This window comes from Ictidomys tridecemlineatus, chromosome 6 (assembly GCF_052094955.1).
Source record: "Ictidomys tridecemlineatus isolate mIctTri1 chromosome 6, mIctTri1.hap1, whole genome shotgun sequence".
In the NCBI taxonomy this organism is placed as follows: Eukaryota; Metazoa; Chordata; class Mammalia; order Rodentia; family Sciuridae; genus Ictidomys; species Ictidomys tridecemlineatus.
In genome coordinates this window covers 41,715,273-41,787,361 of record NC_135482.1, presented here as the reverse complement: position 1 = coordinate 41,787,361, position 72,089 = coordinate 41,715,273, and positions in this window count along the sequence as shown.

Below are 72,089 nucleotides of genomic sequence, written 5' to 3'. Positions count from 1 at the left end.
GCTTGTTTACATGGTCCATGTGAGTGGTACATCTTTTCCCACCCTTTCACCTTCAGTCTGTGGATGTCTTTTCCTGTGAGTCTCTTGAAGGAAACATAATGTTGGATATTTTTTTAATTCAATCTGTCAGTCTATACCTTTTAATTTATGAGTTACTCCATTCACTTTCATGGTTATTGAAACATGATTTATATTCCTGAACATTTTGGTTTATTTCTGGTTTTTAACTTGACTTCGTTTCTCCTTTGATTGGCCTTTAATTTATTGTAATTCCTCCCTTTACTCATTTTCATTGTTGTTTTTCATTTTCTCCTCCTGGAATATTTTGCAGAGGATGCTGTATAGTGTAAGCTTTCTCACTATAATTCTTTTAACATTTGTTTATCATGAAATGTTTTAATTTTGTTCTCAAATCTGACGTATACTTTTGCTGGATTCTTGGTTGGCATCCATTTTCTTTCAAAGCGTGGTATATGTTGTTTCAGGATCTCCTGCCTTTGCTGGTTGGGTTCAAAAATGTGCTGAGATAGGAATTGATCTCCTCCTATATGTGATCTGATTCCTCTCTCTTGTGGCCTTTAAGATTTTATCCTTATCCTGTATGCTAGGCATTTTCATTATAATGTGCCTTTGTGTAGATATGTTATGATTTTATATATTTCATGTTCTGTAAGCCTCTTATATTTGATTTTCCTGTAAGCCTCTTGTATTTGATTTTCCAATTCATTCTTCATGTTTGGGAAATTCTCTGATCTCATTGAAATTTCATTGAAGAGATTGTACATTCCTTTGGTTTGAAACTCTGTGCCCTCCTCTTCTTAATAAATCTTAGATTTGGTCTTTTGAAGTTATCTCATAATTCTTGGAGGTTACTTTTATGGTTTCTTACATCTTCACTGTGTGGTCAACTTTATCTCAAGACTGTATACTTTATCTTCATTGTCTGAGGTTCTGTCCTTCAAGTGGTCTATCTGTTGGTGATACTTTCTATTGAGTATTTTATTTGGTTTATTGTTTTCTTCATTTCAAGGATTTCTGATTTTTTTTGGACTCTTTATCTCTTTTTTTTTTTTGAAGTAATTCTTTTAACCTGTATTTGCTTCCTCATTTCTTTGTTGGTGAGATCAGTGATAAGCCTGTATTTGTTTCCTTATCTCTTTGTAGGAGTGATCAATTTTTGCCTGTATTTTCTCACTGAGGTCATTCTTTAATTTTCAGATCATTTTAATTATGTACATTCTGAAGTCCTTCTCTGACATTTTATAACTGTGCTGTCCATGGATTCTATTACTGTGGTATCTTGGTTTGTTTGGGGCACTTTCTTCCCTTGGTTTTTCATGTTGTCCATGTGTCTTCCTTTCTTAAAGTGATAATCTGAGGTATCACAGTTTCTACCCTATAATCATAGTGTTTCCATACAGATTACCTGTACCTCATCTTGGTGTTGGGCTTCCAGTCCCCACAGGTGTCCCATAATGAATGATACTGCAATTAAAGGTGATGTTGGCAATAGCAGAGGAAACTCAAGATAGCAATGGGGGTGTCCCAAAATGGATGCAACCACTTTTAGAGAGGAGACTGAAAGGGTAAGCCTAACAATTGCTTTAGGCTGTCTGTTCTGAGATGCAGCTGCCTATAGGCCCTATCTATTGTCATAAAGTGGAGGTTACTGAGTGGGGAGGGCTATGGTGATGGCCAAGGTGTGCTAGGCCTGGTTTCCTAGGTGGGCCTGCAGGGTGGTGGTTTACCTGATCTGAGCCTGGGCTCCCACAGAGGTCAGCAAAGGTGATCCTGGGCCAAGGCCTGGGCTCCAGCCTCAACTCCAGCCTGGGTCTACCGATTGGCAGGGGGTGGTCCTCCACATATGTTTTTAACAATTATCTGTTATTGTAATGCTTTATTTTCCTAAATTTGATGTTTTTCTTTTTAGGTATATTTAGATGTAAAAACATACTCTTACCATAACAAGATAACTCAAATATTTGTACAAAAAGAAAACACTTTTCACACAGTTCATCTGTGTTACAATTGAGCCCATAAAACTATTAATGTAACAAAATACTATTGTTTTACCTGCTCTTCAAAATGAAGAGGGAAATTCCAAATTTGAATAATAAAGCATTGTCAATTTGAGGTGATATTTTATGAAGAATGTTTGAAATATTGCTTCTATATTAGCATGATTTATTTAGTGTTAATAATTGGAAGAAATCCTTGTATATTTTTCAGGATTGCTTAACTATAGAATTATATCTAGATGACACTATTTATTTTAGAAGATTGACATGATATGATGGAGATTATTATGGACTTACATTTTAAAAACTCAAAGTCAAATAATAAGGGGATTTAGTATTAAAATATAAGCCAGTTATACTCAAATTCACTTCCAAGCAAAGTTTATACATACAGCCCAAAGATAGTCTATTTTATAACACCCCAAAACAGATCTAGAATATTTTCCAAGAATCAAGAAGTTTCGCTCACTCCCCTTTCTGGTCTTACTTTCAATTTCCAAATTCTTTTTTTTTTTTTTTTTTCAGTTTCTGGGTTTATTTATTTATTTATTATTTATTAGTTGCTCATGACAATACAATGATCTTGACATATCGTACATTTGCTTCAAATGGGGTATCTTTATAATCATCAGATTGTCAGTTTGTGAAATTTGCATATATGGATGTGTATAAAGCATCCCCCTTTGTGTTCCATTTAATTTGCTTAAAATAAGATTTCTAAAATGAATTCAAGATTTTTTTTTGCATATCAGAATTTCATAGTTTTGTAAGTATGTGATATTTCTCTGCTTGAACATACCACCATTCATTCACTTTCCTGTGAATACAATTTTGGTTGTTTGCAGTTGAGAAATATCGTGAATAACCCTTTTATGAATACTATTGTGCACAATCAATAGGTTTGAGAATATAGTGGCAGTCGATTTGCTGACTTCTGATGTGGGCATATATTTAGCTTTAGTAGATATTGATGAGGATTTCCAAAGTTTTTAAACCCATTTATATTGCCCTCAAAGGTGAGTAAAAGTTCTATCTCAACCACGTCCTTAATAATAATTAATATTATAGATGTACTTAATTTTAGGCATCCTGGTGGATGAAAAATGCAGCATATCATAGGGTGTCTCTGATGAAAATGATATTGAATATGTTTCATATGCTGATTAGAGATATGAATATTCTCTTATATTAATTCCATGTTTATGTTAGCTTCTTCTACCTCAAGATATCAGGATTTGTTTTTCATTCTGAAGGAATATTAGCATGGGTATAGAATTCTGGTTGTTTAGTTCTTTCTTTCTGGTTTTCCTAAGAAACTTGCTGCCTATGAAAATTGGTTTTTGCCTTCTAAATAAAATGGTATTTCTCATTTATGACTTTCAATATTTTTTCTTTTTCTTTGGTTTTTAGGAGTCTGACTATCGCATTATTCTATTTGGGATTTCTTTAGTTTCTTTACCCTGTGTGTTTCTGTCTTTTGCAAAATTTGAAGTTTTCAACCATTATTTCTGTGAATCTTATCAGCACCATGTTTGTTTTTTTTTCCTTCCTGAATTCTAATGTCATGAATATAAGATTTTTCATATTAACCTGACTGGTTCCTGCAGTTTCATAAACATATTTTTGAGTTTATTTTATTTCTGTTCTCATTATTGAATTTCTGTTGTACCTTCAATTTATTAGATTGTTTTCTCAGTTTCATTCATTCTTCAATGGAGATTGCCAAATGAGTAACATTTCAGCTATTTTATTTTCATTATTATAATTATCCTTTTAATTCTTTTTTTTCATTTCAAATTAATTTGCTAAGACTTTCTATTTTCTTGTCCTATCTTCCTATTTTTTTCCATATATTTCAGGCGTGCTTATGGTTGCTTAGTAAAACATCTTTATGATGGCTTTTTAAAAATATTTGACAGTTTATTCTAACATCTGTTACCTCAGTGCTGGCATCTATGGATTGTCTTTCTTATTCAATTTGAAATTGTTTTGGTTATTGATATGACAAATAATTATATATGGATACCTAAATATTTTGGGAATCATGAAACTAGATCTTATTTATTATACCTGCTTTAGCCATCTTTTTCTGATCGCTTTACCAGAGGAAGCGTGACATGCCACCCTGGTATGGCTAGACATGTGTGGAAATCATGTTCCCCAAATGACCTATCGTGACACCCAAGGAGGGAGGGTTATGATTATTGCCATGAAGTGGTAGAAGTTCTGGCTTCCCTCTGGCTTCTGCTAGCATCTCCCTGTCTAGGAGGAGTAGAGGGTCCCTCTTTCTGCTCTCATATGCTCCCACTTACACCAAGGTAGCCTCGTCACTACCAGCAATGTCGAAAGTCCTGACTCTCCAAGGGGTATGCTTTAACACTTTCCTAGTGGGAAGAGACAGGAGCACCATCTGATTATGTCCAGGAAGAAGCGGAAATTTAGGCTCACTGTATGGCTTTCATTAATACCCTATAAGTGCCCTTGTTACCACCTGGAGATAGTGGGCATCTTGGTTTCCAGCTCAGCTCAGCCATCCCTGTGAGGCAGGAAGAATTGGGAGCCCTGTGATAGCACAGAAACTGCAGAAATCTCGGCTCCACACTCAGCATTCCTGGCTGGGTGGGGACCGTGTGTGGTGATTTCTTACATGGTGTTTTTCTTCTTATTGTGTAAAAGTTTCTGCTGTTCTACACAGTAACTTTTCTGGTCCTTCTAATTAGAAAAACAAACAAAAAACAGGAATTTGAGGGACTTTGTAAGAAATGCACTTTTTGGCTGCTTCAGGTCACAGTCTTCTCCAGCTTCAAGCTTGGAGACAAAACAAAAACACAGGAAACCCATCATTTTGCCATTCCCCAGATTCTGACATCCCAAGACTGCCTGTTTTTCTCTCTTTACATGTCACAATAGGTTTTTACTCATAATATGTAAGTTTTTAGTTGTACTTAGCCAGAGGTACAGGGAAGAATAAGTCTACTTAGAGGCAAAAGTATATGCACAAGCACACACCTATAAATATGCAAATGCATACCTATATATAGTTAGTTACATAATAAATATTTGTAGTTATCTTCAGTGGTGAATGATGAGAATAGGACTTGGGATCAAATATAAAATTATATTTGATTCATATAATAAGTATATTAATAATTTCTGATTTATTTCTAAGTAGATATCTAGACTTACAATGAAAGATCTACCTTATTTATGATTTTTTTCATGTGATTATTTTATTATTGCCAATAATTTGCAAACATAGAACACAATGTAAAAAATTACACTATTACACTGGAAAATCCAGAAGTAAACAACTTTTAAAGAGTTTTTCTAAGAAAAATACTTTTGCTTAATAAATTTGAATAAACAGAAAATTTGAATGAATAAGCAATTGAAAGTTATAAAAATATTTTGTCCTATATATCATAAACTGAGATGATCTTATTCTTAGTTCTAAATACCTTTAAAGAAGAAATGTCTACATTATATGAATTAGTTTAAAGCACTGAAAAAGTTTTAAAACTTTACAACTTGGCATCATCAACTGAGGATGTCTTCTATTAACTGGGGGCATGTAATTCAACCAAATTTAAAAATTCTAGTGCAATAAAATCCTAAATAAAGCAATTACAAATTTAATTCACCAAAGTATTGAAACAAAAATGTACCATGACAAAAGTTACATTTATTCTTGAGTAGGCAACACATATTTAGTATTATCAGATTTAAACTATTGATAATTATCAAGTTATCATAAAATGTGATAAAGTATAAATATTTATCATAAAAAATAATATTCTTAATGTGTTAAGATCAATTTAACATTGTTGACAATAACTCTTCTCAGTAGAGAATCAAGAAGAGTATCAATGACTAACAAATTTGAAGCTACATGAACTATAACGTGATAGCACAACATACAGAAAACAGCCTGATGTGCTATATACTCCATGTTCTAAGAAAAATATTTATTCTATTAACTGGGGCCTTGTGCAAAGAATTTGACTTGATGTGAACTTGAGTTTTCTCCCTATTTTCTTACCCCTCTTGTATCAGAACTAAGTATTTTATTTAGTTCTACTTAGTAAAAACTCACTCATTTTTACTGTTTATACATCCTGCAGAATGTGTGGTCCGATGCAAAAGAGTCGACTTAGAAACACAAAGTTCATGAACTCTGAAGGAAAGTTACTAATTTGTTTTTTCTATTTTTGATGTTCTGTGTTTAAAGATTTCTTATTGTTTATTGTGTGTACATATATGTACACACACAGACCATTTCAATTTTCTTCTAATTGCCATTAAAAGTACACACATTCTGCCATCTGCTTTTTTCAGCAAGTATTCAGCTGTAGCCAAAGAGGTGGCCAGGATTCCTAGGCTTGAGAGAGAATGGCTATAACTGATGAAAAGATAATGATTGGATTGCTCACTCAATCAAGTTAGCTGAAACATATAAAATCAACTCTGCAGTCCTTCCCAGATAAATTCCTCTCTGTAACTGAAGAAATCCCCAAGACTACTCTCTGCTTCTCCATTTTTACCAAAATATTCAATTTTACGGTTCCCTCTACCCAGATTTCCTTAACTATTTGAGGCATATTTGTATGAAGACCTGCATGACCAGAGGGCGTTTTGAAGAGCAGTATTCTATTTCTGAAAAGTCTATAAAGCAGAAATTCAGAATAAAACCAATAGAATCCCAAGACAAGAAAATAATTTGTGTTTTGGTTTACTGGATCAGCTATCGATGTCCTTCCTGGGCACTTCCTTGCAGTCACACCTGGACTTGTAATTCTGGGGCCAGAAGTGACAGAATGGGAGTGGAATGGGGTCAACAGTTAACCCCTCAGCAGAGGATGTTTGCCTGACATATAAACAACAACAGTGAAAGTTCTTTATAAAGTACACTTTTTGGTGAATTTTTATGAATCTTCTTTTGGAAGAAAAAGTGACAGCTGTTTGGGATTGCTTATTGGGTGGCTGTTTTGAAATTTCAGTCTCATGTTCTCTGATTGAATGTATTCTCACATTGACTCAAGCCAAGACAGTTAACCAAATTAGTGTCTGTTCTTCAATGTGAGCTACAATGTCCCAAATTCTTTCTCATTCAGCTGCTTATTCTGTGCTGGTCAAAATTTTCTATGAGAATTGTGGGTATTAGGCCATACTACTTTGTTTCTAAGGAACTCAGGGGCCTCCTGTGAGATCTCATATCAGACAATGACCCACAGCTGTCAGACATCTATCCTGGAGGTTAACATTACAGCTGCTGGTAGCTGCTGCTACATCACTTCACAGAATGAATGGTGAGCAGACTAGTCTTTCAGTCTGACAGAGCATAATTTCCCCATTTGTTTTGTTTTTTGCATTGTAGCCTGAACATAACTTCTGTCACTCCCAGCATTTAACTGAGATAGAAACTGCTTCTTACAGAGTTGCCTCATCATGTCCAAATGTCAGCTTAATCATTCTTCCCAGCAAGTACAAGTGCTACATAGTCTTGGGACAGAGTTAACTTAACCCAAAGTCACATGAAATCAGTATACAGCAGGCCCTCTATCTCCATTAATCAAATTACTCTTAGAAGAAGACCTGTATCACTTTAGGGATGAAAGTAATATTTAAAAACTACCCGTGATTACATGATATGATTGTTGTTTAAAGCAAATTGATCAGAACATAGCAATAGTTTTTAGGTAAAGGGTAGCGATGATGTTAAACTTATCTTGGTAGCTAGTGAATAATCAACACTCTAGGTGCTCAGATTGAAAAACGAGTCACCAAATTTTGTTAATTTTTAAAGTGTCATGAAGGACCAGGGTATGTCTGCAATTTGGTGACTGACTAACACAAGCTGGTTTTTATCTACTTGTTTTTTTTTTTTTTTCTGTTTCTTCCCTGAGAATTGTATCTTGTAATCCTTGAATTGAAAGCTTAAATAATAAAGGGACTGCAAATGGTATTTAGGATTCTGTAAGGGAATAAGGAATTGAAGGCAGGCCCTTGAGAGTGGTCCGTGGTGACATATGAACACAATTATGGCTTCAAACTAACCGCTAGATCTATGAACCAAGGAGCTGGCTGCAAAAAGATCTGGTGCCCTTTTGCAGAGAGCTTTGGTTCATCTCTTAAATTTCATGGACAGCACAAATAGAACAAAGAAAGACAAACATTCCCACTGAATGTGTAACCAGTTCAGAGGAAGAAAGGTTAATTAATAGCACAGATGGCAAGGTTACACTGAAATCTAAGAAAAAGTCCTTTTTAAGAACACCACTGAAAAGCAGACCATAAAAGGATCATAAAGGCCAACGGGCACACTGAGTAGAGAAAAAAAGTAAAATTCTGTTATGTCACTGAGTCTAAATTTTTAAAGAGCTGCTAAGATGTGACTACAAAATTGTACACAGATATTTGGAAACCTAGAGTTCATATCTTCCCTAAAAGATGATATTAGTGAATTAGAAATAAAGTATTTCTAAAATTTCATTTCATTTACTGTTTCATATTTAGATGTGTATCTAATATTATCATCATTGTTGTTGTTTTTTCTTTTGTGATTTTCCAATTGAGAGTATATTATTTTATCTTTTATCACATTAGTATTTTCTTATCCATTTGTCTGAGGCATTTAAAATTAAATGATGTAAATAGTTTAATTTATAATTTGACCCTAGTTATTTGTCTTCAATTGCGGTTTTCTTACATTTAGAGGTGGTAATATTTTATGCTGAGAAACTATTGAATTCTCATTTGGAAGTTCTTTCAATACTTTTAAATTCAGACCATATACCTTGCCTTAAATATTTTATATCACAATAACACAGCTAATATCATTTAGGGCCTTATTATGAGATTTTAGGAAATCATCTTAATGTTTATTTGAGTTTGTTTTGTATTAATTTGAAAGGTGATTTTATTTACAAATAATTTATTTATTCTGTTAGATTTTCTCATCAAACAAAAAGCAAATAGAGGAAATGATATCGCCTTTTTTAGCAAAAATGAGTAACATACTAATAATATAGTAGAATTTGGGAAGGTAATAATTTTTCAAAGCTATTTCAAGCACTTTATCTTTAAAAATTATGCATGTGGCAAAGAATAGAAGAAATGGTGGCATCTGCACTGCTAAGCAACAACCTGAGGAAAATAGCAAGCTGTCAAAATGATATTTTTCTTTTTTCCAAAGTCTGTAGTAAAACACTACAGGGACATAAAGTGACAAAGAAGATTGATAAGCTTATTTAGCATTATTTCTCATCTATTAATTATGCAATTAAAACTACACTTGGGGGGTATATATGTATGACATGTACATAGCTAATTCTTCTGAACTATCTTTATATATTACAAGTATTATCTGTAGAAGAAGTTTTAGGATAATAATGGACTTACACCAACTTCTTCACAAATATAAAGTGGAAACTGAGGTTAGACAGATATACATTTCTGAAATTTTAGGAAAGTGACGATAGGGTCAGCATACACAAGCCTGATGATATAGAAAAGGATGTGGTACGTTTGGGTAGGAGTAGAATATGCTTTGTCACAGTTGTTCAGAAATTCTATTTACTTTTACTACCCAAAGGACCATGAGGGTATTAACAGTACCTATCTTTTTTTTATTTTATTGGTTGTTCAAAACATTACAAAGATTGCAAAATCACATCGGTTACACATCCACATTTTTACATAATGCCATATTGGTAACTGTTGTATTCTGCTACCTTTCCTATCCTCTACTATCCCCCCTCCCCTCCCCTCCCATCTTCTCTCTCTACCCCATCTACTGTAATTCATTTCTCTCCTTGTTCTTTTTTTCCCCATTCCCCTCACAACCTCTTATATGTAATTTTATATATCATTGAGGGTCTCCTTCTATTTCCATGCAATTTCCCTTTTCTCTCCCTTTCCCTCCCACCTCATGTCTCTGTTTAATGTTAATCTTTTCCTCCTGCTCTTTCTCTCTGCTCTGTTCTTAGTTGTCTCATTATATCAAAGAAGACATTTGGCATTTGTTTTTTAGGAATTGGATAGCTTCACTTAGCATAATCTGCTCTAGTGCCATCCATTTCCCTGCAAATTCCATGATTTTATCATTTTTAGTGCTGCGTAGTACTCCATGGTGTATAAATGCCACATTTTTTTTATCCATTCATCTATTGAAGGGCATCTATATTGGTTCCACAGTCTAGCTATTGTGAATTGTGCTGCTATGAACATCAATGTGGCAGTATCCCTTTAGTACACTCTTTTAAGGTCTTCAGGGAATAGTCTGAGAAGGGCAATAGCTGGGTCAAATGGTGGTTCCATTCCCAGCTTTCCCAGGAATCTCCATACTGCTTTCCAAATTGGCCGCACCAATTTGCAGTCCCACCAGCAACGAACAAGTGTACCCTTTTCCCCACATCCTCGCCAGCACTTGTTGTTGTTTGACTTCAGAATGACTGCCAATCTTACTGGAGTGAGAACAGTACCTATCTTTGTGGTTTATCACCATGCCTTCTGACCTGGCCAAAAGGGCAGCCAAAGGAAAATTGCCAAAGGCCAATGATGGCCCAGAAAGTGACACGAAGAAAATGAACATGCTATTATAGAACCGCAAATGGCAAGGGAGAAAAATGAAGAGGCAATGGTACAGACCATGAAATGGCTTTTCTGACCATTTGCTAATGGATGTATTAAGTTTCTGCTCAGGCTGTCACCAGACCCTGACCTCTTACCCCAACATTATTGCCCACATTATCTCGCTCTCATTCACCTTTGCATCACAAGCTGCTCCAACTGGAATTAAACTCCAACTCTTATGGTATCGTTGGCTTAATTGAAATTGGAAAGTCCACAGGGCCTCTTTGCTCTAAGGAAACATGAAGAGCCCATCACAGATCACACCAACACCTACCATTGAACTTGCAAAATGCCACTAGTGATGACAAGGCCGACTTGTAGTGTGTGGTAGCAGACCAACATGGTGGGCAAGGCTGTGTGGCTGGCTCATGAGGACATGGAATACAAGAAGCTCATGGAACTGAGCTATGCAAGTGCCTGGAGGAGCTGGATTCTGACAGGACTGAAATGAAGGTCGGGAGGGTCTTGATCAAACTGGGCTTCTAAGAAACTAAGACATTTCAGAAGAAGGAAAGTGGCAGGCCACAGGGAGGCAGCCTTCTCTCTTGCTCCATAATCCAGATCTGACCTAGTCAAAATACTGCATCTCTGAGATGTCAGAGGACCCCCATACAGCTGCCCTCATTCAGAAATCACCAGCACTGTGACCCCATGCAGGCCTCTGGGTCTCAGCATTTGAGCAGGACTCCAAGGATTCGAGCAGGACTCCTGGCTCCTGACACCAGCTCCCCAAGTTCTAGTCAATGCAGGGCTTGCGAGTGCCTTAGCAGGATCACCCATCATCACCTCAGACATCACTCTGCTCCCATGCAGGACTCTCGGCTGCTACCTACCCCAGCACAATGCCATCTACTAGCTCCCCCCACCCTACCTGACACCCTGGCTTTGTAAGCAGACTGTCTCCATCTTGGGTCACCTTCCTTACCATATTTGATGGGGGCAGCTCCCAGATCAGAACTCTAGCTGGTCAGGTGCAAGGCTTCCAACTTCCCCCTCTCCCCGGCGGTGGTAACCCAACACAGTAGCTGACCAATTCAAAACAACTCTCAGTTGATCAGGTGTGCCATGCAACCAGGGCACCACCCACGGGAGCCCTGATGGGAAATGCTCAGGGAGAGGAAAATGGGGCCAAAGTTTGGAGCTGAAGAGAGACCAGGAACTGGGAAATTTCCAGGTAAGACAGGGAAATAGTACCGGGCATTCAAGTAATATGAGCAGTCCCCAAAAGAGACCTGTGAGGTGCAATCTTCCTGCTGGGACTGGCGGGTGGCCCTCCCCATTTCCAGGTGTCCTGCACCAAGACTAGCCATCCCATCCTTGTTGCCTTTACCATCCTGAGGGCAGAGACACCAGCTACAACAGACAACTCCACCAATTGGATGAGAAGAGAAGCAGAAAAGATACGGATCTCTAAAACTAGCAACAATCCTGGTTTCTTACTTTGAGTATTCTTTTTTTCTCTTTTTCTTTTACCCCCCCTATTCTCCCACCCTCACATCCCAAACATGTGAAACCAAGAACTTTGTATGAAATAGAATTTTGAGGACTGAGTCCTCTGAATAATATAATATAGAGGTGTTGTATATGCTTCCCCCTTTTTTTTCTTTTTTCCTCTTTTATTTTTCTTTCCCCCTCCAATTTTTACTATTTCATCATCTTAAATTTTTCTAAATACATATGTGTTTGTTTTGTGTACTCTACTGTCTTCCCACATACTTGTCTAGCCTAAATTACTTCCTGACTATTGTTACTAACCTTCTTCATGAGATTTCTCTTTCACACTTCCTAAGATACATTAACTCTATATCCTCACATCCTACCTCCTCAGCATATCATCCTATGCCCTACTCCCAGTTCATTGTCCACCATCAGAAACTGTAAAACCCTTTTGCAAAACTACTGATTATATTATAGATAATAATCAAATCCAACATTTCTGTTCCTTGAGACCAAATTGTAAACATCTTAATAGCAACGAATTGTTCATAGGTGGTATATTGATAATATTGGAATCTGTTAACATTGTCCTTCTCCACAAAGGAAAGGTTTTGAAACCCTACAAGAACACTACAAATGTATAGGGAAAAAACAATAACACCCCAGACCCACAGGGTTGAAAGGGAAGTCACAGGAGCAACATGAAAAGACTAGAGAAGAAAGTGCCCCCCAAAAAATCAAGACACTACATTATTAGAACCCTTGGCAGCCATGGCAGAAGAAGGAGTTCAGGATATACGTGATTAAAATGTTCTGTGAACTCAAGGAAGATATAAAAGAGCAAATACAGGCAGTGAAAGATCATTTTGATAAGGAGCTACATAAACAAATACAGGAACCGAAAGACCACCTCAACAGGAAGATAGTTTCTTAAAAAAAAATAAAACAATATAAAAACAGAAATTCTTGACATGAAATAAACAATAAATCAAAAGCTCAAATGAAAGCATCACTAATAGAGTAGACCACTCAGGTAGGACATCAGACAATGAAGACAAAGTATATAATCTTGAAAAGCACGTAGACCACATAGTGATAATGGGAAGAAGCCATGAGCAGAACATTCAAGAAATATGGGATAGCATAAAAAGACCGAATTTAAGAATTATTGGGATACAGGAAGTTCATAGAGGTCCAAACCAAAAGAATGAACAATCTATTCAATGAAATAATATCAGAAAACTTTCCAAACATGAAGAATGAATCGAAAATCAAAATTCAAGAAGGCTATTGGACGCAGAATGTACAAAATCACAATAGATCCACACCAAAGCACATTAAAATAAAAATACCCAACATACAGAATAAGGAGAGAATTTTAAAAGCCATGAGAGAAAGGAATCAGATTACATATAGGGAAAAAACCAATTAAGATAATGGCAGATTTTTCAACACAGAGGCTGAAGGTAAAAAGATTCTGGAACAACATATATCAAGCTCTGAAAGAAAATAAATACCAACCAAGAATCCTGTATCCAGCAAAATTAAGCTTTAGATTTGATAATAAAATAAAAACATTCCATAATAATCATAAGTTAAAAGAATTTGTAGCTAGAAAACTGGCACGACAAAACATCCTTGGAAAAATACTCAATGAAGAGGAAATGAAAAACAACAATGAAAATTAGCAGAGGGAGGTAGGACCATAAAGGAAAAACTAATCAAAGAAGAAAATCAAGTCAACTTGAATAACAAAAATAAACAAATATGGCTTGGAATATAAACCCATATCTCAATAATAATCCTGAATGTTAATGGCTTAAAATCACCAATCACAAGACATAGACTAGCAGTTGGATTAAAAAACAACAACAACAATATGCTGCCTCTAAGAGACTCATAAGAAAAGACATACACACTCTGAAGGTGAAAGGTTGGGAAAACTCATACTACTCACATGGACTGTGGAAGAAAGTAGGGGTTTTCATCCTCCTGTCAAATAAAGTACACTTCAAGCCAAAGTTAATCAAAAGGGGTATAGACAGACATTACATACTGCTCAAAGGAACCATACACCAACAAGACATAACAATCATAAATATATATGCCCCAAACAATGAAGCAGCTATATTCATCAAATAAATTCTTCTCAAGATCAAGTGTCAAATTGATGACAACACAATAATCTTGGGTGACTTTAACACACCTTTCTCACCCTGGAATAGATCTTCCAAACAAAAGTTGAATAAAGAAACTATAGATCTGAATAATACAATTAATAACTTTGACTTAACTGACATATATAGAATATGTCATCCTGCATCAAGTGGATACACTTTCTTATCAGCAGCATATGGATCCTTCTCTAAAATAGACCATATGATATGAAACAAAGCAACTCTTAGCAAATACAAGAAAGTAGAAATTATACCCTGAATTTTATCTGATCATCATAATGGAATGAAATTGGAAGTCACTAAAGAAATGAAAATTATTCCAATACCTGAAGACTAAACAGTATGATACTGAATGAACAATGGGTTGCAGAAGACATCAAGGAGGAGATTAAAAAATTCTTAGAGCTAAATGAGAACATAGATACGACATACAGAAATCTCTGGGACTCTACGAAAGTATTAAGAGGAAAGTTCATTGCATGAAGTTCATTCCCTAAAAGAAGAAAAATTCAACAAATAAATGACCTAACATTACATCTTGAAGCACCAGAAAAGGAAGAGCAAACAAACACCAAAAGCAGTAGAAGGCAGGAAGTAATTAAAATAAGAACTGAAGTCAATGAAATTGAAACAAAAGAAACAATTAAAAAATTGACAAAATAAAATGTTAGTTCTTTGAAAAAAATAAATAAAATTGACAGACCCTTAGCTACACTAATGAAGAGAAGCAGAGAGAAAACTCAAATTACAAGCATACATGATGAAACAGGTAATATCACAACATACGCTACAGAAATAGAGAGAATAATTAGAAATTATTTTGAAAACTTATACCCCAATAAAATAGAAGATATTAAAGGCCTGGACAAATTTTGTAAGTCATATTATTTGCCCAGATTGAATCAGGATGACATACACAGTTTAAACAGACCAATATCAAGTGATGAAATAGAAGATGCCATTAGAAACCTACCAACCAAGAGAAGCCCAGGACCAAATTTTAACCCTCACACATCAGATAGAGCACTAATCTCTAGGGTATATAAAGAACTCAAAAAGCTAAACACAAAACAAACAAACAAACAAAAACAAATAACCCAATCAATAAATGGGCCAAGGACCTGAACAGACACTTCTCAGAAGATGGTATAAAATCGATCAACAAATACATGAGAAAATGTTCATCATCTCTAACAATTAGAAAAATGCAAATTAAAACCACTCTAAGATTTCATCTCAGTCCAGTCAGAATAGCAGCTATTATGAAGACAATACAACAAAAAGTGTTGGCAAGGATGTTGGCAAAAAGGAACACTCATACTTTGCTGGTGACACTGTAAATTGGTGCTGCCAACATGGAAAACAGTCTGAAGATTCTTTAGAAAACTGGGAATAGAAGCACCATTTGACCCAGCTATCCCTCTTCTTGGTCTCTACCTAAAGGACTTAAAAACCATACTACAGGGACACAACCACATCAATATTTATAGCAGCACAATTTTAGCTTAGCTATTATGTTTAGCTATTGTGATAGCTAAACCAACCTAGATGCCCTTTAGTAGCTGAATGGATAAAAATATGTGGAAGATATACACAATGGAATATTACCCAGCAATAAAAGAGAATAAAATCATGGCATTTGCAGGTAAATAAATGGAATTGAAGAAGATAATGCTAAGTGAAATTAGTCAATATAAAAAAAAACCAAATGCCAAATGTTTTCTCTGATATAAGGTGACTGACTCATAGTGGGGTAGGGAGGGGGAACATTCGAGGAATAGACAAACTCTAGATAAGGCAGAAGGGTGACAGGGGAAGGGCAGGAGCAGGTGGTTAGCAATGATGGTGGAATGTGATGGACATCATTATCCAAAGTACATGTATGAAGACACGAATTGCTGTGAACATAATTTATATACAACCAAAGGTATGAAAAATTGTGCTCTATATGTGTAACATGAATTGTAATGCATTCAGCTATCATTTATTAAAAAAAAAAGAAACCAAACTAAAACACTTTGTTGGGGGATACAGGATGAGTACTGAGCTTATTAGAGTCTTCTTGATTAGGCCATTGATGCTAATCTCAGGCAAGCCCACCAATACCTGGATTTGATGCTTGTGGGTGGAAGAACTCCTCATTTCTCATTCCTTAGATTTTTAAATGGTATCCATACCAATATCATCCACATGCTCAACCAGAAACTGAAATATAATATGAATAATTACCATTGGTATGCAAAGACATGAATGGAACAAGACGAGAAACAAACTGGAAAAGATTTCACTGAGATCAAGATTGGGTTGTACACATGATAACTATATTTCCAAGTCTGATCATGTCAGAGTCAAAGTGAACAAGCAAGGTCCCCTGAGCAAGGAGAATAATGGCTTTGGGTCTGACATTGTTCTGAAAACAAGATGCAGGGCTTTTATTTCCCACCTTTTAGCAAGATCCTTCCACCTGTTATTCTTGTGCAAAGTATAAACTTCGAGTATACAAAAGATAAACTTTACACCTACAATAATCTAGAATTTGGTATTGACCTTGATATATGAGTGGCTCTGGTAGGGTCTGATGGAGAAGGGGAGGCAACCCCCTTTTGAAGCTACTGACTGGAGAACTACTACACACAGAAAGGATGATGCAAAAGTACTTTAATGTCAAAGAATGGCATTACAAGAGCACATGGACTTTGATCTCTCTCCTTTGGAGTACATGATGAAGAACTATCCAAAGATCAAGAAGAAGAAAAAAAATGAGGAAAAGCTTGGACAATATAATCTCACTGGGAAACAGCAGAGGAGACCAATCCCTAAACTGTCCAATGGGCAGAAGTGCTAAGTGTGACTAGCATGGCCAACCTGGCCCAATGCCAACATGCTCTTCCTGAATGAGCTCACAAATTGCCTGGACCTTGATACCATTGGCACATAAACAGATGTAACCCCATCAGGTTGAATGTGATATGATGCTAGTCAGCTACAACTTTTGCTCACTCAAAAAGTTGCACTGAGGATGTGGGGAGGAAAGTACTCTGAGATATTGTTGGTGGGACTATAAATGGGTACAACCACTATGGAAAGCAGTAAGAAGAGTCCTCAGAAAACTTGACTCAGTCATCCCCTTCCTAGATCTATACCCAAAGGACTTAAAAACAGCATGCTACCGTGACACAGCTATATCCATGTTCATTACAGTAGCTCAACTCACAATAGCCAAGCTATGGAAACAACCATGGTATCCTCAGAAGATGAATAGATAAAGAAAATGTAGTATATATCCACAATGGAATATTACTCAACCATAAAGAAGAATTACTTTGTGACATTTGCCCGTGAATGGATGGATCTGGAGATTATCATGTTAAGTAAAATAAGGCTGTCACAAAAAACCAAAGGCTGAATGTTCTTTCTAATTTGTAATGTAATCCACAACAAAGGACGGTGGGGAAAGGGAGATTAGAAATTCATTGAATTAGACAAAGGGAAACAAATGGAAGGAAGTAGGGAGGAAAATAGGTAAGAGCAGAATTAATTGATCATAACTTTCCTACCCTTGTTTTTGTATACACAACCAGGGTAACTCCATATCATGTATAATCACAAGAGTGGAGACCTAAATAGAATACATTATACTCTATCCATGTATATTCCACCAAAAGACATTCTACTATCACATATAACTAAAAATTAAAATATGAAATTTTAATATTGCACTTGACATGTGGGTCAAGTGACCCAAATGTCAAGTGCAATATTAAAATTTCCAATCACAAAGTGACCTGAGATATCCTGGCCTACAATCTTGTCTAAGCTGGTAGATGAGGATCCCCAGCTCATCAAAATAACTAACAACATATGAAGTTTCCCCCCAGGCCTGATAAAAAGCTTCACTTGGGGCCTGACCAGTCTCTAGAAACAGAACCCCAGGGTTACACTCCTGTGTTGCTCTAATGCTACTCTCCTGGTCTCTCCCCATCTCTCAATCTGCCTTGGATGCACTCTGTTACCATTTCTACAGTTGGGCAGTGCCTAACCATTGACTATTCTCCTTCCAGTTAATTGTCAATGTTTAGATTTTCCAACTGTTCCTGCCAGTTCTACTCTAGTTTCCTTAATTGAAAAAGACACAACCAGGGCACCCGAGGTGTAGCCAAGGGCCCAAGCCCTGAATTTGACCCACTTGAAGATCATCCTTTTCTTGGGTTTTCTGGTATTAGAGGAATATATCCTGCCCAATTCCCTATTCCTTTTTGCATCCAGTTTTACTTGAAGCTCTGGACAATGGTCCTAGTTCTGGTCAGTTTTTAAACAAATTTTTGACAGTGTTCCTTTTAGAACTCTATAGCATCTCCAAATCATCCAATAAAGAAAGAGGAAGCCATCGTCCCTAAAGACAAAATAAAACTATCATCTTAATAATAAATGAAGGAAACCTTTCACTAAAACAGTAATATGTATAACAGCAAAAACTATTACTGAGAGTTAAGTCAAGTCTTTTAATAAATTATATTGACTGATCAGTTATTAAAATTAATAACATAATCAGTTATTAAAATTAATAACATAATCAGTTATTAAAATTAATAACATAATTAACAATTGCACATACACAACAACACGTGATAATGGTAAAAATAGTAAAAATTCAAAAGTTCTGTTAAGCACCATGTATCAGATATTACCTTTCAATTAACTTCACAATAATCTTATAAAAGAGCCACTAGAATGTCACACATCCTTTTTATTTAGATTTTTAAAAAGTTTATACTGAAAATGTCCAGAGACATACAGCAATATCAAGGTATGAATCCAATTCTGTCTGATTTTTCTGATACAATAATTGGCTTCTAAAAGACACATGGATGGATTGGCCAATACAGAACTTTATATTGAAAATCCTTCTATAGGCAAATGGGATAAGCAGTGTTTTTTCCAGAGAATTGGTTAATCAAGGTGATTTCTAACATTATTAGGCTATATTATTTCATTATTAAGAAGATAAGTGGAGAGTATATGATTTAACAGAGGATGTAATTTTTGTTCTTATCATATTAAGTACAAAAATAGACATTGCCTTTAACATTTTTATTCACTTTCTCCATGAGTGTTTAGTTTTGAAATTATCATTGGATTGACACAACAGAACAGTGAACTAGTATGCATTCCCTTCACCAGCCCTCCAAGTGAATTTGTTTTCTTGCAGATAACATAAGATACACAGATATACACACATGCACACATGAACACACACAAACAAATGTCACAACTGTCCAAATGCAGAAATAACAAATATACACATGCAAAAGAGAAAAGAAATTCAAATGATTCATTATAATGAGCTTACTCCACAATTCTTTATAACCATTGAAAAACAAATATGGTATGCAGTGAAGTACATATTGACCCAAAGAAAAACCCTTTTCCAATTGGAATACTTATGTAAATATTGAAGCATGATAAACTATTTACATGTAATCTAAATATATTTGTAAACTTTCAAACCTCATCACTAGAGACATTAACAACTTAGATTTAATGTAAATGTATAACAGTATAGGACAATTTTGGGGAGAGAATGTAGTGCTTTGGTTTTGGTAATATCTAAATTCATCTTGGATATTTGTGTCCATAATTGTAAATGTAAAACATGGTATCTTTGAGAAGTTCTAAAACTAACTCATTGGTAATTATTTAAATGTAATATAAAGCAAAAATATATTATAACTTTATGCTAACAAAACTAAAATTCTCTAGAAAACATAGGAGTTTATAAAGTTTTTGTCTATAGACATAATAGCATAATTAAGAAATTTTATATCACTTAAACTTTTTAGAAAATTTTCAAGAAAATGGAATAACTTAAGGGCAATAATGTGATTCTTCTTCTTATTATTATTACCATAGGTCCTTTGTTAAATTTATAATGTTGAAGGAAAACAAAATTTATGTATTTATTGCCTTCTCCATGATTTGCAATTTCTATTCAACATGCAGAGTTTTCTTCACCAACTTGAGAAGAGAACATGCTGCTTCATATGTTGTAAGTAATTCAAAATTTTGTATTTTATGTACTTACATCTTGTGAATTTTTAAATTCCAAGATATAACTCCTTTCAACAGTGTTTTATAACATCTCTAAGAATACCAATACTGCAGAGTCATTAATCATCTACAGTTTATGAAATCCATTACCTTCCTTTATCTTCCTTGCTTCAGGGAATTTTGGATTCCACTATTTCTAATTTTCTAAGTAATCAATACATATTTTTAGCATTTTACTTTGGGCTTAACCTGTCACTTTCACATTTTTTATTTGTTCTTACAAACTTATTAAATGAAAGCAGATGTTTTTAACCTCTTCTAAGTGCCTTGAAAATTTATATACTTTTATTTCTACAAGATTTCTCTTCACAACAATACTTCATAAAATAAAACTTGTTTTTCCTATAGAATGATACTAAACAGTGTGGTATCCACAAGTTACATTATCTAAATCTGTGTTAATTAAAATTAAATGAAATTTAAAATTTATGTCCTTAGTTGCACTAGGCCAATTTTAAGTGCTCAATAACCTATTTGGCTTATAACTACCATTTTGAATTGTGCAGAAATATTTCTATAATTGCATTAAAACAATACAAGACATATATTAAAACAATATGAGATATAGTGTCTTCTAAGGAAACTAATACTCCAATATATTAGCAGTATTCTAGCAGTATCTTCAGAAATTTTCAGCATGTATCATCAAGAGTAAAGTGATACAAATCTAAAAATATAGGAATTACTAGCATGTAGGAATGTGGGAATTACCACCATCAACCAAAGTCACAGAAATAAAACTCTGCATGTTGAATAGAAATTGCAAATATTTATATCAAAAGAGTTCTGGAGAACCAAATTTCATAAAGCACAAAAAGGAAGAAGAAACTCCAGGTGTCTATCATCCAGATGAATTAAATATATTGAAAAGATTGGAATAGGTGACGGGAGACATAAAAGATTTTACTTTTTAATAATTATTATTCTATTCTGCCTGATAACCTCTCCATTGCCCCCCAAAACATTACAAACTAACATAAACCTGTCCTCACCCCTGCCTCCATACTTAAGAATAAAGGAATCCTAGAACTAAAAATCATGTCTACCTTGCTTTAAATAGAGGGTAAAAGGGAATAACATTTTATCCATTTTCTTTTGCTATAGTAAAAGAAAAACCGGACAGTTAATTTCTCAATAGGTTATTCTGCCACATTAAATTCTGAATAAATCACCTTGCCACATCATGTAATAGTTTTTGCTTAAATTCTCCACTGAATGCACATAAAGTTTGTGCTCGGTGAAAGGCAGGGGAAATGGAAGGCAAAGAGCGTCTTGTTCAGTGAAATACATATTAATAGGTATCCCCACATGTCCCATAGAATAAATGAAGTGAGGTGTTCATAAAGGCTATTTCTGAGACCTTAAGAGCAGTGGGTTTTTATCCCAGGTTAATATAATGACCATTAAAGACCAGTGTTTATCCACACAGTTACACAAAATTGATCTCCAGTTTTATATTTACTTCAACACACCAATTTCTGGTTATACTTTCATAGAAGAGAAAATTTTTATAGATAGGGGAGGAATGGCTTATTCTTTTGTAATGTTTGATCTCCACAACCCCTACACCTGCTGCTCACATATTAAGAAAAGTTATGGTTTTATGAAAGATGAATAGAAAATCTGGTAGGTTAAATTAATCTTTTTTTCCTCCTTCCCTTCCTTTTTTTTTTCCTTTTGTTTTTGGAATACAATAGGCAATAAGTGTGTCTACATTACTAACCTTACAGAACTTAGAAAGTCTTACAGTCCTTGCCCAACTCTTATCCTAGCAAGACTTGACCTCTGGGTAAGAGGAAAGGTCACCAAATTAGCAATTCAAACTCCCTAACTCCCATCTGATCCAGTCATAGAAGCAGAAAATGGAGAGTAGTGGGGAGAAAATTAGCTGGGATCACTGGGAAAACTGAGGGGAGCACAATCTCAGAGAGACTGAGGATGTTTACTAAAGAGGGGATTTGACAGGAATCCAAAGCTCAGAATATTTCAAAAGCTGCAGAAATTCTCAGGGCCAACCCAGATCCAGGACTGAGGTGAATGTGGTAATAACATTATTCAGAATGGACGTTTTCCCTCAGTTGTTTGGGAGCATATATATGCTCAGAGTTTGATGCCTGTTTCCTTTCTAAGGAATTTTGAAGACTACTGTTTTCCTGAATGAACCATGATTAAAATGTCAAGGACAGAGGAGGACAGAGAGGCAGGCTTAAATTTCTAGATAAAGCAGGATGTCATTAAAAGTGGTACTGTCAACTCAGGGCACTGATGGTACAATATGTACATCCTGAGAAAGGCTGCTTCAAAATCTCACCACATAACTCCACAAAAAAATCACGATGGCAGCCAAACAGAGGGAATGCTGATGGACGGGTATTATATCCTCCTTGTGCTTACGCTGAAAGCTTCTTATTGGGTGGCTGTGCTTGACATGGGAATGTTTTACAATATAGTGTGAATTCTAAGACACACAAGAATAACGAGAATCTGGACTATTCTAACATATCTGAAACTCTATAAACAATTGTTTTCTCAATATACTTGGTATAGAACAGCTTAAATAATTTTTCAAAAACAAATTAGTTTCATGTGAAAATGATGTTGATGGTATTTTCTAAAAGCACATTAAGCATGGCCAGTGATTTTGCAGATTGTTGTTTCACATGTTTATTGAAGAACTTAAGCAATTTTCCCAATACTCAGACCAAAATTATATCATTCAAAATGATTAAAAGTTTGCAAGTGAGAATGAAGGTTTGTTGTTTGTTTTATTTTTATTTCAGTTCCCTAGATTATTGCTTATATTTTCAAATTCTTTTTCTAAGTTTAAAGCATAGCTCTAATTTTCTGTTACACTCAACTTTATGGTTCACTTGATTTCAAATTATGAAAATGTGTAGATTGCATCTATTTCTTAGCATTTATATTACTATTCTCTAGTTTTCCATTTTAGTGTATTTTTATTAATGTCAAGTTAAACATCTTATTTTTATAATATAAATTATTTGTTAGTTAATAATTACAATCTGTGCATATTTCAAACATGGTGACATGTGTAGAAAACTTTTTCTAAGTTGTTCAATGTCTACATAACTTAGTGAGCCATTTTCATGTGTAATATATAAAAGTTCTTGACCTAAACACTGTATTCCGTCAGTAGCTATTTAAAAGTATCATTTCTAAGTGATATTCATTCATCTAACAGAGGAAAAATATTAACCATAGGCCCAGAGACGATTTACATTTAAAAAGACAATAAAGTTTTACAGGAAGGAGAAATGTCATTCCAACTCAAAGCATCTTTGTAGGTATCTGAAGATTCTATACAGCAATGGAGTTTTGGTCTGTGACATTTCAGGGTATTTCCAGGTTCAGCAGTCATGCACCTTGACAAAGTTTCCTGGTGTAGCTAATCATACTGTGGCTGTGGGGAGTCTTTGGCTTCTATAGAGAATCATTCCTGCATCCACATGTGCTATAAACCTTACTGAGTTCTGAAGTATTGTTTAGGAGTAACTCAACATATATCTACTATTACTTGAAAATTTATTTTTATAGTTTATTGAGCTAAACTCTAGGAGGGCAATGGGATGATATTTTCTAGGAGAAAATCTTAAATGTGGTACCAATGCTGAATACATTCTTTAAACTTTTTTCTTGAAAAGTAAAACATAAGTTAAAGTATTGATCAAGTCAAACAGTTTAAAATTTCTTCTTCTAGCTTGTGTTTTTTACTACATATATATATATATACATATACATGTATACATATATATGTGCATGTATATAAGTATATACATATATATATATCTGATTAGAAATACTAAAATAAAAAAATATTTAAAATTTAAAAAACTATCAAAAATATATGTGGTTTTTGTCATTATAGGATATGATGTTGATTTTATGTTGTTATCTTCAAGTGTGAATTTTCTTTACTAAGTGAGGTTTTCTCTCTCTCTCTCTGTTTCTGGTAGTATACATTGCCTGTGAATAGCCCTAGAGACCATAAAAAACTATATGTGCATGTATATATGTGTGTGTTTATTTATTTATAAATGATTAAATCTGAACACCTTGGTGCAGGGTCCTTTTCTGGTATCTAGCACAAGAATATATTTGCTGAAAAAAATTTAAAAGAAACTAGACATACATGGAGTTTTTTAGCAAAGGAACTTAAAAAATTTTACTGATTGAAATGACTCCCAAGTAAATGGAAGTTATTCATTTATTTTTAAAGATACTGCTCTTATAATGCACTCGATTAGAATAAAAGTAGAAATCTATGTAATTTGAGCCGTGTGTGTGTGTCGGGGGGCAACTGGCCAAATAAAATCATTTTTCCATTTTATACCTAAGATTCTTTTTTTTCTATTCTGTTTCCATAAATTTAGTCCTCCTCCTCCTCCTCCCCTGCCCCCCCCCAAAAAAATATGCAGTATATTTACTGTAAGAGCAAAGGTAACAAAGTTACAGACTCTTCCCAAGAGCAGAGGAGTCCACGGGAAAGTACTGACTTGTTCTTTTCCTGGGCTTGGGCCTTCCTTCTCTTTCTATCTCCTCCCCAGCCACGTTCCCCTTATTACCACTCACTGGCCTCCATGTCCACACATCTTAGTCTTTCTGTTGGAACCTCGCACTCATATCCATAAGCACTTTCCTCAGCTAAGCAGTTGACCTCATTAGGGGACCCTTTTTACTCTTGCTGTCCAGCCCTGGACCTGCCCCTACCTTCCTCCGTTACCATCCTGCCTTGGCTACACATGCAGTTCTAAATGTCCCTCACATTGGCCTCCTGAGTACCTGGAACTACAGGCCAACACCACCAGGTTCAAAGCCTGTGTTTGAGCCAGGTTCAAAGCCTGTGTTCTCAACTTTAGTACTTCACTGTTAAAATTATCTAATTTCATGCCAGACAAACTTCTGTAAACTTCACTTCAATGACAACTTAGTCTCACAACTCAAGATAAAGTCCAAATCTAAGTAACCAGCCCTCTTGTAAGTTAAGGCTATCTGTTCCCCTCCATGGTCACTAACCCAGGTGCCACTGTAAACACAGTATGTGCTAAAGCACACTCATCCACTTTTTTTTCCTTTTCCTTTGTTGGCTGAGGGTAGAGGCCCAGTTTGGTGAACTAATAGCTGTGTCATATTGGACAGTTACTGATTCTCTCTGTATTTAGGTCATTTGTATAAGTCAGTATTTCTAAGTGTGTACTTGGTGTACTTTGTAACATAATCTTAATTTGATAAGTAAACATGCCTAGGACTGACTGAGTCCCAGAATCTACAAGAACAATCTATTTTGCCCACAATTATTTGAAACATTTTGATTCATATATTTATTACTACACATTTAAAAACAAAAAAATAATATTTTTTAAATAGATGAATATCTTAGGAAAATCTGATGGAAATTTACCAGTTGATGTCTGAGGACATGAGCTTCAAGTGCAGAGAAGTATTCTTAATTTAAACATTTTATTTAATAACAATTGCCCATGAACTATATCTCTGTGTCAGAGACTTTCTGTTAGGTCAGTTCAATGCTAGTGGTGGAAACAGACAAAATTTACTATCCTTATAGTGATTATATTTAAGTGAGGTAAGGCAAAATGTTAATAAAAGAAAGTATTTGTACTAGAGGCAAAACTAAAGCAGAAAGGGAGGATAAAGAGTACTGCATGTTAAATTGGAGGCATGAGAGATCTTCTTACTTAGAAAGTGTTGTTTGTTTGTTTGGTTGGTTGGCTTTTTTTTTTTTTTGTACCACGTATTGATCCCAGGGATGCTTAACCACTAACCCATATTCCCAAGTCTGCCACCATGCCCAGATAGAAAGTTATGTTTAAGCAAAATCTTAAGGCAGAGTAGAGAGCTAGCCTGACAGTATGTGGGAAAGGAGCATCATGGACAGAGAGAAGAGCAAATGCAAAGGCCCTGTATTCAGAGTCTAATTGAAAGCTTAAAATTCAGCAAAGAAGTCAGTGCGGAAAAAAAAATGAAATGTAAGAGAATTTACTAGTGGTTGAATGTGTAAGAAGTATGGAAGCAGGTATGTGGGGATTTTCAAAACTACATAAATACATTTTTTAAAAGAAAGAATACACTAATTTTTATTTTTAATTGATGTAATGTTTGTATATTCTTATGGAATACAGAATGATAATTTAATACATTGATATAAGGTGTAATGACCAAATCAGGGTAAATAGCATTTCCTTATCTTCAATTCTTCTTTTCTGGTTTCTAGAATATTTTTATGGTTAATAGTATGGAGAGGCATTCTAAATTTTTTGACCAAAGAGAGTGGAATATGACCTGTAAGTATTCTTACTAATAGTCACTGGCTTCTGTATTAATAGGATTCTCTAAAATAACAAATATAGCTCAAGCGATCTTTTAGAAGGCTTTTCCTATTATTCAGCCCTGGACTGGAGTAGAAGTCATGGTAATATGAGAATATGTCTCTGATTTTTTTTTGTATATATATAAAGTTTAGCCAATGAATAGATTTCTGTTGTATGTGAACAAAAGAGAAAAAGCCATGAAGATGGCAATGCTGGGCTTGGCACAAGATTCAGGAGGCACCACACACCTTTGTAGGTTCAAACAGCAATTCTTTATTCCCGCTCTCACACCGCTTCCACACAGGTCCAGGGGCAAACGCGTTCTGCCGTCTCCCGCACAATTCACCTACTCCACGAGGCTCTCTCCAAATCCCATTTTAATCTCACGAGAACTCAACGGGAACAAGCAACAGGAACACCCTAATCCCAGCAATAATCTTCAACTTCCAACTTCCCTAAAACCCATTATCTTAAACTGGCAACGCCTTAAACTCAAGGAGCCGGTTACTTCCTCAAACCTGATCAGCTCTAAACCCGGATCCGCCTTGGTCCTTGAGCAAGGTCACCTTATTAAAGCATGCATGCAATGTCCCATCGAATGTCCTCTAAGCAGCATGGGGTACGCTTGGCAAGGAAATTTCGATGCGTCATTCCTACTTGGTAATGGCCCTCAGCATGAAGACACTTGAGTTTTGAGTTAAGCAACTAGAAAAGTAGACTTACCACCTATGGAGACGTGTGGAAGACTGTGCCACAGCATGTTGCTTGTGGAGTTGAGTAAAGGAGTCAAATTTGAGATGTCTCTTAGGCATACAAACAGATATGTGAAGTAGCTAATTGTATGGACAAGAATTGCATTCCTGGTAAATGAACATATGGCAGGATTCATGTGTAGGCTACATAATATTATCATGACATTAGCATAAAAATGGACATTGAGATGCTACATCTTTACTAGATGGAGGTTCTGAAGAGGGACCTGCAGGTGGGGCTAAGTGTGAGTGGCTAGTGTCTGGAGAGGAATGATAGCTATGATTGGGAGGCACCTTATAAAACAGACAGTATGATATTTTCATGGTGATGGAGTGATCAGATTTATCAAACACTGCTACAGTATGATGAGAATGAGGAGATAATGTTAAAATTGTACTTTGGTGATTAGAGTGAGCTGAAGGAAAAACCAGAAGATGAGGAGGGACAGCAGAAGATTTATACAGAAGAACATGGCAATATTGTAGTAGAAGAGGTGTAATTAAGTTTGTAGTGGCATCCGCTTCTCCATAGAAAATCTTAACTTAGCTTCTCCAGAAATCTTCCCCATAATAGATATTAGGATATCAGCAAGAAGTCTCTACAAAAGAGTTCAATGTAGGTAAACTTCATATTTTCTTATAGCTCTATTTTACTTGTCCAGTGGCCTGGACTAGATCAGCAGTCTAGCTGCTGAAAGCCCATTTACTAGTTTTTCACATTTATCCAGTATTCAGGTTTGCAGAAGTGTGTTTGCTAATGCAAATGTGATAATAAAAGACAGATCCTTTAACAAGGCCTCTGGCATTTAGCTGAAGCTTCACAGAAATGTCTACATTTCTAAGATAAGAGAAGTTACCAATTGGGCTTCATGGTATTAGCTATCAGGGGTAGGAAAGAAAGAGGAGAAGAAACTCTCCCCTTCTCAAGAACTGTCCTTGAAGGGTTAACTTGCCTAGAACAGTAAAAGAAACAGCTGCTTTTATATGGAGTTCTGCAGACTGTGAGCTTCTGAGCACCTCCCCTTACACGTTGGTTATAAAGTTCTAAAGCTGCCTGAACTTGGGGTCCAGGGGTATTGATTGATTACAGTGAAAGCTTTGCCCTCTGAACCTGACTATAGCCAAATAAAACTGATTCCTGTTCCTATTTGATGTCTTGCCTTGTCTGTCCCCTATTCTTTGTAAACAGCCAGGCAGCAATATTTCTTTCTCTCTATCTAGGGTAAACTGTTAACTTAGTTGAAATAAATTAAAGTTTATAAAGTAGCATGCAAGGATTAAACACAAATTATATTTATCTGATGCCATATTCTATTTGTGTAAGCTGATGATCTCATGTGCCAAGAAAATGGAAAATACAAATATTATTGAGAAAACACTATTTGATTTTAATTTCAAAGAATGAAAGTGGGAAAAGAATATATCAGATATAGAGAGTGTTGAGATAATTTAACATTATTAGTAATGAAAATGATTCATCATATCCATTGTTTTGTTTCAATCTTTACTTTCTTTTGTGTTTGAATTTCTTTAGGTCTGTTAAGTTTTCCATAGATTTCTAACTCCAGGGCTTATGATAATTGTCATAATTTATGCTATCATTTTGATATGTAAGGAAAGGAGAAAAAGTCAGGAAGGAAGTATTTTACTACATTAAGACATAGAAGACTCATGAAAAACAAGCTAAAAATAAAATTTAAAATGAATGATAAATCAACACCAGATAGTTTTTAAATATCCTGTAAAACTCATTGAGTTATTTTATTTGTTCCATGTTTTTAGAAATTTAATATTGACATTGGTGTAAGCATTGGCTTCAAATAAGCAAAAGATCTGTAAAGTTCTATATATGCTCAGAAATGTTTACATGCAGAATACTTCAGTTGAAAAATTTCCAGGATGATTTTGTATATACTAATTTACTAATCAAAATTTCTTTCAAAAAATAGTACTTTTAAAATTAATCTTCTCATTAAAACTATGCTTTTATAATCAAACTGGAGTACCTTTGGAAATTTTTCATATTTTCTGAGTACATGAATATTTTCAGAATTCCCCTCAATGATATTCAGTTTTGACATGGAATTAATTCCTTAAAATCATATTTACAAATGACCATCCTCCTTATATGGAACAAAAATATATTTAAATATTTTTCAGTTTATTTAATTTTTTTCATTTTCCTGCCTGTCAGCATCTTTCCACATAAGATATTGTACAATCTTGAGATCTAGTGCTTAGAAGGCCCTACTTTAAAATTAACAATTTATTTTTTCAGTATCTGATGGTTACAATTGAATTATTAAAGCTAATGTTTAAAGCAATATTTATTTCTTTTTTCCTTCGCTGTATATGGAAATAATACCTTTATTTTATTTAAACAGTTTTATGTGGTGCTGAGGATTGAACCCAGTGCCTCACACATGCTAGGCAAGCGCTTTACCACTGAGCCACAACCCCAGCCCATCATTTATTTCTGTTGTGATAATTTAACATTATTAGGTTGGTCTTGTAAAGAACATTTGTTTATTTGGTGGAAGACAGTGAGAGGACACATCAACTTGAAGCCTTACCCAGGCTGGCCTAGTGTAGCTGTCATGCTGAGTAACCCCATGCACACCTTCATACACTTGCAGTTTTCACAGGACCTATGAAAGACACACAGATATCACCACCGCTGGCCTGTATTCCTGTGCTTGCTGTTCTTTTGAATCACCCAGCTACTTCCCTTCCATACCACTTTGTTCACCTTTGCATTCATTATCCAGTAAATCCCAGTTCTATTTTCACTTCCTTCCTCATGTACTCCTCATCTTTTTCTCTGGAATAAATTTCCATTTTTCTAAACCAAATTGAACTTTATTTTCACATCATCTTTCAAGGGACATTTCTCACTCCCTACATCTTATTTTAGTTATTTATGCTCATGTCCTATTACTCTTAACTTTGTGACTTACAGATTTCATTTTTCACTGTCAAATCTATTACACCAGGGCTTCTAAATCAGGTTTTATTTTGACCCATCTTCTGGCCATTTAAAGTACATCTTGATTAAATTTTAAGTGAGGTGTGTTATTTTTTCAAAGTCTTTGATTATCTGAAAATGTCTTTTTCTTGGCATCACATATGACAAGGACATCAGAAAAAAGGTAATGGTGTCTAGTCTTTAACATATTTTATTCAGCAAAAAGTTTATAATGAACTAATCATTGTATCCTAGAGACCATCTATTATTTCTTTTACACTGTCATTTTTTAAAAAAATGATTTCATAAGTCTATGACATTATTATTTTTCATCATGGTATACATTATTTCTCTGATAATCTAATTTCTTCTTTCAGATCTCCTGTTACTTGCAGTTGAAAACTTTCACTGTAACATCTTGTTTTATATCACTTTTTTATAATTCTTATCTTTTTGTCTCTTTTACTGAATTCTCTGTTCCTGGGTACTGTTCTCTAATTCACTAATTCTATATACTGCAACGTTCAAACTACAAGTAATTCCATTCGGTATTTGTTATTCTCTAAGACTATAATTTTCATTTTCAACTTCTCAAATGATTCTGTGCTTTCAAATTTATCAATTGTTAACATTTTGCAAGTTTGGTTTTGCAAATTTTCTGATTTTACTCTATGAATTATTTCTTTACCTCTTAGAAGAGATCCAATATGCATACTTAAAGATTTTTAATGTTCTTTTTATTTTTTAAAAAATTTTGACTTGATAAGATTATATTTAGCTACTATATTTAATAGTGTTAGAATTTTAATATATTATCAAACATATAGTATCCATATAAATTTAACAGAATTAAATTTTTGAGGGGAGAAAGTGATCACTTGAAATGTCTTTGTGTGGGACAACCTAGTAAAAGGCATTATGAAAGATTTCTTATTAAAGTTTCCATAAAATTAAACTACAGAGAATATGGTGATCAGGAAAATTTTATGGTAAATTGTATAATTTTAAGTATAATTTTCATTTACCCAGATGGTTCAATATTTAACTGAAATGCAAATTTAGCCATAAGAAGAGGAGAAATATTTCTGTCTACTAAGTTGAATAAAATAAATTTGAAATTATTAACTCATTCAACTCTTAGAACATTTCCATTAATTTAAGATTATTATTATTCCTGGTTTTTTAGATGAAGAAGGTAAAGAATAGAAAATGTAAACAATTTTTCAAGGTTACAAACATAGTATACTGCAAAAGCAGACTTAGTACATTATCTTAAAATCCTTATGTTCAAATAATCATTTCAAGTAAACAATAATGCATTTTGGGGCATGGGAAAAATTGATGAAATCTAAGTTATTCTAATCAGATTTTTCTAGAAAACTTAACAAGTTTTTCCCAAACCAGTTTCTTACAATTGGCTTAAAATTGAAACTTTTAAACTAAAGGATTAAAGAGTAGAACTGTTTTTCCTACTATTTAATATATAACCTAATTTCTACTAAAATATTTGCTCCAATGATATATTGTCTTAAAATTATAACTTAAACGAATTTATTTAATCTTCTTATATAATAGCCCGGTATTAAATAGATATGACCAAACAGTATAATTAAATTGTATAAACACTTTAGTAAATTTGTACAAACTACATCATTTGCTTATACCTCCAAGGCAAAGCTCTCTGGAAGATGCAATGAAGCCAGAAGGGGGGGCTTGAAAGGAATAATTGTAGACTGACTTTTTAACTAACATTTAGTCATTTCAGAAAATAGTTGATACAAAACTGCAAAAAAAAATGTGATTGTTTCAACTTCTTTTCTTTCATAAGAGAAACCTCAGTCTTTAACTCTTCAGATGAAATTAAAAGGACAAATACCGAATGACTGTCAGTCTGGTTTATTGCAGTTTGTCCATATGCATACTTTGTGGAAAGAACCCAAAGACAACTGCTTGGTGTTAGCACAATTTCTGATGCACTACATTTGGCTTTTATTTATACTTATCCTTTAATTTAACTTGTTGGTGCAGGTTCTGTCAAAATGTGTTCTATTTTATAAACAAATGTTTTCATAGTGCTTCTAGTACCTTGACATGGGAAAACTGAATGGAGAAGTAGATTGTTTTTATTTAGGGATACATTCTACCAACATGGAAAATAATTTGGTTTCAATATAAGAAAGGAGATTCTGGGAAAATGATGACAGTAGAGTATTTAATCTTATTAAATGTCCATATAAAAAGCCAGAGAAATTAGATAGTAAACCAAAACTGATCGTCCAAATTTAGAATAAAATTAGGACACAAAGTATCCCTAGGACACAAAGTATCCCTACGACTCCAAAACGCAAATTCATGGGTACAAAATATGACTGGTATGAACGGTATATTATCTCAGCCATTATACAGAGGGGGCTTAGGGGAACAATGAGACATGTTAATATCTTAGAATAGGATATTCACCTGACTATCCTGAAACTAGGGCAGATTTTGCATAATCTGTAACTGTTGGGTGCAATGGTCTATTAAGGAATGGTCTATTAAGGAAGGGGCCACAGCAGTTCAGTGTCTATAAATAATTGAAATTGATTAGGCATGACACCCCTCCAGAATGGAGTTCTATATAGAGGGAACTAAAACAACTAAGAAATAACTAAATATCCTTCTGAGTACAAGGATAATATAAAAAGGGCTGTGTGCAGAATTTAGATAAAACTAGGGAAGGGAAATCAACACAGAAAAATCTCATATTTTTTATTATTAACTGAAAAAAAAACCCAAAAGAGAGAACTTTGAGAAATTAGAAAAACTATTCTGGGATAAGCTGGCTTTTATAAGTTTCTAAAACCTTATTTCATATGAAAAGCGGCATGCAACAGTAAATCTTGGATATATATATAACTAACTACACAGAGCCAAGGTTAATGGGAATAGAATACAGAATAGAAGGTCTGTTAGGACAAAGTAGATATAAAAGACATTGAGCAGTCCTGCATTCCAGAATTGGATTTGGAAATCATAGGCATTGTATCTATCTTTTAATAATTAATTGTTCTGTCAACCTTTTCTTGTTTTTCTTCTAAGCTACATACATAAAGTGTTTTTTACCTTTCCTTCTACAGAAAACAAGATTTTTGGAGAAATGGCTGATTCCATGTCTGAGACAGACATGGAACACCTTGTCATCACAAAGACCAAATATGGAAAGGATACCAACCTCAAGATTTGCTGCTAGTCAAAGGTAGGGCCATCCTAGCTTCAGAATGGGTTGTATTTAAATTCAAGGATGAAAACTTGTCTACTATGTGTAAAAACAGGATTTCCTATTGATTTTTGTATTATTAAAAATTTATTGGTCCTTTTTAGATATATATGACAGTAGAATCCATTTTGATAAATTTATGCAAACATGGGATATATTAAGATATATATATATATATACATATATATATACATATATATATATTTTATATGATATATTAAGGAGTCCGTTCTTGTGGATAAACATATTGGTGGAATTCATTGTGGTGTATTCACATATACACATAGAAAAATTATGTGAGATTAATTCCACTGTGTTTCCTATTCCTTTTCCCTCTCATTCTCTTCATTCATTCATTCATTCATTCCTCTTTGTCTAATCCACTGAACTTCTATCTTCCCCCCCTCACATATTGTGATTTAGCTTCCACATATCATCAAAAACATTAACCTTTTGTTGTTTTGGGAATGGCTTATTTCAGTTAACATGATAGTCTCCAGATCCATCCATTTACCAGGAAATGTCATAAAGTCATTCTTCTTTATGGCTAAGAAATATTTCATACTGTATATATATCACATTTTCTTTATGCTTTTATCTGTTAAAGGGCACCTATGTTTGGCTCCATAGCTTAGTTAAAGTGAATTATGCTGCTATAAACATTGATGTGGCTGCATCAATAGAATATGCTGATTCTAAATTCTTTGGATATGTGCCAAGGAGTGATATAACCAGGTCAAATGATGGTTCCATCCTAGTTTTTTTGAGGAGTCTTCATATTGCTTTCCAGAGTGGTTGTGCCAACTTGCAGTCCCACCAATAATGTATGAATGTACCCTTTTCTCTGCATTCCCTCCAACACTTATTGTTACTTGCATTCTCTTTCTCTCTCTCTGTATTTTTTTAGTTATATGTGACGGTAGAATATATTTTGACATATTATACATACATGAAATGTATAACTTCCTTTCTTGTAGTTGTACATTATGTACATGTACATGTATTTTGTACATGTATTTCACTGGTCATGTATTCATATATGAACATAGGAAAGTTATGTCCAATTCATTATACTGTTTTTCTTTTTCCCATCCCCCCACTCCCTTTCCTCCATTTTCCTTTGTCTAATCCAATGAACTTCTATACTTCCTTTGCTCCTCTTACTATGTGTTATCATCTGCATATCAGGGAGAACTTTTGGTCTTTGGTTTGGGGGATTCACTTAGCAGATAGTCTCCAGATCCATCCATTTACTGGCAAATGCCATAGTTTAATTCTTTTTTATGGCTGAGTAATAATCTGTATGCATATATACCACATTTCCTTTATACATTCATCTGTTAAAGGGTACCTAGGTTGGTTCCATAACTTAGCTATTGTGAATTGAGCTTCTATAAACATTGTTGTGGCTATGTTACTATAATATGCTGATTTTAAATACTTTGAATATTATGCCAAGGAGGGGATAACTGGGTCAATGGTGGTTTTATTCTAAGTTTTACAAGGAATCTCTATATTGCTTTCCAGAGTGGTTGCCCCGATTTGCAGTCTCACCAGCAATGTATGAGTGTATCTTTTTCCCCACATTCTCACTAACATTTATTATTAGTTGTATTCTTGATAGTTGCCATTCTGACTGAAATGAGATAAAAACTCACTGTACATTTAATTTGCATTTCTGTAATTGCTAGAGATATTGCACTTTGTTTTATATATTTGTTTACCATTGTATTTCTTCTTTTGTGAAGAGTCTGTTCATTTCTTTTGCCCATTTATTGATTGAATTATTTGTTTTTTGTTTGTTTGTTTGTTTTGTTTTGTTTTGGTGTTAAGTTTCTTGAGTTCTTTGTATATCCTGGAAATTAATGCTCTATCTGAGGTGCAGGTGGTAAAGATTTTCTCCCATTCTTTAGGCTGTCTCTTGATGCTCTTGTTTATTTCTTTTATGGTGAAGAAGTTTTTAGTTTGATGTCATCTCATTTATTGAGTTTTCATTTATTTCTTGCACTTTAGGAGTATTGTTAAGGAAGTCAGCTCCTGAGCCAATATGTTGACATGCTGGACCTACATTTTCTTCTAGTATGTACAGGATTTCCTAGGTTATTCATCTTCTTAAAATTGATTTTTGTGCAGGGTGAGAGACATGCTCACTTTCATCCTATTACATATAGATTTCCAGTCTTCCCAGTTCCATTTGTTGATTCTTTAACAAATCTAAGTTCAGGAAATGAGAAAAAAATGAATAAATTTTCTGAAAATATTTTAAAATAAAGCCCCATTCCTTGAACCCTTTGCTTAATAGAACATTATAACCCTTGTCATTCTTTAGTCAATATTTAAAATTCTCTTTTGCTGCCATTGATTCTTGGGATAAAGTTTTATTTTTATAGTTAAAATTATTTTCAAATTTCATCTATTTTTTCTTTTAAGCATTTAGTTTAATTTTAACCTAATAACTTTTAAAAATTCCTTATACATTTTTTATATAGATCTTTTTTCTCTTTTGTAGAATTTCCAAATTGTAGTCCTTTCAATTGTCTTTCCCCCATGTACTCAGTATTGTTTTCCAATCCAATCCCATGTATGTTTTTATTACATATAATTTTCTCTCATACTTACTACTGGAAATTTGTTTTTAAATTTTATATTCAAATATTAAAGCTCTTTGTAATCTGGAATTTGTTTTTAGGCATAATAGGAAATGGAAATAAAAGTCATTTAAATATAATTTTAAAACTCCCCAATTTTCAAGCTATTGCAGAAATAAAGTTGAGTAAAGATTTAGGATTGTCTAGACATTAATAATTAAATAAAAAGCAGAAAATGGTAGAACTATGTTGATTTTAAGATAAGAAAAGACTTTAGTGAAGCAATATTTGAGAGCCTATGACATTAACAATCATGTCTCTTGCTAATTCACTGATGGTATGGCAATTTGAGTAACTTTTAATATGTTAAATACCAGAATAAATTTGTAATTTCTCAAGTATATCCTTAATATGTAGGTATCCAACATTACCATAGTAATGCTCTCAGTTTTCCCAATAACCTTGCTAATGCATTTTCTAATAATTTATTTATTATGTGAGTAGCCAATTAAATTGATACTTTTTTGGTGACAGGTACAATCTACGAACATGTTGGTCATTCAAACTGGGATTTGAATATTATAGAAAGTATAATGTTTTCATTACAATAAAGAATTGTAGAGTATATAAAATATAATGACATCTAATTATAGACAGTTCCCTTGTTTTGCATAAATGTTCATTAAAAAAAACAATAAAAGCTCAATGATTTAAAGTTGAACAGAGTATCAGTGGCATTCTTGCATGACTTGCACTCTACTGAAGAAACTCTTACCTATGACAATGCATTGCAGCTTCCCCTTCGTGTTCTTTAGTTTTGTTTTATCTCCTTCACAGTCCATAGAGACAATTAGATTGTGAAATGATGATAGAACTGAAGATAAAGAGCTGCTTCACTCAGCTCTCTTAATTAATCCTATCTGTATAACAAGTGCATTATTTTTATGAGATTAATTCTTTTATGACTAGTATCAGTCTTTTTATTTTTCTATTTTTCCAGTAATTTATATAAAATAAAAAATTCAATAAAATATCAAATTAATTGCATAAATCACAAACACTACTATCTAGAGAAAGATGATGACAGTGCAGTAACTGAACTTTTGACTCCCTGAAAGCATTGACAAAGGAAGAAAAGTCCAAATTTGCATATAAAACATGGTTTAGCAATGATGATACTTAACCTATAAATGTATAGATTTTAAAAAAATCAAATAAGTCTAAGACGATTTTAAAAAGACAAATTCTATTCCAAGTATGAAAGCATATAAATTTTAGAATATAGCAAAAAACTTAAAAATATATTTGAATACTATATAACTATCTATGAATTACTTAATCATAATTTAAAAAAATAAAATATACCCATCCTTTCTATATTAATTTGTCTTTCCTGGTCTTCTCATTCTCAATGAATTATGTCATCATTCTTTCAGTAAAAACTCAGGACAAAAGTTTTGAAGTTACTCTTAATCTCTCTCTTTTCCTCAGACCCCACATCCAAATAGCGGCAATATTATTGCCCTTGCATTCAAAATGTACCTAGAACCTGCCCCATTTCACTATTGTCCCTGATACCTTACCTATTTTAACAGCTGTCCTTTTTTGCACTCATTATTCTACTGATCAGCCAAATTATCCCCCCCCCCTTTTTTTCCTCCCAAAGCATAATGATTCAATGTTGTTGCAGCTAGATTATCCTTAAAAAAAATCATAGCCTGTCACTTCTCTAAAAATTTCTGGTAGATTTCTGTCTCATTGAGAACAAAATCTAAATTATTTGCAATAACTCACAATGTCAAATGTGTCATATGCACCCCCCTTCTAATATGTATGTGACCTGATATGTCACTATTACTTGCTATGATCCATCAACTAAGGCCCTCTTGCTTCAAATATAATACTTAGGGTCCCAAATATTTAGATTTGCAAATATGCTTTTGTTGTGTGTAACAGAATGGGGGTATTTTTCTTCAGACCCATGAATGATTTGCTTTTTCCCTATTCTCAGCTTTACATTAAACTGTCTATTTTCAGTGATGCCTCCTCACACCAGCCTGTTTGAAATGGCATCAGTACCTCTCTTGGTTCACCTTCTCACACAGCATTACCACCATCTGATATACTCAGTTTACTTATTTGTGTTTCATCTATTTCCACAATAGGAATCTAAGCTACATTGAAAACAAGTATTTTCCATTTTATTTACTACTATAACAGCCCAACTGCTAGATTAGTATACGTGACAAGCTATATTCTCTAAATATTTATGGAATGAATGGAAAAATATATTTATTATGACTGTTCATTCATTCTGCAGCTATGAGTAATGATGGTTGGTCTTCCTGACACTGATATTACATGATCCAGGTTGTCCAATTTTTCTGCAGCCCAGTGTTCTTGGCCACCAGCTGCAGCTCACTTGTGTTCCAGAGTTGCTGACTGCTTACCTGGAGACCACCCATGGCCTGAGAAAACCAACAATTTTCTTTCCTTTCCAATGATCTACAAGTACACCTTATCCTTGGAGCTGACTCTGTCTCGATTTGAGAAGTTGTTCCTACCAGGTTTATCTTTTTTAGGAAAATCTTTGTCAGCCCTAGTTGTACCCTTATGTCTTAGAGCTACTCTTTCATCAGATTTTAGTGGTGTTAGGGTCTGTAAACAAGTCAGGATGGCACCTGGCAAATGTTAGAGTCTGTAAACAAGTCTGGATGGCGCCTGGCATTTTGCCTGAGGGAGTGGTTTGTGAAGTAACGCCAGCGAGCCATTAAGTGCGGAGATTCCTTATTGGTTGACTGCTGTATCTAGTTTATGATAATTAAGAAAAGCTGGGTAGAATGTATATATACCCCTTCTGTCCTACAATAAACGGCTCCTGCTCCTGCTGTATCAATGTACACAAGTTGCTCGTTACCCCCAGGTTATTTTGCTGCAGCCGGACTGCAGCATAGTAGGTTGTTTTTTTTTTTTTTCCAATTAAACTTCCTTTGTTTAAATCAATGAATGATTTCTTTCTTTTTATTTGTTCTTTTTAGTTACACAAGAGAGTAAAATCTATTTTGGTATATTTATAGAAGCATGGAATATATCTTGTTCTAATTAGGATCCCAGTCTTATGGATGTACACTGTGTTAAGATTCACCAGTGATGTGTTTGTAAGTACTCAGGAAAGTTATGTCAGATACATTCCCAGGATTATATAAATACCATTTGTAAAATCACCAAAAATACAAAATTGTATGAGTGATTAAAAATACATAAGTATATATAACATCTATATAGTAAAATGGCAAAATATTTGAGAAAAACTAGGAAAGATCTCAGTTGTGGGAGATACAGAGTATGCTATTGAATTAGAAAAATCAATGTTGTTCAGGTATACATTTCCCCAAAAACTATTTCTAGATTTAGCTACTACTATATATAGAATTAAACTGAATTCCAACATGCTTTCTGATAGAAATGAGAATTTCATCTAAGCTATTGATTTGATCATGAAACATTATTTAAAATATTTTCTTCATTTCTATAATCTGTGTAGAATGCATAGTGAACTTACTTTCATTATTCCAGATACTTTGTTTTTCATTGTTTCATAATGCTCGGGTTTTTATTCAGCAGTCTAGATAGGAAATTGTAAATGTCTTCTATCTTCTTGTAGAACCAACTTGTGGCTTGGTGAATTTCCTTTATTACTTGTGTGTTTTCACAAGATCAATTATGGCGTTATTTGATATCCTAGCAATAAGTCTTCTGATCTATGAGCAAGGTACATCCCTTTATTTGGGGTATTTTATTTAATTTTTCTCATCAATGTTTTATAGTTTTAAGTAAATCATTCTTTTTCCATTTATTGGCTGATTTATTTCTTCAATCTTTTTTTATATAATGTAAATGTAAACACAAATGTAATTATAATGCAATTATATTTTTTGATTTTTTGATTCAATTATTTGTTGCTTATGTCAAGAAATGCAATTTTTATCCTGGCCTTAAGAACACTGCTAGCTGGGGCTGTGGCTCAGTGGTAGAGCACTTACCTGGCAAATGTGAAGCACTGGGTTTCATCCTCAGCACTACATATAATACATAAAATAAAGATATTCCACCATTTGACCCAGCTATTGCCCTTCTTGGACTATTCCCTGAGGACCTTAAAAGAGCACACTATACGGATACGGCCACATCAATGATTATAGCAGCACAATTCACAATAGCTAGACTGTGGAACCAACCTAGATGCCCTTCAATAGATGAGTGGATAAAAAAATTGTGGCAGCTATACACAATGGAGTATTATGCAGCACTAAGAAACGACAAAATCATAGAATTTGCAGGGAAATGGATGGCATTGGAGCAGATTATGCTAAGTGAAGCTAGCCAAGCCCTAAAAAACAAATGTCAAATGTCTTCTTTGATATAAAGAGAGCCACTAAGAATAGAACAGGAAGGAAGAGCATGAGGAAAAGACTAACAGTAAACTAAGACGAATGGGGGGAGAGAAAGGAAGAGAGAAGGGAAAACATATGGAAATGGTAGGAGACCTTCAGTGATACACAAAATAATAAGAGGTTATGAGGGGCAAGGGGGTGGGGGGAAAAAAAGGGGAGAGAATTGAACAACAGCAGAGGAGGTAGAGAGGGATGTTGGGAGGGGAGGGGAGGGGAGGGGGGATAGTAGGGGATAGGAAAGGTAGCAGAATACAACAGTCACTAATATGCCATTATGTAAAAATGTGAGTATGTAACAGAAGTGAGTCTGTATTATGTATTTGGGGAGTTCAAAACCCAATTGAGTCGAATGTATGAAAGATGATATGTCTTGAGCTCTGTAATGTTTTGAACAACCAATTAAAAAAAAAATTTTATTTTTTAATTGTAAAAAAAAAATAAATAAAATAAAATAAAGATATTGTGTCCATCTACAACTAAAAAAAAAAATGCTAACCAAGAATCACTATCTTCTGGGGCTTCACCATAGCTAATTGTTTTGATTCATCTGGGGCCAATGTCCATGTGTCTCCTCACCCAAAAAGAAAGTCTATGAGTAATGATGGTTGTAATTGTAATCCTTGTGGGAAAGGGGCACACTATTCGTATTTGCCCTCAGGCACAATAAGATCAGTTTTGCCAGTCTACACCTGTTTATGTATAGCTAAGCTGTCTTCTAGAATTCTTTTTTTCTCTAAAACATATACCTATTGAGTAAATTTGTAGCAGTAAAAATAATTTAAAGTGAAAAAAAGAAATGCAATTTTTAAATTGCTCTTATTTTTTGTAAACTTGCCTTTTTTGTAGGCTAAATAAAATATTTTGAACTATCTTATCATCTACAAATGAGAGCTATTTTGCTATTTTACTTCTTTTTTCCAACCTGGATGTCATTTGTGGTTTTTTCTTATGCTTATTTCTCACCCTGATACAACATTGAATCAAGTGACAGAAGCAAACATTCCTCTTGTTCCTAAGCTTTGGGGAAAAAAAACATTTCAATCTTTTACCATTAAATATGATGTTAGTTGGTTTTTCACCAATACTCTACATGGTGGAGGAAATATTCTTGCACTACTAGTTTCAAGTTTTTATGAAATACACAATAGATTATCATGAACCATAGTCACCCTATTCCTCTGTAAAACTCTAGAATGTAGTAATTCAGCCTATTTCAGTACTTGTTATTCAGTGCCTCTCAATCTTTGTTACCTTCCTAGTCTCTAGTAAATCACTTGTACATTCAGTCTAATGTTTTTAGCATTCACATATGATAGAGAATATGCAGCATTTGTCTTTATGTATCAAACATATTTAACATATCCTCTAGTTTCATCCATTTTATTGTGAGATGATGTCATTCTTTATGGCTAAATATATATCATTGTAAATACATGACCCATTTTCTTTACCCATGCATCTGTTGTTGGTGTGTATATAAGTTGATTCCAAGTGTTAACCATTGTAAATAATTTTACAATAAACAAGAGAGTCCAGGTGTCTCTCTGGCATGCTGCTTTAATTTCCTTCAGATATATTCTGAAGTGGGATAGCTGGATCATATGGTGGATTTCTTCTTCTTCTTCTTCTTCTTTTTTTTTTTTTTTTTTGAGTATTTAACTTACTATTCCCATAGTGGATAAACTAATTTACATTCTCACCAAGGCTATTTACATGTGTCTTATTTAGTTTTTTTCAGTGTTTGGGGAATTTCCAGACATCACATACATTTGGATATGCTGTTTTTATTTTCTTTCAGATTTAAATAGCCTTTAAGTTCCCTAGGGATTCTTCTTTATTCACATTCGCATTGTTTAGAAGTTATTTCATTCCTTAAAAAAGTTGCTGAGAGTCATTTTGCAGGCTAGCATTGGTCTACCTTAGTTAATGCACTATGTGAACTTGAAAAGAATTGCTAAGCTATAGTTGCAAGTAGCTAATCTTCCTCAAATATTATTTAGGTAAACACCTTGATAATATATACCTCTATTCATTTTTAAAACATAATTTCAATTAACTATAAGATAGTTTTAGTTTTAACTTATAACTATGATTATATTTACTAATTCGTGATTCTATCAAGCCTTGTTTCATTTACATATTTATACAAACACATTTAGAATTGCTAAGTCTTCCTGATGAATTGAAACTTTAATCATTACTATTTTGATGTTGTTTATAGTTTTCCTGGAGGTGGGGGTTACTTCCATCATTGCCTCTTTTCAGTCTTGACAACAGTGTCTAGTATGTCCTGTAGGTTTTCTGGTAAAAAATTATTAACTTTTTTTGTCTGATAAATGTCTTTATTGCATCTTTATTCTTCAGAGATATTTTACTCTATATACAATAATTTGTCATCTTCTTTTAGTATTTTAGATTTTTCTGACCTCCAAATATTCTGATGAGAAGCCAGAGTCGTTCAGTGATATTCTCCTAATTGTAATGTCACTTTTGTTTGACTGATTCTAAGATTTTTCCCTCTACCTATGGGTTATGCCACTTAGATTATTTTGTGTCTGAAGTGGTTTTGTTTGTATGAATTTTGCTCAGAGTTCATGGAATTGTTTGAATCGATGCATTTATGTATTTCTCTAACTTTGGGAATTTTCTAGTTTTCTATACTGAACTATGTCTACCCAATTTCTCAGTCTGTCTTCTAATATTCCTCTAAAGCTTCTGATATAGCTTGTGTTGTAGTTCCTTGAGTTTCTTAGGTTTGAATGCTTTCAAATTTTTTCTCTTTTTTTTCAGGGTGGTTAATGTATATTGACTTATCTTAATTTTCTTTTTTATTTTCATCTCTAAATTTTATTATGTCATTGAGAACATTCAGCATTTTTAAATTTCAGATATCATATTTTCCTTTACTTCTAGAACTTCCATTGTATTTTTCTCTATTAATATTTTAAATAATTTATTTTACTGTGAACTTTTTTGTTTCACTTCACTGAACACAGAACAGCTGTATTAAAATCATTCTCAGCAGTTTCCTAGATCTGAGTGATGACAGGGTTGATCTGGATTTGTGGCCTTTTCTATTGACAATGGAGTATATTTACTGATTCAAAGTATATTAAGTAATTTTGCATTTTTTGTTGTGTATCATTATTTTTTATGTAGACTTGGGAGTCCTTAAAAAAACTACTTATGCTGACATGCAGATGCTGACTTACAACAGAGGGGTTGGGGGAAGTGAAGGTTTCCATATGAGGATGGGAAAGGGAAAGAGTAGAATGAATCAGACAAGATTTTCCTATGTTCATACATGAGTGCAGGACTAATGTATTCATCATGTATAACCACATAATTGGGAAGTTATACAACATATATGTATGATATGTCAAAATATATTCTACTGTCATGTATAACTAAAAAGAACCAACCAACCAAACAAACAGACAAAACCACTATGTTTCAGGGTCAGACTCTGCTGTTTTGGTAACAATCCATTTCATAAATATATAAAAATAATATGTATCTAATACATATATTTTAATATATATGTATATATATTTAACTGATTATATGTTCAAGGGTCAACCAAAAACTTCTTCAGAATTTAAATACAGAGGTTTTACCATTTTCCCTTCATTTTCTAGTGTGTATATTTGCCCTCAAATCATTTTATTTTTAAAATATTAGTGTCATATAGACTTCAGATTTTATCAGGAGTTCAACTACCCTACATGAAACTGAATTCAAAATAACCTCTTTTTAAAAACTATACACAAAAAGAAACTCACCCTGAAACGTTTATATTTTGAATTCTTTCAAAATTTTCCGATTTGTGTTAACTCATCCATGATCATTTTTTTCTCTAAAATATATACCTATTGACTTAGAGTTGTAAATGATAGGAGATCCCTCAATTTTATCGAAAATGAAAATAGCAACAATATTTGAAACCTGTGTAATTTATATGGATTAATTTTCATCTTTTACTGAACCTTTGAACACCTATAGATAATAAATGACATCTCAATATTTGTATCACAAAATACAAAAAGTTTACTTGAAACACATAATTGTCCCAAACTGAAACACTAAAAACTTAACAATTTAAGAAAGAAAGGCAAATAATTTTATGATATAAGGTAGAGAAAAGCTTGCATGGAAAATTCACAATAAGAAATTTATGAGGGAAAATATTAACAAATATATGAGGTAAACAGTTTCAAGGACAACCCTTTTCATCCTCTTGTCCTTCATGGTATTCACACCCATGTAGTAGCTGCCCCCACATGGTGCTAATATTGAGATGTATGACCAATAGACTATGGCAGACATAATATCATTTCATTTTCTGAGGTCAAGTTATATTAACAGTATGGTTGTTCTTTCTCCCTTCTCTCTCTCTCTGTCTCTCTGTTTTTCCCCTCTTCTTCCTTGAACAACACTCTTTTAAGACATTAAACTGCCTCATGATGAGCAGTTTTTGTGAGGAAGCTCATACAGAGAGGAACTGAAGATCACCCTGCAACAATGTGAATGATCTGGGGAGAAGATTCCCCAACACTAATCAAACCAGCAGATTCCTACAACCTATGGGAGCTCTTGAGTCAGCACCATCCACCTCACCACTTTTGGGTCCCCAATCCTCTGAAACATGTAAGGTAGTCAGTGCTATTGATCTAAGCTGTTAAATTTGGGAGGAATTTGGTACGTGACAATAGATAATTAACAAGTGAGTTTTCATAAAGATAAAGAAAAATAATATTCTTTTAAATACACTAATAGGAAAATCAAAAGGAAAATACATGAAATACTAGGAAAAGATTATTTACAATAATTATACATAACAAAGCCTTGCAGCTAGAATACATAAAGGACTGTTTTGAAAAATTAAAAAAAAAAACAATTTATAAATGTACCAGGAAAAAAGTAGAATCTCATAGAAAAAAAAAAAGGAGACAAAGATGTAGGAGAAAACAGAGGGAAAAAGAAGATGAAGAAGGAGATAGAAAAGGAGAAGAAGAAGAAGAAGAAATAAGCCAAACAGTCAGTTATGTCAATGATCAAAAAGAACACTAAAAGATGTTTATCATCATTAATTTTAAGCGAAGAAATATTAAAATTATAATAAAATGCTTTTACACACCCACAAGTACAGCTAAATTTAAAAGCTACACAACACCATATATTGAAATAATATAGAAAAATTGGAACTCTTCTTTATGCCAATGGCTATTAAAATAGTTAAATGCTTAAGAAAACTCTTTGGTAGTTTTTTTTTTTCTTACGTTAAATAAACAGTATATGATCCAACAATTCCCTTACTGCAGATTTACCTGAGTTAACTGAAAACATATGTCTAAAAATGAAAGAGTCATATTTTTGCCATAACAATTACCTGAGGAAAAATCTTAAGAGGTTGAAAATTTCTTTTGGCTATAGTTCTGCTTTGGGCCTGAGGCAAGGCAGATCATCATGGCTAAGGTACTTAGTGAAAGAAAGCTTCTTGGCTTATGGCAGCTGGGAAATAGAGTAAGAGAGAGAGAGGAAAGGGACAGGAACAAGAAATAACCTCTAAGGGCATGTCGCAGTGTTCTACTTCCCCCAACTACAGGCTGCCACCTGCAGTTTCCATCACCTCCCAGTAGTCCATCTGACTGTCTGTGGATTAATTCATTGATGAAGTGGAAGCCCTCATGATTCAAGCACTTCCCAAAAGTCTGTGAATATTGAGGCTGTATTGAGGCTCACACATTTAACACATGATCATTTAGGAAAACTTATATACAAACCATAACAACTTTATGTGAATGCTTATAGTAACTTTTTTTCATAAAAGGCCCAAATAGGAAATATGTCCATTAACAAATAAATGTTTAAATACATTGTTCTATTCATAATCTAGAATACTTCTCTTAATATTAGAAATAAACTACTGCTACACAAAAAAAATTATATCGAACAAAAGAAATTGAATATCCAACCTTCAATATTATATGATGAAACTTATGTTAATTCTTCAAATATGCAAAACAATCCAATGGTGGCAGAAAGGGAACCAACAGAGGGGTGGAGTTTGATGGCCAGAGTCAGGAGATTATCTGCTATGGAATATGATGGAATGTTTCGGATGATGACATCATTGAGATGTTAGTCCCACTAATCCTTGATGTTTAGAAATTTATGAAGCTAAACAATTAAAATTTATATATTGATATGTACCTACATTGTAACTCAAAAGAAGAAATTTTAAAGGATAAATATTTTTTCAGACAAAAAAAAGCTATGCCTTATTTTGATTTCTGAATTAGAGCTTAAAAGTTTTAGATCAGAAATATTTTATCTGAAGTCCTGAACATATTATTAAATAAGAGATATAGACTTTAATATATTTTATAACTATAAATATTTCTTCCATTTTAAAATAAACTATAAAAATAAAGCAATTATAATTTGTGTTTGTAACCCTGTTTGTGTAAGATATGTGAGGATAGACATAGCACACAGAAAAAGAAGACTAATATTATAAGAAAAAAATATTACATTGCTGTATATTAAATTAGAACAAAAGTTTCACACCATTATTTATGTCAAAAGAAAATATACACAAATGTAATTGTTAACTATTTAAAGAAATACATAAATTTTTACTACTTATTATATAAGATGAAACTACAAATTTAAGTAGCATAATAGTCTTTCTAACTTACTTATTTTCTTTGTACTTTATTATAATTTTATCTTATTTCTAGGAGAATTTTAGAGTCAATTAAAGATAACCTATGAAATGAAAGAAACTATTTGCAAGCAATATATCTGATAAGACATTGAAATTTAAAAAATGAAAGAAACTGAAAAAAAATCTAAGAAAATAAACTTAGTGGCAAAAAAACAAATAGCCCAGCTTAATAATGGGGAAAGGATCTAAATAAGCATTTCTTAAAAGAAGACCTGCAAGTAGCCAATGAATATGTGAAAAATGCTAAAAAACATAATCATCAGGAAAATGCATATAACACCTACAATGAGATGTCACCTTATTATGCCTGTTTAGAGAGGTTATTATCAGAAAGACAAAATATAGCAAGGGTTGGTGAAAATGTGCACACTACTGGTTATAATCTAAACTACTACAGATGATGGAAAACAGTAGAATTTCTTCCAAAAACTGAAACAGTTTTCTTGATCTGGATTATTCATATGGCAAGTCCAATAAAATGCTCATCTTGCTAAAGTCCAAGATTTGTTTTTTGTACCAATGAATACTCAGATACAGACTGTAAAATATAAAGGAAGAAGAGAGTACTCTAATAGCCTTTTAATAATTATACAAACAGATTCTTATAAAGATACTAGATACTTTATTAAACCCATATTTTAGAATGACATTATTATTGCAATATGCACACTACATGAATGTCCTCATGTTCTATCAAAAAAAGGTATGAATTAGAAGTCTGAATAGCAACTCACTGGTTAATTATTTGATTTCAGGATCAACAGATGTATTCCCCATACATTTTAATGATGTGTTCCTTAGTTTTCTGTCCCTAAGTCACTGGCAAATAAAGGTGGTAATTGGCAAAGGCAGCTGTCAAAACAAACAGCTGTCGTTTTTTATCCCCCACTTTTCTTTATTTTAACAGTAAGTGGGATTTTATAAATGCATCACATTTGGGGGATTTCTGTTGATTCTAAGAGCAAGAAAGCAAGTATGGAATTGTCACTTCCAAAGGTCTCCAAGATCACTGATGCCAATTCAAGAAAATTGAAAGCGAGTAATTCCATGTTTATAAAAGCATCAGTTACCAGAGCTTGATGATCAATATTTCAAAATTTCCATTCTAAGTAAATGATTTTATGTCATATTAGTAATGATGGTTGCAAGTATTTAAAGATATGAGGGGCCCTCAAGGATATCAAGTGAGATGAAGGAGGAAAACTATCAAAAGATGCTTTAAAGATAGGTTAATATATTCTATTTTTTTCTCCTCATCTAGAACTTCTTTTCCTTATCTTTCTTTTTTATATTTTTGGCTATCACCTAGCAGTGGTTCATATAGCTGCTGCTATAAATTGGAACTCACATCTTTCAACATTGATATGAAAGATGAGAATGACTCATGATAAATAGCCATTAGTATGTTGTTTCCCATATGATTTACTAATACAGTTCTTGCAAATTGCTGATACAAATAGTTATAGTCATGCATTTTAGATGCAGGTCTTCCTTTAAAATTTTTATGTTACATAAATGTCACCTAGGAAAGGTAAGAGGAATTTCCAAAATAAAAAGAGATTTCACAATAATATTGATCAGTATTTTCACAGTGTCACTTTTACAAACTTTTATCATAACATCAGACCTCCTGAGTTTAGAATTCAGCTTCAACAACTTGACCTTGGCTAAGATATGTAATAAATGTAAGCCTCAATTTCTGTCTCTGTAGAATTAAAAAAATGTCAGGACATAACTTGTATACTTATTAGCATGTATGAAATTAAAAAATTACATTTAGGGCTAGTTATAATATGTAAAATAAATTAAAGAGTAAATCAAGCTGAGGGTATAGTTCAGTGGTAGAGCACCTGACTGACATGCTTAAGTCCCAGGCTTCAATCTCCAGTAAAATAAAACAGTTTATGTTCCTAGTTATATTCTTACTTTGTGATGTTATTATAAAGTGCAGTATATTATTTAACAATCACTTCACTAATTGCAGAGAATAGTTTATATGTTCTTACTTATTAAGTAAATGTTGGTTGTGGTATCTAACTTATGTCATACTTCCAAAGTGCTCAGGACTAACTTTGTACAGTTTCCTATAGAGTTTGTGATAGAATGCTCAACAAAACATTCTTAAATGAATATATTTATAAAATGTGAACAATACTGTAAATTATACAAAGGGACATCTTAAAGGTAGTGCACATATTTCTACTAAGTCCTTTGAAACTATCTGAATTACTCAGTTGTGTCCCAAATATTTTTACTAATGGAATAAAGTACATTTTAGAAACGAGAGGGTTGTGGTTTTAACCATAACAGGAAGAAAGCTTAGGGAGTTAATCTAAGACATTGTAGTATGATGTTGTGGAAGCAACCTAGAATAAGGAAAACTTGAGGCCAGTTTAGTCATGAGGTAGTCTGACTCCTGATTGTGAAGTAAACTAAATTCAGGAAAGACTTTTGGAATCAGTCAGAATCAAAATTAAAACTAATGTATTCTGCATTCAGTTCTTCATATGTAAGTATGAGTGGAAAAGGGAAGAATCTCTCTTGCTAATTTCATGTGAAATTTTCAATGTTAAGTATCAGAACATCCAAAGAAAATTAACCTGAAAGTGAATCATTGACTTTACAAGGCATTTTAGTACTCTTACTTTATGTATTTATTGAGGCAGTTTTTGCCCTGAAGTACAGAAGTTGCTCTGAAATGACTATCACCTTTCTTTCTGAGATCTTCAAGGCAAACTGTCCAGTTAAACTGAAAATTCTTTGACACTAGAAGATATCTTAGAGAAGAGATGTTGTTATGAATTATAAAGACAAACTTCAAAGGGAGGTAGAAGAGGGGTCCTCACATCTGGCCAATTTTCATCTTCTGACATTATAAATGAAACCTATAGAGAAAAAATAAGCTTTTTAATATCTAAGGTAACATTTTATGCACTACCCCTTTGATAAATATAATTGTTTCATAAATATTTATTTATTTACCCTGATATCCTAAACTGAGAGGTATAGGATATTACACATTGCAGTAGATGCTCTAGATGAGACCCATCTCAAGATAGATCGGCAAATTCATAGTGTAATTGATTCATCCAGAATTGTCTTCTAGTTTTAGAATTACAAAGCAAAATCTGAGGCAAACCTAAGTTTTCTTCCTTTACAAATGCAATTTTCTTTCAGACAAAAATGCTTATAAAATTTTTCTTCTGTACAGATTTTTAATTTTCTTTGTATTTATTTTCTTTACATTATTTTTACATAGAATATTATAATTTTTTCCAGTTTTATTTAATTAGGTAATCTCATACTGAAAAGTATGTCTGATGTTTGCTTCTTTTCTGGTCATTGTAGGTTCTTCCTCTCATGTATCACATATAGAGAAGTTAGCTACTATTGTCTGCTTTCCACACCACCCCCCCAAATTCTCACAAATCGACTTTTATATATTTTTTGCCAAAAAATTCTAAATAATTTTATCAAGTTTGCCTTTAATATCACTGTTTCAGTTTCCTAGTTCTGATTATCATTTTTAATGCTATAAGCCCTTTTTATGTCTTTGGTACTCTTCCTTATTTAGTCAGTTTTCTTTCAAATATTAGCTCATTCTGATCATAGTCTATTAACTCTTTATGGACTTCTATTCCTGTAATTTTGGAAGTGTGACCAATTTTATGTTTTTTAAAATGCTAAAACTTTTGCCAACACTTTCATGTTTTAATTGTGAATTAAATCCTAACTTTTCAGGTTTTTCAGACTTAATCCACTTCAGCTTATTGGAATTTTTCAACTGTCAATAATTTATCTTTTCTCACTTTCAAAAAACAAAAAAGAGACTATGTATCATAAGAATGTGTAAGAGATGAAAGTAAAGGTGTTTGTTGACCTTAATCCTGTCTGCATTCTTGCCAGTTGAATTTCTCCTCTGGATAAAGTAAAATGGTGGTATGACATCACATCTACTTCTCCTAATCAATGTGCATCAAAATCTTTTACTTTTCTCCTTCATGCTTTATCTAATTGCTTGATAAAGTCAAATTAATTGCTAGGGCAACAAAATTCTACAGCAAGTTAATATATATATCCCCTGTGTACTCTCAATATTTTTCCCTTCTCTTCCTGAACTGTACACTCCAAATGTTCAGTGAATCCAGAAAAATACTAAACTATTCCGTCATTTACTATTTTGAATTCAAAACTATAAACCTTAAGTGAGGTGTTAGTTCTCCCTGCTAGTCTTGCCTTTTAAATCACTTGCTACTCTGAAGTAAAAACAAAAAAAAAATTACACTTTCTTCAAAATATGCACATTTTATCCTGTTTCCTTGTACCCTGTAATAATTTTCTTACCTATATTCTTCACTGGACAAAGCAGAAGCAAATAGAAGACGCATTCACCATGACTTTCACCAATCATCTTGTATTGGTATGTACATTCACTATTTTTTCTCCTTTATTATGAATGGACTATCCGTACTCTTCTCAATGCCCAACTCCTCTGTGTTTGTACTATTTTATTTGTCTTCTTGACTATTAAAATTTCTCTTTATTAATGAAAACTATACATTCTCTTCTACAGCATAATTATGCTTTTGAAGTGGATCAAACATACTGCATATGGAAATACATGCACGCACACACACACACACACACACACACACACAGTAAAAACTCCTGTTAGCCCAATATGTGCCTTCAGCTATTGCTTCATATATTTCTGTTGTCTTTCCCAGAAAATGCCTTTAAAGAGAGGTACCAATCCACTATCTACTTCCTTTCTTTATTGTCTCTTGAACTCATTTCAATTTTTATTTAGTCTTTCTATTCCACAAATCAAAATATAAGGACAAAACAATTTCCATATTATCAAATACGATAGTCAAGTCAAAGTTTTCAATAGATTCAATCTATGGGCTGAAAACTTAATACAATTGAACACCATCCTTTTGCTTTTTCGCTTGAATTCCTTAATACATATTTTCTTGGTTATCTTTCTAACTTACTGTTTTCAGATTAATATCTTTTTGTTTCAATTTTATCAACTTTGCAAGCTTTAGATCTCCTCACAATTCACACTAAATCTCAACCTTATCTCATCCAATCTTATGGATTTTTCTCATGATTTTTTTCTTCAATTACAATGGAAATTCTATAAGCACTTTCATTTTATTTTTTCTACTGCTATATATGTGATGGTTAATTCATAATGTGATTTGTGTCAATTTCAGTGCACTAAGGGATGCCCACATAGCTGGTAAAATGCTGTCCAGTCAGTTGTAGCAAAATAGATGAGCAGTATGCTAAGTGAAATAAGCCAAGCACAGAGAGATCAATATCACATGCTCGTGCCTGTATGTGAAAGTTAAGGAAGTTGAGTACTAAGAAGTAAAGAGAAGAGTAGTGGTCACTTGAAGTTAGGAAATGTAGCAGGAAGGGATAATAGAAGAATAGTGGATAACGTATACCAAAACATGCTTACATAAGAGGAATAAGTTCTAATGTTCCACAAAACCATGAGATGACTGTGGTTTACTATGTTTTCTTATATGTTTTTTAAAAAACTAGAAGAAAGGAGTTCAAAGTTACCAAACACATATAAATGACCAATATTAAAGAAGCTAGAAAGTCTAATTATTCTGATTTGATCATTACATGTCATACATTTGCATTGAATTATCACAGTGTATTTAATAAGTATGCATAATTATGATGTGTCAACTTTTTTAAAAGTTTAAGAATATATTTTTATGAAATCTGTGATATTGTTTATGGAAAAGAGTGATAATTTAGTCAGTAAACTGAGCAAAGAATGTCACTCTCTTTGATGTGGGTAGCTATCATCTAATTCACTGAGTGTCTGAGTAGAACAAAAAGGCAAAGAATAGACAAGTTTTCTCTCTTTCTTTTTTAGTCGGGACATCTTCTTCTCCCAACTTCAGACACCAGAGCGCCTGGTTTTAAAGCCTCAGACTATAAGACTTAACAACATTGATTACCCAGGTTCTCAGGACTTCAATATCAAGCAGCGATACCATAAGCCCTGATGGTTCTCAGTCTATTAGACCCAATAAATTAAAGATCACTGAGTTTCCTACTTGTTTAGCTTGAAGATAGCACATTGAGAGACTTCTTAACCTCCATAATCACAGGAGACAATTCTCATAATAAATCCTTTCATATGAGAATCCTAATACAGTTTTTGATATGAAAGTGGTTTTCGAAAAACAGAATTTTAAGGATGACTTTTTGAATTGGCTTTGGGGTTTCAAGAACTGACTTTAATTGAATTAGGTTTTTAAAATGCTAATAATGTATTTCCATTCATAAAGTGAGTATTAAAAGTCTATGATGTGAAATGTTTTTAGCGAAATGCAAAATACATACATCGTACATTATTAATAAATAACCTGTAAAAATCAAGGAGCTAAATAAATCTCTATATAATATTTTCAAACATTCTTGGAAAACTAAAGCATGCAATGACATTAGATGGATTATTTAATGTTGTTGGTTAAAGTGGTGAAAAGAAAAGGATTACTTCAGGGATTTGAATTCTCAGCCTGAGGGCAGTATATATCATTTAAAAGCTTCTAAGTATGCCCTGAGTGACAGTCTTATCTTCTGCAGCTGCAGGGCTAAAACTGTGGAAAAACAAATGCAGGAACTCATTCTGCAACTGGTTAAATTGCAATGAAATTTGTATTCAAGGCCTCAGTGAGGTCATGGATTGGGAAAGAATGGCAGCCTGTAAACTGAGAGAGTGTTGTGTGGGAAGATCCCAATGAAGCTGGAAACATCATTAAGTTCTGAGGAGTCTTCTTTGACAGTTGAAGAATATCTCCATTTCCAGGAAAAGTTGTTTCCCCAGACTCAATGGAAGTAGCCTTCTCTTCCCAACAAAGTCCCCTTCAGCAAAAGTATCTCTACCCCCACTGATAGAAGCTTCTGCATTCATAGTGGCATTAGACTTTCCAACTATATCTGAGAGAATTAATCTTACATTTTAAATGTAATGGTCTCCCCTAAAGCAGTTGCCATGTAATATAAAGAGTTTATAACAATGAGGGTCTCGAAGAAAAAATAAGGAGAGAAATGAATTACAGTAGATGGGATAGAAAGAGAAGATGGGGGGGAGGGGGATAGTAGAGAATAGGAAAGGTAGCAGACTACATCAGTCACTAGTATGGCATTATGTAAAAATGTGAATGTGTAACCTGTGTGATTCTGCAATCTGTATTTGGGGTAAAAATGGGAGTTCATAACTCACTTGAAACTATTGTTCGAAGTATGATATGTCAAGAGCTTTGTAAGGTTTTAAACAACCAATAAAAAAAAAAAATTAAAAAAAATAAAAAATTAAAAAAATTAAAAAAAAATAAAAAAATAAAAAAAGAGTTTATTTTGTATTCTTGCTTACTTCTAAATCCATAACTAGAATCAAGTCCCAGCAAGCCCCTAAAAGAGAGATACTAAGTTTGAATCATGTGGTATGTGATGCACACCAATACAACTACATATGTTTTATATAATATATAAAAACATAAATTCAGAGGACATATGTGGGAATTGATTTTAAGGGTAGAGACAAATGGCAGAAGGAACCTAAAATAGGATATCTGTGTTTATTGATATGGACCTATTAAGCAGAGTTTCTACATTAGATTTTAAAACCTGGTAAATTAGAAAGCATTCTAGAAGTTTGTGTATTTGGCTGAATGTAAATTAAAAGATGAACCACCATAAGCAAAGTGAAAAAGTCTAATTTTTCTTGGTAAAAATGTGGAAGGAAAAAATTAAGAGCGTAGAGATTAGAAATTTACTATTAATAATACAGGTAACAATAAATATTGGTGAGGATGTGAGGTAAAAGGTACACTCATACATTACTGGTGGGACTGCAAATTGTACAATCACTATGGAAATTCCTCAAAAAACTTAGGATAGAACCACGATTTGTCCCAGTTATCCCATTCCTTGGTATATATTCAAAGGACTTAAAAACAGCATACTACAGTAATGCAGCCACACCAGTGTTTACAGCAGAACAATTCAAAATAGCTAAGTTATAGAACTAATCTAGGTGCCCTACAAAAGATGAATAAATAAAATGTAGTATATATACACAATGGAATATTAATTAGCCATAAAAAGAATGACTTTATGACATATGCTGGAAAATGGATGGATCTTGAGACTATCATGCTAAGTGAAATAAGCCAATTCCCCCAAAACCAAAGGTCCAATGTATTCTCTGATATGTGGATGCTAAACACACAACAAGGTTGAGAAGGGAAAGAATAGAAGTTTAGTAGATTAAGCAAAGGGGAATGAAAGGAAGATAGGAGTAAGAAAGACAGTGGAATGATTCTGACATAATTTTCTTATGTACATATATGAATACACTACATTGAATCTCTGTTTCACGTAAAACCACAAGACTGGGAACTTAATTATAATCCATGTTATATAAATATGTCAAAGTCGACTCTATTGTCATGTATAACTAAAAAAGAACAAATAAAAAATACAAACCAAAAAAAGATTGGAATGGTTGAATATGTTTGTCATTTATCATGTACTTAACCCAGTTGGAATTTTCAGAAAATATATCTTTCATAAATTATTTGAAATACAAATTTGTGAAGGAAGCCCCAGCATCCTTAAGGAACACATAAATCACTGTTTTCTATAGGCCATATCTAATAGTCAGAACCACACCAATCAAGTGGAAAGTCTTGAAAAAAGAAGAACAAATCAAGACTAAAATCAGTAGAAGACAATAAATTAAAATCAGAGCCAAAATCATTGATCAAAACAAAAAAATCAAAAAATAGATAAAACAAAAGTCAACTCCTTGAAAAAATAACTAAAATCAATAAATCCTTAGCCAACCTAACCAAAGAAAAAGAAAAAACTCAAATCATTAATATTCATGATGAAAAAGGAAATGTCACAATAGACAATATTGAAGTACAGATGATAATCAGAAAGTACTTTGAAAATCTATCCTTCAATAAAACAGAAAATCATAAATACATCTACAAATTTCTAGAGATATATGTCCTACCAAAATTGAAACAGGAGGACATAGAAAATTTAAACAGATAAATTTCAAGCAATGAAATTGAAGACACCATCAAAAGCCAACCAACAAAGAAAAGCCCAGGACCAGATGGATTCTCAGCCAAGTGCTATCAGACTTTCAAAGAAGAACTTACACTTATAGTCCTCAAATTATTCTATGAAATAGAAATGGATGAAACACTTCTAAACTTATTCTATGAAACTAGTATCACCCTGACACCAAAACCAGTGAAAGACACATCAAGGAAAGAAAACTTCAGACCAATATCCCTGATGAACATAAATGCAAAAATTCTTAATTAAATACTGGAAAATTGCAAAAAAAAAAATATTAAAAGATAAATACTGGCAAATTGAAAAAAAAACCATATTAAAAGATAGTGCATCATTATCAAGTGGGGTTAATTTCAGGAATACAAAGTTGGTTCACCATATGAAAATAAATAAACATAATTCATCACATCAGTAGACTTAAAGACAAGAATTACATGATTATCTCAATAGATGCAGAAAAAGCACTTGACAAAATTCAGCACTTGACAAAATTCAGCATCCATTCATGTTCAAAAAACTATGGATAGTAGGAACATACCTCAACATTGCAAACAACATTGCAAAAGCTATATATATATATATATATATATATATATATATATATATATATATATATATAAATCTAAGGCCAACATCATTCTAAATGAAGAAAAATTAAAAGAATTACCTCTAAAAACTGGAACAAGACAGAGATGCCCTCTTTCACTACTCTTATTCAACATGGCCCTTGAAACCTTAGCCAGAGCAATTGGACAAAAGAAAGAAATTGAAAGGATACAAATAGGAAAATAAAAGGTCAAACTATCCCTATTTGCTGATTACATGATCTTATATTTTAAAAAACCAAAAAATTTCACTGGAAAGATTCCTGAAGTGATAAACAAATTCAGCAAAGTAGCAGAATATAAAATAAACAACTTTAAATCAATTACATTCCTATATACCAATGATGAATCAATTGAAAGAAAAATCAGGAATCTACCCCCTTCACAATAGCCTCAAAAAATAAAAAATCAAAGTTGGGAATCAATCTAATAAAAGAGATAAAAGATCTCTACAATGAAAACTACAGAACACTGAAGAAAGAAATTGAGGAAGAAAATAGAAAATAGAAAGATCTCCTATGTTCTTGGATAGGCAAAATTAATATTGTTAAAATGACCATAATACCTAAAGTGCTATATAGATATAATGCAATTCCTATTAAATTCCAATGATAATCTTGATAGACATAGACAAAGCAGTCGTGAAATTTATTTGAAAAAATTAGAGGCTCAGAATAACCAAAACAATCCTTAACAAGAAAAGAGAAGCAGGAGACATCACAATACCAGACCTTAAATTATACTACAAGATATAGTAACAAAAATAGCATGGTATTGCCACAAAAACAGACATGAAGACCAATGGAACAGAATGGAAGACACAGAGACCTATCCACATAAATACAGTTACTTCATACTAAACAAAAGTGCCATAAACATACATTGGAGAAAAGATAACATTGTCAACAAATGTTGCTGGGAAAACTGGAAGTCTGTAAGTAGTAGATTGAAACTTTACCCCTTTATCTCATCCTACACAAAACTCAACTTAAAGTGAGTCATGCACCTAGGCATTAGACTAGAGACCTTGTGCCTACTGGAAGAATTTGTTGGCTCAACTCTCCATCATGTTACTTCAGGAACAGATTTCCTCAATAAGACTCCTAAAGTGCAAGTAGTAAGAGAATCAATAAAAGATTTATCATTTCTTGATTTTTTTAAAGTTATTGATTCATTACTTTTTCATATGGCATCAAACTTAAAAGCTTATTTACAGCAAAAAAGAATAAATAATGTGAACAGAGAGCCTACAGAATGGAAGGAAATCTTTACCATCTGCATTTCAGAGTGTTAATCTGAGAGGATATACAAAGAACTCAAAAAACTTAACTACAAAAAGCAAACAAGAACAACAACAACAAAACCCAATCAATAAATGGGCATAGGAACTAAATGGGCACTTCACAGAAGAAGAAATGCAAATGGTCAAAAAACATATGAAAAAGTATTCAACATCTCTAGCAATTAGAGAAATGCATTTCAAAACTACATGAAGATTCCATCTTACTCCAGTCAGAATGGCAATTATCAAGAATACAAGCAACAATAAATATTGGTAAGTAAGTGGGGAAAAGATAGACTTATACATTCCTGGTGGAACTGCCAATTGGTACAATCAGTATGGAAAGCAGTATGGAGATTACTCAAAACACTTGAAATGGAACCACCATTTGACTCAGTTTTCTCAGTAGGTTTCAGCATGCTACAGTGACACAGCCACATCAATGTTTATAAGCAGCTCTATTCACAATAGCCAAGCTATGAAAATAATCTATGTACTCTTCAAAAGATCAATGGATAAAGTAAAATATGGTATATATATATATATATATATATATATATATATATATATATATATGCGCAATGGAATATTACTCAGCCATAAGAATGAAATTATGTCTATTGCCAGTGAATGGATAGAACTGGAGAATATCATGTTAAGTGAAATAAACCAATCCCTATAAGCAAAAGGCCAAATGTTCTCTCTTATATGTGGATGCTAACCTACAACAAGGGAGTATAAGGAGGGTAAGTATAGAAGCTCATTGGATTAGACAAAGGACCATATAGGAAAGGGAAGGGGGATTGGAATAGGAAAGATAATAGAATAAATTGAATATAACTTTCCTTTGCTCATATATGAGTACACAACCAATGTAACTCCACAACATGTATAACCACAAGTAATTGGAATGGGCTGTACTCCATATAAAAATATTATGTCAAAATACACCCTACTGTCACGTGTATCTAAAACAACAGCAACAAAAACAAAGTAAACCTAAATTTAGGAGGCATAATTAGAGCCCAGGGAAATGAGATCTATAGTGCAGCACCCAACCACCAAAAGCAAGGTGAGAATAATTAAAATAATGAACCAAGGAGTCAAAGCATCAATCATAAGAGTTCAACTTACAATGTTAACAAGTACATTATGATGTTCTTGGAAGTAAAATACATAGGGAACCTTCAAAATATTTATTTGATTTATTTAAGCTAAGGAATTTCAGGTAAAAAGAACAAATTTTTAACTCAGAACACAAAAACAGAGTCACAGCACCTTGATCAATTCACAGATATGAGCTGATTTATAAACTTACAAACCCCTGAGTACAAGAAAAGGTAACCTCAAGGAAGGTCTGTGGTATAACACTGAAAATTTATACTACTAATCTTTTCTGTTAGAGTTCTCCAAAGAGACCTCTGGCCTTTACCAAGGTAATCATGCATGGAGAAAGAGGAAATTGTAGACCTTTCATAGACTGGACACTGACCAGTAGCTGACATTGATTATAGAGATTCAGAACATCCTTGTGGGCCTCCAGTCAGCGTAGGAGCTTGTGGTCATTCAGACTATAAATAAAATTTTAGCACAGGTCCATCTTATACTGGGTAGTGTGTCTACAAACCCATCCTGGTTATTTCCCCAGTTGCAGTATGAATCTTTAGAGTATGCATATTTAGTAGCTCACAGAATCCCCACATTGATTCTCTAACCTGTGGAGTGAAAGCCCATTAATATGAAAGATACAACATGGAAAATATTAGACTGTCTCAACCTAGGAAAAGAGTAAATCAAAAGTAATACCAGTGTCCTGGAGGCTTTGCAGAGATCAGTGCCATCATAACGAACTTGAAAGATGCAGCAGTGGTAATTCCCACCACATCCTCATTCACTCTCCTGTTTGGCCTGGGCAGAAAGCAAATGAATCCTGGAGAATGACTGTGGATTATTCTTGGTAATCTTAAGCAAGTGGTGACTCCAACTGCAGCTGCTGTACCAGATGTGTTTCCATTGCTTGAGCAAATTAACATATCCCCTGGTGCCTGTTAAGCAACTATTGATCTGGCAAATCCCTTTTATTTCATAATTCTCCAGAAACCCCACCAGAAGCAGTTTTCTTTCAGCACTTGAACCATAAATATACCTTTTCTATCTTACCCCAAGGGTATATCAACTTTCCAACTCTGTGTCATAATTTAATTCACAGGAGTATCAATGACATTATGCTAACTGGACCCAGTGAATAAGAAGTAGCAACTTCTCTTGATTTATTGTGAAAATATTTGCATACCAGGTATATAAGGTAAGAAATAAATGCAAATAAAATTCAGTGTCTTCTGCTTCAGAGAATTTTCCAGTGGTCCAGTGGTAAGATGAAATATCCTTTTTAAGGTAAAGGGTGAGTTCTTGCATTGGGTACCTCCTACAAACAAGAAATAGTCATAGTGCCATTGAGTCTATATGAATTTGAGAGGCACATTCTTCATTTAGATACATTTCTCTGGCTCATATATAAAGTTATTTTCAGGGTAGGACAAGACAAGAGAAGGCTCTGCAGCACATCTAGACACTGTGCAAGCTGCTCTACCACTTAGATCATATTATCCAGATATCCTATAAGGCTTGGAGTGTTGGTGGTGCATAAAGTGTCACTGATGGGTGTCCATGCTGGTAAAGACTTTGTCAGACCCATATGTGAATTGCAGTGTAGGACTTTAGTATTTTGAAGCAAAGCCTTTCCATCATCCACATATAACTATTCTCTTTTTGAGAGCCAGGTCTGAATGTGCTACTGTACTTTAGCAGAAACTAAATGCTTGGCCATGTGTCAAATTACCTCAAGAGCTGCCCACCATAAACTGGATGTTATCTGAATAACCTACCATAAAGTTGAGCATGCACAGAAGCATTCCATATTCCAATAGAAGTCGTATAAATGTGATTAGACATAATAGACCCTGAAGACACAAAAAGTAAGTTACATGAAGAGGTGTTTCAGAGTTCATGGTCCTCATCTTCTTTCTCCCAACCTACATGCTTGGCCTTTTGGGGTGATTTTCTACAATTAGTTGAAAGATGAAGAAAAGATGGGCCTGATTTGCAGCTGTTTTTGCATTCAAAACATGCAGGCACTACTAGAAAGCAAACAGTTGCAGCACTACAGCAATTTTCTGGGATATCTTCAAATGAGAGGGGTGAAGGAAAATTTTCCAGTGGGTGTATCTTTGGGCAGTGCATTAGTTCCAAATTCTGCTTGGAAGGAGAAAAGATTAGACTTGCAAATATATAGAGATTTACAGGCTATAGCCAATCATTTGTTGAGTAGCCAGTCTTAGAAAGAACATGAATAGAAAATTGGTCAAAAAGAAATTTGGGGAAGAGGTATCTGAACATGAAGATATTTGTATTTAATAAAAATGCTTACCAAAGGCAGATTTCAACCCAGGCAGATTTTAAATAATCAAGTAGAGAGAATGACCCATTTTCTGAGCATCAGTCAACTCTTTCCACAGCAACCTCTGTGCTCATTCAATGAGCCCATGGACTATAGTCATATGGCGGGGACTGAGGAAATGAACAGGCTCAGCAACATGGATTTCTAGCAGCATTGGCCAGCTTGGCTCCATCTTTTATGCCCAATCTGCCAGCAGCAGAGACCAACACTGTGCCCTCAGTATGTCACATTCCTGGAGGAGGCAATCAGCCAGCTAGTTGGGGGCAGATTGATTACACTGGACCACTTCCATCATAGGAGGGAAACATTTTATCCTTAGCAGAGTAACACTTAGTCTGGGTATGGATATGTCTTCCTTCTACATGCTAATTCTGCCAAAAGTAAAATCTGTGGATTTACAAAAGGTTTTATCCACCATCATAGTATTCCCCAAAGCATTGCTTCTGACAGATGATCTCATTTCACAGCCAAAGACGTACGGCAGTGGGCCCAAGTTCATGAAATCCACCAGTCTTAGCCATGTTCTCTACCATCCTGAAGCAGCTATCTTGTTAGAACAGTTGTATGACTTCTGAAACCTCATTTACAGTGCCAGGTAGCTGGCAATATCCTCCAGGATTTGGATAATTCTCTCCAAAAGTCTGTATGTGTTGTAAACTAGAGACCAATATATGGTACTGTTTCCCTGATTGCCAGGATTAATATATTTAGGAATCAAAGCATGGAAATGGGAATGTCACCACTTATCATTAACACTCTTAATCCACTATCAAAATGTTTTGCTTACTGTTCTTAAAATGTATGTACTGCTGACCTAGAAGTATTTGTTTTAGGGGAAAAATGCTTCCTCAGTAAGAATCAGCAATGATTTCATTGAAAAGAATGTTAAGACTGCCACCTAGATCCTTTCTGCTCCTCATACATCTAAATCAACAGGCCAAGAAGGAAGTAGTTGTTGGATGGGTGACTGGACTGACTACTGAGGGGAAATTGGACTACTCTTCCATAATGAAGGTAAGGATGAGTAAGTCTGAAATATCAGAGATCCTTTAGGACTTGTTTTTGTATCATAAAGACTTATGATTAAAGTTAATGGAAAACTACAACAACCCATTCTAGGCAAGACTACAAATTCTCCAGACCATTCAAGAATGAAGGTTTGTATTAATTATCCCACCTGAACAAGAACAGCAATTAGCTGAGGTTCTTGGTGAAGGCAAAAGTAATACAGAATAGGTAGTTAAGAAAGGTAGTTATAAATACAATCTATGACCATGTGATCAGTTACAGAAACTAAACCTTGTTATGAATAATTTATTTTTATTTTGTTATGAATACATCTATGTACTTATATACATATATATTTTGTCTTCTGAATTCATGAGTCCTGAATCCATTGATCAAAAATATTTGAAAAAATAGAAAAATTGTGTCTGTTTTGAACATACACAGATTTTTCCCTAAACAATACAGTATAAGTTATTTATACAATTCTTACATTGTATCAAATATTATAAGTAATCTGCAAATGATTTAAAGTATATGAGAGGAAAGACATAGACTACATGCAAATATTACACCCTGTTACAGAAAATACTAGAGCATCCATAGATTTTAATATTCATGGAGGTCTTGAAATCAATCTTCCTTGGATACTTTTGAATAACTGTATTAAGCAAATATTCTTGTTTTCTTTCTCTTATTCCTGTATCATGTATTATGATATAAGTTGATCTCATACCAATTTAATTTTTCTAATTTTTCATTAAAATATTTAAGTGACGTTATATTAGAAGAGTAACATTACTTAAGGACTTTACTTACTCTTCAGAGGAAAGCATTACGAATTTTCAGTTGTAGGTAGGATAGTGATATCATGTTAGGTGGAATTATGACCATGCTATTGTCTTTGTTTGGACACTTAATATGATTTGAGGACATTATACAGTTGTTATGTTCACAAGGGGTGGACTCACAATGGTTAACTTTATATGACAATTTAAAGGATACATCTGATAAAATATTGTTTTGGTATGTATCAGTAAGACATCATGCAATTGTCTGAGGGTTCAAATAGAACAAAAGAGCAAAGAAGATGTGAATTCTGTCTGTCCCTAAGAATTTTGACATTCATTTTCTCCTGTTCTTAAACATTAAGGGTCCTGCTTTAGGGTCTTCAAACTCTGGGAAGTATACCACTAGATCCCCAGTTCTCAGCAAGTGAGTTCAGACTAAGTTATCCCATGGCTTTTCTCTATATGACAGATGGCATATTGTGGAACTTCTTGGCCTCTATAATTGTATGACCCAATTTCCATAGCAAATCTCCTTCTATATCTATGTTGATATCATTTATATCTATATAATTATATACATATATATTATTATGTTTCTCGGTAAAATCTTAATATGGTTTATCATGTTTCCCTACTAGATAAGAAATTTGAAACTTCTCCTGAATATAATGAAGTTCTGATAAAAGATTTTGAAAAAGTCACTATGAGGTCACCTAAATGATGAATTTGAGATGGAAGAAAGACAGATTATTCTGGCGTAGCAAAAACAATTAAGAGAAATTATATCCCAGTAGCAGTGAGGATGGAGAACAAAGATGAATTCAGATTTATAGCAGCTGGGATGATTCAGTCTTGGAGAATGATTGAATTGTGGAATGTAAAAGAAGTAGGGGACTTCTTAAAGCATATGTTGAGTGTTGAAGCAATCATAGGGATGGAAAATTCAAGACAGTGAACAGTCTGGTGGAGAAAGCATGGAACAGGGAAAGTTTTGTAACTATGATTTGTATAATGACACATGGGATCTTACAGAAGATTCTGGTACAAGAGTCCACTAAGGCACACGTCATTAAGAATCTTCATCTTAGAAGCAAATTCTTGGTTTGTAAAAAAGATGTGGAAGCTTCCATTCCAAATAGAATCTGAAATTATCAGATGGAAATCACTGAAGGTGAGTATGCAGAGTTAGAAGAGTAGATGATAAAGGTTCTGCTAAAACTTAGGAGGGATCATGTGGTTGAGAAGGAGCTGGAGAAGAAAATAAAAAGAAAGAAAAAAAGTGGTAATGGTGAAATGCATGAGTTATTGTGACAGTCACACTCCTGGATGTAACGTGCATCTTTTCATCTTCTTAACATTATTATTTTGGGGAAAGTTAGTTTTCTCTCTGTGATAAAGTGCCAAATAGTGTTATTCAAAGAAATAAAGGAGAAAATGCATTTGGAGTATTTAATAGAGTCTTACAAAATTCCCAAATGCCTAATTGGTAGTAACTATGATGATATAAGGAGAAAAATGAAAAGATGAGAGATGCACGAAGAAAGTGCCATGCCAAGGAAACCACAAGAGTACACTTTTAAGAAATGTACTTTTCATATTTCTTATGTACGTGAACACCAGATTGAAGGTAGAAAAATCTGAGCGCATTTCATTTAGCCTTTGTCTCCCAGGAATAGCCTGTTTCCACTTCAAAGGAATGATTTCAAAAACGAAACAGTATCTAGTAACAGTGATTATAACATTATTAGCGAGAATTCTTGCAGAGTAAAGTTCTTTCTTCTCTTTTGTAGCCATGTACTCTTTTATTTTATTCACAATGTAATTTTTTTCAACAAGGAAGTGGACATTTCTACCTTTGAGCACTCATCCAGAAAATGCTTAAGGACATTTGTCATAACAGCATAACAGCGCATTATAAAATCATGATTAACATTTGAAATCAAGACATAATTACAGTTACTAACAAATATACCAACAGTAGATGAATCATATAAGAAGATATCAAATTTGGTCAAATTAGTAACACAAAGAAGATTCTTATTTCTGGAGGCAGGTGGGAATATTTTCTTGGCAGGTTTGCCACTAGGTATTATGATAGCAAATGGAATTGCTGCACAAAGAAATTACCCATATGTTTTAATTGTGAAATGTAACAAGTGACATGTTCAAATATGGTAATTGATGATCAGTGAAGTACAGAAATATGGATATTATATCACTTTAGTGCATTTTTTAAGTTTCATGATAAAAATCTATAATTGCAAACATCAGACACAAAAGAACAGATATTCAGAGAATCTTAAAAACTACTGTAATTACTATAATTTAAATGTCTATTGAAGGCCTTTTCTGGGAAGAGTTCAGTGTTCACTTTAACATAGATGCAATAGAAGAAAAATCATAGATTTCTAATATTTTATAGTGCTCACCATGGGTTTAGAAATAAATGATAGACACACAATGCTAAAATATTTAAGTAGACTTTTTAATGCTCTCCAGTGTTTAATCATTTAATAAGCCAGTTTGAATTTTAATTAACTCTTAAGAATATATTTTAAAACAAAAAGTTAAAATTTAATTTTTAGACATACTTCTTTTTCACTTAGAAGACAGAAGATTAAGAATTCTGAGGATCATTGAGTTAACAGATCCTTTTTTAATAGTTCAACCCACCAAAATACCAAAATGATCTAAATGGATGTGTTATATCATTATTTTTAAAGATGTTTACCACAGCATTATGAAAACACAAACAGAAACACTTTGAAATTTGAAGATTCTTGGATTTACAATTAATTTTCCTGAATGCCTACCAAGGGAAAATAATAAAATGTTAAGTACACTTTTGTACACCCTACATCCTGAAATATTATGAAATTATAAGGTAACAATTAAAAGGATATTTAAATATATAGAAATTTTAACATTACAATGTTAAACAAAAAGCATAAAAATTGCATCATTCTTTAAAGCACAAAAACATTTAAATAATAGTAGGACTTTTGCCAAGTGTACATGTTCTTTACTATTTACAATAATCCATGGGTGGTTATTATTATTATTATTATTATTATTATTATTTTCTTTCCACATTTTTATAGGTGCATTATAGTTATACATAATGATAGGATGTATTGTCACATATTTGTACATGCATACAATGTAATGACATAATTTGGCCAATATCACTCTGTAACACTTCCTTCCTTCCTCTCTTACTCCCACCCTCTGGTCCTTTTCCTCTACTGATCTTACTTTTATTTTCATGAGGTCCCTGACTCCCCACCTATCTTTTTGATAAGGATGATTTATGAGGCCAAAGCACTAGGTAAATAAAATGCTTACTATTTTTTGAATTATACAACAGAAAAGAGTTGAGACTCGTTTATACACAGCGAAATAGGTAAAACTTTTGTAAGGGTAACCCCAGTGAAAAAAGGTAGAACAATGAAAAGGCTCATGCTAGTTTGTTCAGGCTGGTGAGAACGAATACACATTCAGGAGTCATGTAAGCTGGTTGGCATCATGTTGATAGCTTGAAATAAGCCATGGATGGACAGGTGGGTTGCTCCTTTGTGTAAGTGCACCCATTATTCTTTTTAAAATGAAGTCTTAAGAAACCTAGTGAAACCCTGTCTCAAAATAAAAAAAAAATAATAAAAAAAGAGAGAAATAAATAAATAAATAAAGGCTGTGGATGCAGCTCAGAGTTTCTTACTCTCTGCTTCTATTCCAATTATTAAATGGCAGGGTCAGGATTTATAACCAGTATAAACTGTCCTAGAATCTGTGCTGTGGACCACTAAATTACATTAGAAATAGCAAAAAAGAAAGACTAACAAGAAATTCCATAGTGTTAACAGCATGTATTCATCATCACTTTGTCAAGGCCTTACCCTCTCTCCTCTTCAGCATGAATCTCTCCATTTCTAGTGATTCATTATCAATTATCTATAATCTTATATAGAAAGATATTGATGCATTATCTATCATCTTAGAGAGCCCAAACAGATGAAAAACATTGACATTTTTATTCTGTTTTAGCATTCTTAGAAAAGCAGGATATGTCTGTCCTCCCATTTCCCTTCAATCTTCAACCCTTAGAAGAATTTGAATTGTCACATTAGCTAAACTGGAACTTGTTTCCCTGAATTCCCTTCCCTATATAGTTCTGGTTTGACTGGGTCATGAAAAACATTGTAACTAAGATTTGAATGGTATAAATGAAATCATATTCATCTTATTCTAGCCAGGAAATTTTATTCTAGTACAGGATGAGATATAGCTATAGCTTATGCAGATTATTATTTACTGATGGTTTCTCTTGTCATGAGGCTGTGGCTGGGCCCACAGCAACTCTAGTGTATCTGCTGTGTAAGCATCTCAGGATTCTCAGCCATGTGCATTCTTAGCCTGGCAAAGTACATTCAGATAATGGAACATTTATATACATATATCCATAAATTTATATGTATGTATATATAACATATATACATATCTGAGTTATATATAAACATATATATATACCATATATATAATATTTTTGAATATACAAATACATAAATACATATAAATGTTACATATATGTTATATATGAATATATTACACATACATATAGTTATATGTTAGGTGTGTGTGTGTGTGTGTGTATTTGTTTGTGTTTGTGTGTGTATGTGTGCTTAGTACACTTTGCCAGACTAAGAATGCACATGACTGATTAGTCTGGGATATATTTATCAGTTGTTCCCACAGAACATCCCCAACATTAAAGTTGATCACTTGGAAATTATGGGAGACAAATGTTGGTAATATTCCATACTCCTGATATCCATTAATCCTAGTAGATTCAACTTTTCCCTGTGTCTCCACTTCATGACAATCTTCCCTGAGCAATCGATGACCTTGCCAACTGCCAAGACAGTTTCAGGGAGAGTATAATGAGTTCCCTAAATTATTTTAAGGCAAAGTTATGTATTTATGCAAGTGGCCATGTTTCTCTGATAAGAGCTTGACTAGTACAGATCTTTCACAAAATAAAATTTTTTTCTACCCAGCAAATGAAACATTTTCAAGAATCACTCATTTCACTCATGATCTCCAGAATTCAAGATATCCAAAGATTCTTTCTCTTATTTCCAGTCACAGTCTCAGGTTTGTTCTTTCTTTCACTTTTTTTTTTTTTAAATTCTCCTTTGCTGGCTCCTCCTTTCCCCGATGTTTCAAGATGCTAGAAAGTTTTCAGGCAAATTTTCTTTTTTATCTATACCGAGTATGGATAGATTCACTTTTATATGATTATAATCCCACATTTACCATGTCTATTGTATCCCTTGACGTCCAAACATGTAAAACTAATCTACTTCCTTTATATTTGTATTTTCATATTCAGGTGCATTCTCTAATATAATGTGTGAAAAGTAGAACAACTAGCTTCTTCCCTTCTGCTCTGCCCAAACTCTCTGAGCCAAGTCTTCTCTATCTTAGCAAACTGCATAACTGCCCAGTTATTTAAACCACTCATCTAGGAACCTTCCTTGATAATTTTGTGGTTTTATAACTTTTGCTGTAATTGCATTAGATATGAATTCCTTTAGATGAGGATAAAGTAGGTACTTCAAAGCATCACTAAAAATCATTGCACTTACATAAAAATAGCACTAGGGTTGTTTTCAGAGAACTGTTATATATTTATAATAAAGCTCATTGATGAAATAAATTTATAATTATATTTTCCTGTATTCTTTAGCAACTTTATGAACAGTGAACAGTTTTAATTTAGTTATAAGAATTTTTGAAAAATCTATAGGTAACACTGAACAGTATTTACCACATATAACATCACATTTTTAATCATGTTGACACACATATACTATATGAGCATTGAAGTTGCTGACACTTTATTGATAAATTTTTGTCTCATTAATGAACTTTAAAGTTGAAATACACCTTTTGGAGAGTTAAGATAACACATTACTGCCTTTCTCTCTCTCTCTCTCTCTCTCTCTCTCTCTCTCTCTCTCTCTCTCTCTCTCACTCTGTGTGTGTGTGTGTGTGTGTGTGTGTATGAATGAGATCTGCCAAATCACTTTACCCCTCAAGATCAGTTTTCTCATCTGTAAAGTAAAGAAAACAATATTTCCCTAGCTAACTCACTAACTGTTTGTGAAAGCTATGAAAAACTATGTTATGAGCAATTTCTTAACAGTAGATATTATATAATGGCTTATTGTAATGTTGCTAAGCAAAAGCATAATCATACTTTCATTGTTAATTCTGTCTACTAACATTTTATTTTTATTAATACTTTTGCTTCCTTGTGTGGAAAAACCTGAAATAGATTTCTGCTTATTTTCAGATAACCTAAAACGATTTTCTGTTTCATCAGTATTTTTCATCATTCTTACATTAGTGAAAGAACAAGACAATGATAGAAGCTTTGATGACTAGTAATTACTCAGTGGACACAATTTCCAGTTATCTTATTCCAAGGAAACAATACAACCAAGATGACAGAGCTTGGAGTTTGAATATATAACATATAATGTAATGACATCCATGTGAAACAGGGAGTACTAAGGATGCTTAGTGAAGATACTTCTCAGGAAAATGCCCAGCTTTTCATGGCTGACAATTTATTTATTCAGATTAAATAGTAATGATCAGCTTTAACACATTCTTTCATAAACTCATTGTTTAGCCAGGGTTTACTTTCTAATCTCAGTGTGGACTTTCCTAATTGTGGATGAATTTGTCAGCATACAACCATACAACCGAGTGCTATATTTGATGCTCTGATAATATTCTAAGAGTCACAATAATAACAATGTCAATGAGCTTTCCCTCAGCACCTGATGTGTGTATAGCACTTTATATCTATTATTTAATTTCATTTTTACAAAACTCATGGAATGGATCTTTTCATTTGATTTATATGGGAATCATAAATGAGACAAATCATTTTGTAGAAAAAATAACTATAGAAATAAAGGTGAAAGTCCTAAAATTTATGTGACATGATTTCCTTAATTTAATCCACTAGTATGTGCTGGGCATAGATATAACAAGTATGTTTTCATTACATACATAAAATATATATCATATATGCATATATACAACATATATGCATATATAAATCACATTTTCTAAATAAGTTATTTTAATCATAATTTTCAGAATCATTGATATTAATTATATTACATCATTTTATTATAGATTCTCTAATGCAGAGAGAGAAAGAACAGAACAAGGACACCATGTTAGATTTATAAAGAAATAATGTCAAAATGGTTAATGTAATTCACCAGTTCAATAAACTGGATTACATTTCAGTAGGACGAAAGATCAACGAAAGCCTATTTATATTCATTGGCTGAAGGCTGAAACAGCAACCAGGTAATGCTCTTCCTATCTCTAGGCTCATTAGCTGTGGCTATTATATTTGTTGGGTACCATAACATCCAGATGTTTCTGGACACTTAGCTGATTTTTCTCCTATATACAGATTAAATAGTAATGGACAGCAGGTGAAAAAAATCAATCACCAGTCAAGGTCTGATGTCTTTTTTTTTCCTGTTACTAACTTTAATTTTATATTTCTCAAAAATGTTGATATCTTCATAAAATAAGCCTTGAGATACAGGCTGCTCTGTCAAGGATGTCCATGGAACAAGGATTAAGAATGCCACACATTTCTTATTTGCATAATGTACTAATTTCATTCATCTGCAGTCCTGGTTGATATAATGCTATGCAACACTCTCTGGTTATTTCATAAGAAAAGCTAATAAAAAGGACTTTAATAGCATTATTTTCTCATTAACTTGTCTTTCTTACTTTTACAATAGTTGGTATCACTCTTCTGAAGAGAATATTGTGGATGTTTTATAGAAAATGTAAGTAATACTTACCTAGTAGAAAATTGAGTTTTAATATGTCACCTTCTATTTTGTATAATTGAATAATAGATTAACATTTCATTTTTCTAATACAAATACTATTCATATATACACATGCACACATACATATATTAATAATACTAGACAGTTGAAACTGCATATAGTCGAAATAAAACTATTCTGCACAATGATAACACTGTACTATTTTAGCAGGTAATTAACATTATTAGATTTCTTTTGTTAGAGAAGTAATTTACAATATTTTATTCTTCCTTTTTAATTTATTATTTAAAGCATAATTGTGGCCATCGTAGGCCTTGAAGATAAAGTGAAATGTATTATTGAACTTATTTTTATTATGTGTATGTGTGTAGGAGTGCACATTTAGAAAAGGCAGTATTAAGTCTGCTCTATATCTCTATACCTAAACCAAAATATAGACTTGTCACAATCATC